This window comes from Taurulus bubalis (genome assembly GCF_910589615.1).
Source record: "Taurulus bubalis genome assembly, chromosome: 21".
Lineage (NCBI taxonomy): Eukaryota > Metazoa > Chordata > Actinopteri > Perciformes > Cottidae > Taurulus > Taurulus bubalis.
Genome location: NC_136609.1, coordinates 2,301,983 through 2,374,071, shown reverse-complemented (window position 1 = coordinate 2,374,071; position 72,089 = coordinate 2,301,983). Strand labels below are relative to the sequence as shown.

The 72,089-nt window shown below is 42.8% G+C and overlaps 1 protein-coding gene across 1 annotated transcript; it reads right to left on the bottom strand.

Annotated features, from left to right (window-relative positions):
- Positions 1–21,954: 21,954 nt before the first annotated feature.
- On the bottom strand, positions 21,955–56,545 carry LOC306752988 (activin receptor type-2A-like; the record flags this gene model as incomplete). Its single annotated transcript, XM_079236820.1, has 11 exons — positions 21,955–22,149; positions 25,874–26,004; positions 26,086–26,224; positions 27,525–27,639; positions 27,738–27,883; positions 30,036–30,179; positions 30,633–30,776; positions 39,211–39,365; positions 40,945–41,078; positions 41,986–42,193; positions 56,491–56,545. The coding sequence occupies 11 exons, from the start codon at positions 56,543–56,545 to the stop codon at positions 21,955–21,957; spliced, it is 1,566 nt and encodes a 521-aa protein (XP_079092946.1).
- Between the last annotated feature and the right edge of the window lie 15,544 nt (positions 56,546–72,089).

Sequence of the window (72,089 nt, the reverse complement as noted above, 5' to 3'; positions counted from 1 at the left end):
GTAGTAAACATCCCAAAATAAAACAATAACAAATAGATGAGAATATATGTAAGTGCATATATTGTAAATAATGAAAATAAACAATAGAAAACTATAAATGGTCTTCCATTAAAGGTTGGTACACTCCAGGTCTTATGATTTGTACAATATTATGCCTCATAGTTCTTTTGCAGACATATAGGCCTATATTTCAAGGATTTACCATATATGGGAAATGCATTAAAAAAAGCATGACGTTTTCCTAAATGTTGACTTTGTGTCAATAATATTTTGCCATCCATACATTACATCTACAAGTAAGTGAAGGTCGACAGATTACATTGTCTATTCTTCCATTTGTTTCCATTAAAGCAACAGGAAAAAACAATAAGGTTAAAAATAACGGACATCACTTTCTAAACGGATTCTTTTGAAACGATGTGAAAAACGTCCTGCTCAGTAGGTGACGCTAATGCATCTTCTGTTGGATGCCATCCGCCTTAAAACCCCAAATAGAAGAAGAAGAAGAAGAAGAAGAAGAAGAAGCTTCCTGCTCGTCAGTCGAAGCAGCCAATCAGAGCCCAGACCTCATGGCCGTAACGCAACAGACAGGATGCAATCTGCCTTTAAAAACCACTGAAGAAGAAGTTGCCTAGTGTCCTATAGACAGAACACACTGCACATGTATGCAGTGAACTGGTCTATTAATAACACACCAGCTGAACCAGAGGATCACTGGTTCCTTCAGTCCTGCAAAGGAGACACTGTCTTCATTCAAAAGCATGCAACAATATGATGTAAATATATGTTTTGTTTGTTTTTTGCTCCCTATGAGCTGGTTGTCCTGCAGGTGGGCTGGCAGGGTCGTCAGGAGAGTGGGGACACCTGTGCTCGTTAGGGGCGATGAGCTAAAAGGCCCTCTGGTTGAGTGCTCTCCACCACGAGGCACCAGTGGGCTGGTGGTGGTGGCAGCAGCTTATAGTACCATATTACCCCACTAGAGAGCTCATAATACCATATTACCCCACTAGAGAGCTCATAATACCATATTACCCCACTAGAGAGCTCATAGTACCATATTACCCCACTAGAGAGCTCATAATACCATATTACCCCACTAGAGAGCTCATAGTACCATATTACCCCACTAGAGAGCTCATAGTACCATATTACCCCACTAGAGAGCTCATAATACCATATTACCCCACTAGAGAGCTCATAATACCATATTACCCCACTAGAGAGCTCATAGTACCATATTACCCCACTAGAGAGCTCATAATACCATATTACCCCACTAGAGAGCTCATAGTACCATATTACCCCACTAGAGAGCTCATAGTACCATATTACCCCACTAGAGAGCTCATAGTACCATATTACCCCACTAGAGAGCTCATAGTACCATATTACCCCACTAGAGAGCTTATAGTACCATATTACCCCACTAGAGAGCTCATAATACCATATTACCCCACTAGAGAGCTCATAATACCATATTACCCCACTAGAGAGCTCATAGTACCATATTACCCCACTAGAGAGCTCATAATACCATATTACCCCACTAGAGAGCTCATAGTACCATATTACCCCACTAGAGAGCTCATAGTACCATATTACCCCACTAGAGAGCTCATAGTACCATATTACCCCACTAAAGAGCTTATAGTACCTCTTTCCATGACCCCCACTACCCTTCTTGTTCCTTCTCCAATTCGTCCCCTTCCTTCCTCCCTCCCTTCCTCCCTCCCTTCCTTCCTCCCTCAACTCTTTTGTTCCGTGTCCCAACAAACCATTTGAAGGTCACATCTATCAGCTGGTCTTTGTTAGTGAAATGATATTCATGTCGTTAAGAAAATGATTGCTGCAGAACTTTGCATGATCTGCACCTCACAGACACCAGCCTGAAGAGAGGAGTTCACCATCATTGCACTTGTTATGCTCTCCTTGTTTCACTTGATGTGGTTGGCCTTGTATTTTCCAGATGTATTGCTGATTTATTGTATTTTCCAGATTTATTGCTGTATTCAAAATGTTCGTGTCAGAGTCTGTTTGAGGAACTGAGTTGTTTTGTTTGTGTGTTCACTCAGTTGTAATTTGTATTTCCATAAATAATGTTGACTATGGTTATGGGATGTTTTGGTATGTTGGAGGGAGATTTATGAGTTTCTGATTAAAAAGACGTCCGTACGGGAGAAGGAGAGATGAACCGGTGAGAAGAAGGAGCATTGTCTCACGGTCGGGTGTTTGAATGGCCAACCATCAACAACACCAAAACCACTGAAGTGTTTCATGGTTTCTGTGGTTTGAATGATTTCATCTGTCTGATGATGGTTTATGAATGCATTGAAATCTCCTCTGATTGTTACTGGAGAGTCAGACAGATGGAGAGAGGTAGAAAGAGTGTGGAAAAAGGACGAGTCATCATTGTTTGGTCCGTGGATGATGCAATAGTGATTGGGCTGTTGTGTGTTGTGATATTTATGATGATTCATCCTGTTGGTATGAATACATGAGATATCTTTGTGCATTAAATGGCTCATTCAAACTCCATGCCAAGAGCCTCCTCTTTGCATGGAGTTTGAATGATCCTTCTCTATAGCGCCCCCTCCCTCTGGAAGTCTCTCCCAAACTCCTCCGAGACTGACTTTACATATTCAAATCACAAATCACAAGCCACCTCTTCAGAACTGCTTTGGTGTGTCCTCTGTGTTTATTGTATGGCTCTTTTATGATGATTTAAACGTTTGCAAAGTGTCTTTGAGTATTATGAAAAGCGATCACAACCCTAACACATTATTTAATATGATCAGAACCCTAACACAGGAATTAACATGATCAGAACCCTAAAACATGAATTAATAAGTTCAATTATCAGGTGAAGTGGTTTAATAACCAGATAAAGTGATTTAATAACAATATATACACAATACTCTTTGTAGATGCAAGAATATAATATCTTGGCTCTTTTGATTGACATCACTTGACGCCAGAATAAACTGAATTTAAAGCTGCGGGACAATTCGGTTAAATACATTTTTCTAAAATTAAGTACTTTATTCTTACATTTCACAGTCACATGTTTCAAAAGCTTTCTGTTTTAAATCCAGCCTTTATTTTTACTTAAAATAAGAGAAGATAAGGTGTTTATTATTAGAGGATGAATCATTTATAATTAATCCAGTTCAATTGGAAATCTGTAATAATAAACATTTTTTAGATGTTATTCAGTTGAACTTTAATTAATTTGACAGTCAGTTGTTGACTACATACAGACGTTAATACAACTGTTGGCTACTTCAATACATATGGCACAAAATCATATCTCACAAATGTGACATTATTGTGATGTCCCGGACCTTTGCATGAGGAAGTTCTCTCTAACTGAACCTCGCTGAATTGTAGGTGAATACCTGGGCTACATGAACCTAAGACCCTCCTTTTCCTCCTTAGGATCTCTAGTTCCACCAAAAAGAGATTGACAGCACTGTCAGCCAAACGCTCGCTACGATTGGCTGATTAAAAAAGGACCCACGTGTCATAAGTGCTGTATTCTTAAATGTGTAGCACTGGACTCTGAAAGCAGAGTTAGTATTGACCCGGTCTGATCGGGGACATTAACAGGTGCATCTCTTTATTGTTTGGGTTCCTTTCCTTTAGTCTCCTTCTCTGTGCTCTCACTCTTGCTCTCAGCCAACCAGCATCTTCCAGCAGCACAAGGCTGTCTGGTGGGAAGGAGGAAGACACTGAGAGGAGCAGGGGGACATTTCAATAATAATTATTGATGTATAAAACTCATGTTGAACTCTTGTTCGGGGTCAGAACTCCGAACCGTCTGTGGTGACGAGCTCTGTGCATTCAATTGAACTATTCCAAGTTTCTGCTCAATAAATGCGTAAAGACATTTAAGTGTTTCACATCATTTGTTTTCTCTAAAGGAGATTGAAAAGGTTAATTTCCATTAAACTCTCCACTTCCTAGATCTCTCCCTTCGTTACGTGTCCCAACAAACCACCTCACGGTCACATGACTATCAGCTGGTCTTCGTTAGTGAAATTAAAGTCATTAGGAAAATGATCTCTGCCGAACTTTAGATGAGCTGCAGCTCAACAGCCAGCTCCGGACAGAGAGGACGAGAGGATGGACCAACTTGTGCTGAGCGTCCTCGTTGTGTCAGGCAAGACTTTAATATCTTCATATTCTTTACCATCAACATTATAATAATGTTTAATCATTTATTCCTGTGACATTCCTCTTACTTTCCCTTCTTTCTTCATCTTCTTTACTTTAATGTAAAAGGATCATTTGCATTAATGAGTTACGTATGTTTGTCTACGGCTTAAAATAAATCCAACAATTCATGTCATTGTTTCATAATATAATACATTCCCTTGTATAATATTAGAGATGTATTAGGGGGGTCGGTATCGTCAATAGTAATATTTGTTTATTTTATTTCATTTGTTTATCTTATTTTGTATTTGTGTATGGTTACATGTATGTGTACCTATATATGTGTTCATATGCACACTATATACATGTTTTGTCCTGGTCTTCACCGTCACTTAAACCCTTTTGGAAACCACCCTATATTTAGGCCCTTTTCTCTAAATGTCATACCCAAACTAAAAAGGCTGCATCTCTGCAACCACTAGGGTTATTTGAATAATGTTGGTGTTATAATAAAAGGTACACATGTGAGATTGTGTTCAGATGTGTAAATATCAGTCTATATGTTACTGGTTAAGAGTATATTTTAAGCCGTAGACAAACATACGTAACTCATTAATGCAAAAAGAGAATGGGCTTAACATATTTTAGTAAGACTTCCTCATTGAACAGTCACAAGGCTGGTTTTGCACCAGTCCAGATCAGAACAAAATGAAATAGACTTAGTATATCTATCTATGTTTGTAAGTATGTTTGTGATCTGCTGCTACCTTATGAACCATCCCGGCCCCTCAGGTCGTCTGGGACGGGTCTACTTTCTGTTCCAAGAGTCAGAACTAAACATGGAGAAGCAGCGTTCAGCTTTTCTGCTCCACACATCTGGAACAAGGTCCTGAAAGCTGCAGGTCTGCTGAGACCCTCAGCTCCTTTAAGTCCACATTGAAGACTTTTCTGTTTGCTGCTGCCTTTAACTGAACCAGATTCAATTACTGCATCTCACTACTGCATTTTATTTCTTAAACTGCACTGCAACTTTTATTCAACTTTTATTTTTTATTTTGCTTTTTCAACTTTTATTTTTTATTTTGCTTTTTGACTGTTTCAATGTTTTGTTAACTGTTTTTAAATCTGCATTATGTTTTGATGCTTTTAAAAGTTTCATGTGAAGCACTTTGAATCGCCTTGTTGTTGAAATGTGCTCTACAAATAAACTTGCCTTGCCTTGCCTAAATGAAGATGACACACAGCAAAAATGAAAAGGTTTCAGGTCCGCCTATACAAAATCACTTTCAGGATGATTTCTTCTTTGAAATGATGCAGCTGTAAGGTCCAACTCTAACCCAAATCATAGCTCAATATGTGAACATTCTCTAACCCAAATCATAGCTCAATATGTGAACATTCTCTCTGCAAAGGTTGACTTTGATAAAGTGAAGCAGAACAAAGTTAGAGAGGGTTTAGAACATTTGCGCACCTCTGTGACATTTGATTTTTTTCATGTACCAAACCATATATTTCACTTGTATATTACTTATGGTGTTCAATACATCCAAATACAGCAGATTGGGGCTTTTTTTCTTTGAACAAGCTATGATTTACAGTTTTATATAATAATCGCTCAGTCTTCCCCCCTAGTGGACTGCCTATTGATTCTTTGTAATCAATAAAGATTTGATGAAAATCAACATGCTGTTTGTCATCCAGGGCTGTGTGCCGTCTCATCAGCTGATGGACGTCACTACCATGTTGTTTATGAGCTGAAGAACATGACTGAAGCACAGCGTCACTGCAGAGAGAAATACACCGACCTGGTGACCATACGAGACCCGGAGGACGTGGAGACCCTGAAGAGAACGGTGGATTCAAGCAAAATGGCCGCCTCCAGCTTTGTGAGTTTTATTACGTCAGTGACTGGTGGTCTAAAAGTTTTACACCCACACAGTGGTGGAAAGTATGCAAATGAACTGGACATAAGTGTGTAATTGTACTTTACTGGAGTATTTTAGTTCAATGCTTTTTTATGTTACATGTCAGAGGGACATTTATTTGACTGAGTTACTTTACAGGTTAAGATTTTACATTCAAAACATGATTTAATGCAGCATACTGCTGATCTGTACTGGATATTTAAAGCATTAATATCTCATCAAACAAACATTGTCCATGTAAGTATATAGTGGAGTCTTGTTACCTTTGTTAGCACTTTTAGCGCTGTTAGCATCGTTAGCTTCTAGCAACGTTAGTTACTATCATTGTTTGCACTGTTAGCATCGTTAGCTGCAAGCATCGCTAGCTTTTAGCATTGTTAGCTGCTAGCATAGTTATTTGTTAGCATCGTTATCTGTTAGCACTGTTATCTGTTAGCATTGTTATCTGTTAGCATCATTAGCAGGAGTGATGACAGAAATAAAACCTTTTCAATGTTCATATTAGTACCTGAATATTGTTTAAAGACAGACTTGAAATAATAAATCAGACTGATCGTCAGAATCAAGACAGTAAATGAGAAGTAAATATATGAAAGTCTATTTCTTTATATCACAATGAAATATTGCTTTTAGCAAGCCTGGATAGGACTGTACGTGGACAGCTGGAGGTGGTCTCTGTCAAACACAAGCTTCTACAAACCCGGAGAGACGGAGTTCAGACGATGGAAGTCTGGACAACCAGACAACATCAACGGACAACAACACTGTACATGTATATATGCAGATGGGACATGGGGCGACGCCACTTGTGGGTGGACCAGGGTTTCAATCTGCTTCGATGTCAGAGGTGAGAATATTGAAGTTACTATGACAAACTTTTATGTTGTGTTGGTTCTGGCGCCCCCTATGGACTAAAGAGGTAGTGTTGGTTCTGGCGCCCCCTGTGGACTAAAGAGGTAGTGTTGGTTCTGGCGCCCCCTGTGGACTAAAGAGGTAGTGTTGGTTCTCTTGCCCCCTGTGGACTAAAGAGGTAGTGTTGGTTCTGGTGCCCTCTGTGGACTAAAGAGGTAGTGTTGGTTTTAGCGCCCCCTGTGGACTAAAGAGGTAGTGTTGGTTCTGGTGCCCCCTGTAGACTAAAGAGGTAGTGTTGGTTCTCTTGCCCCCTGTGGACTAAAGAGGTAGTGTTGGTTCTGGTGCCCCCTGTAGACTAAAGAGTTAGTGTTGGTTCTGGTGCCCCCTGTGGACTAAAGAGGTAGTGTTGGTTCTGGTGCCCCCTGTAGACTAAAGAGGTAGTGTTGGTTCTGGTGCCCCCTGTGGACTAAAGAGGTAGTGTTGGTTCTGGTGCCCCCTGTGGACTAAAGAGGTAGTGTTGGTTCTGGTGCCCCCTGTGGACTAAAGAGGTAGTGTTGGTTCTGGTGCCCCCTGTGGACTAAAGAGGTAGTGTTGGTTTTAGCGCCCCCTGTGGACTAAATAGGTAGTGTTGGTTCTGGCGCCCCCTGTGGACTAAAGTGGTCAAGTTGAATAACATCCAAATAATATTTATTATTACAGATTTCCAATTGAACTGGATTAATTATAAATAATTCATCCTCTAATAATAAACACACTATGTTCTCTTATTTTAAATAAAGGCTGGATTTAAAACGGAAAGCTTTTGAAACATGTGACTGTGAAATGTGAAAATAAAGTACTTGTAAATGTATGTACTTCTAAATGTATTTAACCGAATTGTCCCGCAGCTTTAAATTCAGTTTATTCTGGCGTCAAGCGATGTCAATCAAATTAGCCAAGATATTATATTCTTGCATCTAAAAAAAGAAATGTGTGTGCATGGACTATATATTGTTATTAAACCACTTTATCTGGTTATTAAACCACTTTATCTGGTTATTAAACCACTTTACCTGGTCTATAGATGACCAGGACTACACTGAGGTCTATAGAGGACCAGGACTACACTGAGGTCTATAGAGGACCAGGACTACACTGAGGTCTATAGAGGACCAGGACTAGACTGAGGTCTATAGAGGACCAGGACTACACTGAGGTCTATAGAGGACCTGGACTAGACTGAGTTCTATAGAGACCAGGACTACACTGAGGTCTATAGAGGACCAGGACTAGACCGAGGTCTATAGAGGACCAGGACTAGACTGAGGTCTATAGAGGACCAGGACTACACTGAGGTCTATAGAGGACCAGGACTAGACTGAGGTCTATAGAGCACCAGGACTACACTGAGGTCTATAGAGGACCTGGACTAGACTGAGTTCTATAGAGGACCAGGACTAGACTGAGGTCTATAGAGGACCAGGACTACACTGAGGTCTATAGAGGGCCAGGACTAGATTGAGGTCTATAGAGGACCTGGACTACACTGAGGTCTATAGAGGACCAGGACTACACTGAGGTCTATAGAGGACCTGGACTACACTGAGGTCTATAGAGGACCTGGACTACACTGAGGTCTATAGAGGACCAGGACTACACTGAGGTCTATAGAGGACCAGGACTAGACTGAGGTCTATAGAGGACCTGGACTACACTGAGGTCTATAGAGGACCAGGACTAGACTGAGGTCTATAGAGGACCTGGACTACACTGAGGTCTATAGAGGACCAGGACTAGACTGAGGTCTATAGAGGACCATGACTAGACTGAGGTCTATAGAGTACCAGGACTACACTGAGGTCTATAGAGGACCTGGACTAGACTGAGGTCTATAGAGGACCAGGACTAGACTGAGGTCTATAGAGTACCAGGACTACACAAGGTCTATAGAGGACCAGGACTAGACTGAGGTCTATAGAGGACCAGGACTACACTGAGGTCTATAGAGGACCAGGACTAGACTGAGACTGGTTCAGGACCAGTTAAAGTTCCTCAGGGTTACTTGAACTAGTCTTCAGCTACATAAATGTAATTTAAAGCAGATTAATGCTCATTCAGCCGGTTTGTATCATGTCTGTTGGAGGTAAAATATCTCTGATGCCTTTATGGATGTGGGACTCAATGGATGCTGCATGTTCATATTCACACAGCTGCATGTTGATCCACCTTCATGCTGAGACTCATTCAGAACAATGAACTGGTCTGCATCATGTAGTCTGTTATGGTTCCTCCACTCAGCCCTTCACTCTGCTCTACTTTCAGGTCCACAGAGATTTGTCTACATTGACACCCAGATGAACTGGACTGATGCCCAGCGCTACTGCAGAGAACACCACACAGACCTGGCCATGGTGAGGAACCTGGAGGAGAACCAGATGGTGCAGAATCTGATACCCCAAATAAGTTCAGTCTGGATCGGCCTCTCCAGATGGAAGTGGTCTGATGGAAGTGACTCCTCATTTATGAACTGGAAACCTCTGGAGCCTCGTGGTGCCGCTGAGGATTGTGTGTCAGCAGATTTTAGTGCCGATGGACAATGGGAGACCCAGAAGTGTAACATCACGTCAGCGTTCATCTGCTACAGTGGTAAGCTATCGTTCACTCAGGCTTTAAATGAGGACTTAAGAGTAGATCAAAACAAAATCTATAAATATAAAGTTATGGATATAAAACACATTGAATATGCAGATCAGGGGCGGGCCGTCAGTCACTGGTCTGTTTTTGTAATTTATTTTTCCGTGCGTGTATTTATGTATACGATATCAGACAGCAGGCCTAGGTACAAAATGCACGGCCCGACACTGATGCAGATCAACTGCGCAACCTACCCCAAAACACCAAAAGTAGATAGAAATGATAGAAAATGACCATACTTGTCACTTTTATCATTCAAAGGATGATGATTATAATCAGCCAGACATGTTGTGACTGATGAAGGTTGTTTGTGTTTTAGACGATGTTCCTGTTGTTCCTGTTGTTCCTGTTGCAATGCGAGTGATGAAGGTGAGGCTGACGAAAAGCAGCTCCTCTCTGGACCTGAATGACCCTGTGGTGATGGAGGGCCTCTTGAAGCAGGTACGTCTTCCTCTCATGAACAACAGAACCAGCAGGTGATACATGTGAGCTAGTGGACAATCAGAACAATGTAAAGGTGCTGTGTGTCTTCGTCATTACAGAAGCTGGACTTGTGTCCAGACAACACAACACAACAAAGCTACTCTAGTGGAAACCAGAGCTTTTCTTCAGCAGCTTCCACATGAGGACAGTGTGAGACAGGATGCAGGATGTAGAGGAACAACAGCTTTAGTGAAGACTTCTTCTCTCAATGTTTTTGTCTCTCAGCTCAAACTGAAGCTGAAGGACCAGGGGCTGAAGGACGACGTCAAGCTGAGCTGGAAGAAGCAGGCGGATGGAAAAGTCTTCCGCAAGGAATAGAAGAAGACCGGGAAGAAGGGAAGAGATGAGCTGTAATGTTTTTTCAATTCACTCTGGTCAGAGGCTTCCTTTCTCCTCCTCTTCCTCTCAATCAATGGTAGAAAGTACCAGAGTACCAAAGTACAGACCCTTTGCTGTGAAGTACCCTGTTTCCATGTCATAGTCCTTTAGACTTTTACTCTACATTCATCTGTCAGCTGTAGTTTCTACACTCTTAGAAATAAGGGTTCTGTAATATGTAAGTGTAAATCATAGGGTGGGACCTATGAATATCATGAAGTGATGCTCCTGCTGGGGACAGGATGCATGTGCTCGTCTCTATCAGGTTGTGTTCACTAACTAGAGTCCATAAGATCTGTACACGTTAGCTTCACCAGCTGACATCCCTCCATACCAATGCATAGAGGAGTGTAGAGCCCATAGGGCTTTGTCTGTGGTTACGTCCTCAACGAGGGAGCAGAACCAACAACATCAGTGTTGATACGGAACTGCTGCTCTGCTCTTCATAGAAAAGCAAAAACTTGGATCCTAGTGAATAAGGAACTAAAGCGGATGCTCGCATATCTGTCTTTTTATCTTCTATTCTGGTGTTGTTTCTTCTTATAAAGGGTCATAAACGCTCAGGTTTAGGGCTACAGCGTCTCTTAGAGACAGCATCCACCTTGAGAAGAGAACCTCTTTCTGAAAGGTTACTCTCATGTAATCTCTGCTTGGCCAGTGTGACGTGTAGAACCTGTGATACGATGTAGAACCTGCAGAACCTGTGATACGATGTAGAACCTGCAGAACCTGTGATACGATGTAGAACCTGTAGAACCTGTGATACGATGTAGAACCTGTAGAACCTGTGATACGATGTAGAACCTGTGATACGATGTAGAACCTGTAGAACCTGTGATACGATGTAGAACCTGTGATACGATGTAGAACCTGTAGAACCTGTGATACGATGTAGAACCTGCAGAACCTGTGATACGATGTAGAACCTGTAGAACCTGTGATACGATGTAGAACCTGTAGAACCTGTGATACGATGTAGAACCTGCAGAACCTGTGATACGATGTAGAACCTGTGATACGATGCAGAACCTGTAGAACCTGTGATATGATGTAGAACCTGTAGAACCTGTGATACGATGTAGAACCTGTAGAACCTGTGATATGATGTAGAACCTGTAGAACCTGTGATACGATGTAGAACCTGTGATACGATGTAGAACCTGTAGAACCTGTGATACGATGTAGAACCTGCAGAACCTGTGATACGATGTAGAACCTGTGATATGATGTAGAACCTGTAGAACCTGTGATACGATGTAGAACCTGTGATATGATGTAGAACCTGTAGAACCTGTGATACGATGTAGAACCTGTAGAACCTGTTAATACGATGTAGAACCTGTGATACGATGTAGAACCTGTAGAACCTGTGATACGATGTAGAACCTGTAGAACCTGTGATACGATGTAGAACCTGTGATACGATGTAGAACCTGTGATATGATGTAGAACCTGTAGAACCTGTGATACGATGTAGAACCTGTGATACGATGTAGAACCTGTAGAACTTCTGATACGATGTAGAACCTGTAGAACTTCTGATACGATGTAGAACCTGTGATACGATGTAGAACCAGGCCCGGCGCCAGGCACTGATTTGCGGGGGGGCCTTACGTTGCTTTGGGCGGGGGGCACTTTTTTTTTTACAGCCCATGGTAGCATAGTTGTTCAACTTTTCACCTATAATCGAACTCCGGCACAAAAAGGTGACAGACGGTATTATTTAGAATCTCACAAGCTAATAAAGAGGCAAGCTGAGCAGGTAGCCTACCCAATAGAATTAGACATGAACCGTAGACATATGGCAATCAATCAACACAGCAATCAAGCAACACATAAGTCCCACAATATATTGTAGTGAAAGATCAGTAGATAGCAGATTCAGCCACAAAAAGACATTAAAAAAAAGGCCTAAAAAGGTCTAAAATGATTAGGCTCACACATCCAGCAACAACATTAACAACAACAATAACGATGACAACACACTCAACAACAACACACTGTCCGGTGTTTGTCCGAAACAGAGCGGAGCGCAGCAACGACGAAAAGGGCCTACCAACAGCTAGCCTACAACAGAAATTAAGAAGACATTGCTTTGCATTACATGTTTGTTTTTCCAAGAAAGAACAAACACATAGGCCTACAACCAATCATTTAGCCTCGACCATAGGGCCAGCAGGCTGGATGAAACCAGATAACTCCCCATTAGACGACAGAACCCGTTATTGCCCTCCTCAAACATCCAGACAGGCTTTTACAGGCAGCTAGTACACTGTTTCCTCCCCAAAATGACTTTCTGCCTCTCCTTTTCCCACTGTCCTTCTTTGTGTTTGTGTGGACAGAAAAGTAGCCTTTAGTGAGGAGTTAGGTGGGCCAGCAAGTGGCAGAACTCTCAGAAACTATACTATTTCTATTACTTACAACCACAACATATTATTTCCAAAGAAAACACCACTCAAAAGGCAGTGAAAAGCCAGTCAAACTCTCTGTCCTGCTCTCTTCCACCCCTCCCCCACAGACAAGCTCGCCGCCGTTTACCGTAAAGTACCGCATGGCATTGGAAAGCTACGCTTCTTAGCGTTCAGAATCCGTTGGAATTACGTCGATGGCGTAAATATTCGAGGAGTTACGGTAATCTTAGTTTTGCATCCTGTTTGCATATTACCTCCTGTGACAGCTCCTGTCGCCGGCGACAGAGAGTTGCGCTCTTTTTTTTACGTGTGATAAGTGACTGACAGGCTTGTCCGTCCAGGGCGGGCCCGGCCGAGTCCGAGGGCGGGCCCGGCCCCCCAAGGCCCGCCCATAGCGCCGGATCTGCTTCACACGCTCTACACATACATACTCTTGGTCACGTGACGTCGCTCTGACGTCCTCATTGTCGTATTTATTTAAAAAAACATTTTTTACAACTACCTTACAGAAAAAGATTACTTTGAGACCAGATTTAGAGTCCACGCGAGTCCACTAGTGCATCTACATTTTTGTCTGACACGGTGGCCTAGTGGAGACATAGTGGTAATGCACTGTGGGAGGCCCGGGTTCGTAACCGGGCCTGTACAAACTTGCGGCATAAGCACGGACAGTACCCATCGGTACTGGACGTCAGGCCAATAACGAGGAGGTCAGGTACTACCGCGCAGGCAACCCTGCGGCGAGTACCATGACCCTTGTGAGGCTAGTAAGCGGCCCAGTGAGGTAAACCCCGGAGGCAGGACAGCTGTGTCTGTGCCACTGCGTCATTCATTTTCTTTCTTTCTTTCTTTTTTTTTCCTTTCCTTCTTTCCTTCTTCTCCCCCAACTGTATTTTTTATATTTATTTATTAATCTTTTTTTAATGTATGAAAAGATAAGGCAATCTAACAATAAACTAAACTCTTTAAACTAAAATTGTCACCTCAGGGTTCAGGGTATGCCGTGAATTAATTAATTCATCACTGCATACGTTTATATTTATTATACTTCTGTGTAGAACCTCTAGAACTTCTGATACGAGGTAGAACCTGTGATGCGATGTAGAACCTGTAGAACCTGTGATGCGATGTAGAACCTGTAGAACCTGTGATGCGATGTAGAACCTGAAGAACCTGTGATACGATGTCCTCTCTTTCGTCCGCTCTGTCATGATGTCTGGTGTCCATGTGAGACCATGAGGCAGCTGTAAGGCCGCTGGACGACATGAGGAACCAGAGAACCTTGTTGGGGTGTTCGTGAGCTCCGGTTCTTTATGAACCTCATGAGGAACCCATGAGTTCTACATAGAACCCTTGGTTCCTTGTGGATCTTGGTTGCACCCTTAGAAGGTGAAGATGTTCTTCATAGAACCTCCAGAGAAGACTTTGGGTGAAAGCGTTCCACCATGTGAGGATTCTCTGTGGAACCTTTGGGTGGAACCTTCTCATGTGGTTCTGGGTAAAACTCTTGATGCTTTGTTCTAGGTAGAACCCTCTGAAAGGGAACCTTTAGTATAAGAGTGTAGTTACTTTGCACATTAAGATGTTAAATATAAAATGTGATGAGTTATTAAATATGATGCATTGTTTTGTTAAATCTCAACCTGCTGCAGCGCTATCATGCTACTGACATGTTAATAACATGTTAATGAGTAATACAGATCCAATAACACGCTGTTTATTATATTATAGTCTCTAAAAGAGTTTATTCTGCATAAATAGGGCTTTCACTTTTAATCATAAAGAACATTCTTCTGTAGTTTGTACATCATAATTCTGAATGTCGGTGTTTTATTGGTGTGTTTTCACTGTGATGCTTCTTTTGCTTCAATAAAACCTTTGAATGAACTTTATGTGTCACAGTTCTTCATGTACTACATATAAATAAATATAAAGTGATGGGACAACTTTAGATACACAAATATATCAAAATGATTATGTAGATTTCCATATTTTCTATTTTCACTCCTGTGTCTTTGAATTTGCCTCCGACCAATCAGCATGCAGTCCTGAGGAAGAGTTCCTGTCCGTGTTCACAGAAAGAGATTCAACAGCAACGTTCAAATAAAGTGAGCGAACAGAAGAACTAACTTGTGTTTTATTCATCATATTTGTAGAACGTTGATATTTGTAGACGCTTCAGAGGAAAGGTCGTCTCATTTCTCTTAAAGCGTGTTTCCTTGTTTCCTCATTTCCTCTCCTCACATGGTGTCCTTCTGTCTCTCCTTGCATCCCTGGTGTGAGGGAGTAGGACGCAAGTGAAGGAAACCGGGGACCAATTAGGAGACTTGGGATGCAGCCTTAGAATGCAGTCGAATGGTCATAAAGTACCTCCTAACGCCTAACCTTGACCACTTCTCCTTGACCTCTGTGGAAAACGTCACAGGGTCAAGGAGAGAAGTGAAGGAGACTTCATGAGGAGTTAGGAAAAGAAATGAAATGACTCTGAAGTCTCCAAGTGTCCTCCATGATAAGAGAATTTAATTGTCTAAAAGCAAAGGAGCTTTTTTTTACATGTAAAAGTGGTTGTTGCGCAACTACGCTTTGTTTGTTCCCCTGTTCCTTTTGCACAAGTGTAGTTGTTTTTTTAATAAAATGTTTGTGCTCAATAATTTGAATATAATGAATACACTCTGATCAATAAAGATCTGAATGCTTTTACTGCTCCCAGCACTTGACAGCATGAAGCTGGTGCTTTGCAGCTGGGCTGGTTTGTCCCACTAGGGGGCGAACATGAGCCGCATGAGGACACACACACTGTTTAAATGGCAAATTCAAAACTTTATTTAGACCCTTTGAATCAGAAATCTTATCAAAGAAGCCAAACACCAGCTTAAAATAATTCAGATTGTCAAGTTCTGTGTTAATATAAAAACAGATTGCAATTTCATCATATGCGTGTAAAAGAAGCTGTTGGTTTGGATTTATAAAAGTCAAAATAGATTAATTAGCAATAAAACAAATGAGCTCAAGTGAACCACATGTGGGGAGTGGAAGCGTCTCTGTGGTTGTTGGTGCAGTACTGATTTTGGCCAACAGGTAATAATCTGACTCTAGTTTTGTGTGCAAAAGGAAAATGTGTTTTTACTTGTACATGTTTTCTTCAGTCTTAAATGCATCTCAAAAGGATTGTAAATATGACTACATTATTCTTTGTGTGTCAGTTAGCAAATGAAGAAGAGAAAGCGGACACAGGAGGACCTGCAAGGTGGGACTAGTGGGGATAAGATGGTGCTGCAGGTTTATTGTCTTTGTTGTGTTTCATCACTGCATGAGCAGTGACTGACTGTACCGGTGAATGAATACATGCACAAGTTGACGTCTTAGATGGAATGCACTTCAACCATCGCCCCACTCCTAACACCAAGCATCCTTTGTACACATTTTAACTTTTTTATTATTATAACATTGTTTATACATTACATTTGCTTGGTGACATAAATAATTTATTTATCTTATTACTTCACTAAAGACGCGTTCCTTCTGGTAGATTAGTATTTTCTTGCTTGAGGACACCAGCTGGGAGACGAAGAAATCTCACCTTAACTGGTATTCTTTCATCACATTTTTAATATTTCCGGGCACTTGAGTCTAAATTAGCTTAATATATCCTGTGAAATATAGACAAGTTAAATTAACTTTTTATATATTATAATTAATTGTGGTATTGTAGATATTATTTTTTGTGCATTAAAGTACTGTACTGCAACACTAAACGGGTATTTAATTATTAAAGGTGTTCAGCAGGTTAGCTGAACATGCAAATAAATCTTATATCAGAAGTTTTAAATAAATATGTTGACCAAAGGGCTTCTAACTTGTACCTGCAGCTGTCGGCTAAACAAGGAGGATGAACGATGTGACTCAGTGAAGAAAAGGAAAACATCAGCATTCACAATCTAAAAACATTTATTTACATCACGTGGATCACTTCAGCTGATAAAAACCGTGGCCGAGTCACAGCGCTGATCTGGGATCTGTTTCGTCTCCTCTGTGGTAAACACTTGCAGGGTTTCTGAAGGGTTCTTTCTGCTATAATACTTTCCTCTGATCCTCCCTTATCCCCTTCACCGGGAGGTCAAAGGTCAGGGTGAGAACCCGCTCAAGAACTACCGCCTACACATTTTCCAGTTTGAAATTCCAGACAAAACTTTCTTGTTCCATTTTCACGTCTTTTAGTCAGCAAAATAAAACAGTCACATGTATCAGGATTATAGAAAACAAAAATGAACATTTTCATTTTAGAGACGTTTTTTTGGACAACTAAAATGATCAGATTCATCGGTTACTTCCAGCCTTGAAAAGCAGAAACCCTGTGAGCATCATCACCACGACAGGCTGCGATGGCAGATCCTGGATCAGCGCTGCAACTCGAGAGCCTTGAGAAATGTGGGGATCAAAAGCGCTCGTAGTGTTTTAGGGTGGTTGTTTGTTTTTTGTAGAAATGTCAGGCCTGGCAACCCAGACGAATCCTGCTGCCGAGACCGTCTCGAAGGGCGAGGTCATCGGAGTTCAATGTTTCCTCTAAAATTCTGACCGACAGCCGGAAAAGGAGCCGCTCCAGATGCTGGAATGAGACACCTGTAGCGGGCGGTTGCTGTGTAAGAGCTTTGGGGATTCTTCAAATTGCAGAGGACCCGAGTGGGTACCCTGAGGAACGCCATGGGTTAAACGTTGGTTCTATTTGTTGGCCGAGGAACACGTAAGTGCTTTCTTGGATGCCTTACAAAGGGTTCGTACTCCAATGAGCCTCTAGCTTTCAGCTAACACGAAGCTCAACTTAAAGTCACTGAAGGACAACGTTTTTCGAAACACAAGAAAAGTAGAAATGAATGTAGAGGAAACACTGAAGTTCAACACGCACTTATAAAGATTCAGCTCAGAGTATATAGTTGATACAGGTATTTATGTTCTCATGTCTGTACAGATCCTAGACTGCTTAAAATAGTGGGGGCAACAAGACACAAATGTTCCACTGGTAGTTAATATGCACAGCAATGTGAGGTGCTGGGCGACAGGAAGTCCAGATAGGAACCAGTAGCGCCCGCATGCTGAGGAAACCCGTCCATACACCTTTTAGATGACCCCGAGTCAGAATACATGAGCGAAGGTAGTCAAGACCTGAGGGGGAGCGGAGAAGTGTTTGAAGTTATCTTGGATAAACTGATATGCTTCTTAAAGAGCGAGTGGCGAGTGGCGAGATTTGAGGCCAAAGGAGGCCAGAAGAAGACTGTACTTGTTTTGTTTTGGTAGCCTTGACGGTTCCTTTCCTTGCTGGTTCACGGTACAACCAGGAGGTGTATGAATGGGTCTCAGAGTGCGTCGGCGTTACCAGTTTCTACCGCGACGGGGCACAATCACACGAAACCAGCCGAACCCGAAGCCCTCTGGAGGTACACGGGGCTCAATCCACCAAACACACACGATACTGGAATCCAGGAGTCTGAAGAACATTCATTCTCGGTCGTTTGTCCGTAGACTGAATAGAAAGAAGCACGTTACAGTTTATATCTTTTCTTTTTGAATCAATGAAAGTATTTCCTGAATAACAACTGAACCCCCCCCTCCCCCAACAACAACCGTAAATCGTGCCAACTCTTACAACTTTATTCAGAGTTGCACCTGAGTTATGATAACCCAAAACCTCAGGCCTGTAAATTAAAAAATAAATACAACACATCAATATGCAAGGTAACGGATAAAAAAAAGAAAAAAAAGAAATTAAAATGCTACAAGTTATTTGTGAGTCTGTATTGAAAGTCACTCCTGCAGCTGGACCTACAGAAGTGTAGGGTAATTTGCGGCACTGGTTGCATATAACTTGCTAGAACTTAGAAAAGCATAGTACTGAATCCCTGAATGGTATTTGTTGGTTTGGGTCGGTTTCTCAAGCGCCGTTTAAACTCCAGCTGTTCGACGCGTCTACCTTCAGGACTGGGACTCGACCTTCAGGACTGGGACTCGACCTTCAGAACTGGGACTCGACCGCCAACCGGAAGCTGGCTTGCTGTGGCTGATGAGTTTGGCTGGTAACCAACCGACACTTGGAGGCGGGTTTTAGAATCCACTTAAATACTGGTAAGTTTTATACTTTTGGGTAAAAAAAGAGTAATACTTGTGTTTTTCCTTTCGGTTCGTGCCAGTCAGCGTCTGTCTCGTACAGTTATAGGAAAAGCTTCACGCAAAAATGGTAAAAATGATGAGTCGTCTCAAATTTATGGGGAGAAACGAGAGTCTACCCCCGGAAATAATCCCCCAAACTGGAACCTTTTGACGGACTTTGAGTCCCTTCTCTACTTTCGCCACACGTTCCACCCCAAAGAGATCCCGATGAGTGAGGTAGTGCTTATTGACGGGTTTGCAGAACAGACGGTGCAGCTTCAGCTTCTGAGGACCGCACACAATGGCTGTTATTGAAGAGCGGCGGCAAAGGGAAGCGATATTGATGTGAATATTGTTCTTGTGCTACAGTGAGTAAATAAGAAGATGGCTTTAACTTCCTTCAGGTTTGCTGTGTTGTTGCAATAGTCTTATCGTGGACTGAGATAATGTCTCAAACCTGACCGTCACTTCCTCCTCGGGAACTTTAGCGGTTTCTGTGGGTCGTTTTGAGCTCTTGTAGTTTGGTGGAAAACTGCCTTTTTTTTGTTTAGTTAAGTAGTAAAGTGTTCCAGAAAAATGGGAATAAATACAGTGAATACCAGAATATTTAGGGAACATTGATGAACATTGATTTACTTTACGGCGCTGACTTAAAAAGCAACGTTTGGAGGATTATAAATGGTTTGGCAGAAAGAAGCTTCTTCATTTTTAATGATTCCGCCGATTTTGATTTTCAAACGCTAGATTTTAAACTGCGTCTTGTGAAACCGTCCCAAAAGCTTGAGGAGAGACTGCAGGTCTGCCGGCACCAGTGTTCTATGTCCCTCAGAAGAAATAAAGACTCCAAAAAAAAAAAAGTCACCGCTTTCACAACAGCGACAGATACATCCGTTTTGCCTGACATCTACAAGAGGAACTCATACGGAAACGTAGAAATGGCACCGGGATGGAGGAGAGCGTCCTCGCCTCAGCTCGTCTCGCCGCCGTTAGCCGTGCCGTCGTCAAAAAACTGCATCTTGGTGACAGTTTATCGGTGGTGAAAACGTATAATCACCTGTGTAGCGTTGACGAGGTTAGACCGGTACGATGCACCTGTCTGAGATTAGTGTAGAGAGTAAATTTGATCCGTTTCTGATAACGACAGCACGGCTAAATGTTACATGTCGAGATGAGTCGAGAGAAAGAGAGAGAGAAGAGCGTAAGTATCAGCACAGAGAGGAGGTACTCCAGTCCAGAGGAGGATGAGGAGGAAGAGGATGCGAGTAAGTGGTGAGTAGCAAAGTTTCCTGAGGTGTATCAAAAGAGAGCAGAAACTCTTGATAGTAATACAAAAGAAGAAGAAAAAAAGGAGATGTGTGTGTGTGTGTGCAATCAAATCAAAAGCAAGCTGGCTCAGCTAAATACAGGTATGAATCCAGATGGGCGCTGGGTACCAATGACGTCGCTCCGAAACACAACATGTGTGTATTTCTTCCTCCACAGGTGGAGTCAGACCACCGAGAGCGTGGCGGTCGTGAAGCGCGTGATGCTAAATATCAAAAAGGCATCAGTAGTTGGTACCCAGCGCTCATCCAGAGAGATATAAATACATATACTGTATATCCAGATCTCACGGCCCAAATTAGGCTCGTCAGCGATAGATATTATTACTCCGTTGAGTTGACACGGCAAACCCCCCCCCAAAAAAATCACTTTAAACGACAGCTTCATCGTGGGGGTGTTCTTTTTTTCTTTCTTTAAATCATCAGAAGAAAAATGTCAAAGAGAAAAGAAATAAACAAAAAGAGGAGAAAGTTCATATTCAGTCACAAATCAAAACTTGAGATTGAGATCGGGGGAGCATAAAAGGTGTGTGTACAGAGGCTCTGCTGACTACATTACCCATGAGTCACGGCTGACGGAGGGTAGTTTTGGGTGTGGTGAAGAGCCGAGGTGGTGGAAGGTGAGCTATGACTGACCGGGGAGAGGGACTAATTTAAACTGTGTCCATCTGAACTGAGGTATACCTGGTTGAAGGAGGTTTATGGTTTTTTTCATCGTCGTAATGCTTGAAAATGGACCCCCCCTATCCCTCCCCCCTTTAAAATAAGCTTGATTACCAAGTTGTCTGGGTCCATAATACACTATGTACAGCAGCATTACACTAAAAACATTCAGAAGCCGTTGCTTATTGGCAGAACGATAGTCGTTTCTTCAGAAAAAACGCACACGAGAAAACAGCAAATTTATCGAGAGCCGGGGGCTCGTCTTTTTTTTTTTTTCTTTCTCTTTTCTTTTTTGTTGTTGTTGTTTGTTTTACACTAAAATGCACCGAGAGTTCTGTGAAATTCCTCCGCCAGATCGTCTCTCTCTGTAGAAAACCAAGCAGAACAGGTCACCCTCCTATATGTGTGTGTGTGTGTGTATAAAACAATACTTGATAAAAGTGTCCGTCGAGTGTCAGCGACGTCACTCGGTGAGGTCGCTGACACTCGACGGACACTTTTATCAAGTATTGTTTTATACTAAAATGCACCGAGAGTTCTGTGAAGTTCTTCTCTCTCTGTAGAAAACCGAGCACAACAGGTCGACCTCCTAGGTGTGTGTGTATGTGTGTGTGTATGTGTGTATAAAACAATACATGGTAAAAGTGTCCGTCGAGTGTCAGCGCCGTCACTCGGTGACGTCGGCGTTTTTCCTCCCGAATCGTTAAAAGTTTTCGACCGTCGAAGTGTTAAAATCCTCCGGCACGCAAAATGGATGCCGGTCGATGCGGTGAGGTGGGCGCCGGCGGTTTTCCTGAACGCGAGTAGCGGCCCGCACTTAGAGGAACCCCCCAAAAAAAGAAAGAAAAAAGAAGGGGGTAAAAACGGAAAAATGGAAAGAAAAAAACCACTACGCCAACCAACCAGGGTCGGCCACTCGATTCGGTGTTTCCGCTGGCGGGTCGGGGTCGATCACAAGCTGGACTCCTTGGGCTGGAGGTCCACGTTGGTCACCATGGTGACGACGGTGACGATCTCCTCGAGGCCGACGGCGGGCGCTTGGCGCTGCATTTGGCCGACGCGCTCCTCCACGCAGCCGGCGGACAGGCGCGCCTCCGCCTCGTGGTCCCAGCAGTCCTCGATGGTCTCGCAAAGCATGGCCAGACCCTGAGAGGGAGATATAAATCTTAAAATTCATATCACAGTATTTTGTAAGATTCTGGCGGTTTCACTGTATTTTTTTCCGACTAAACACATTCATTGACGTCGAAAAGGAGCAGCTGTTTGTACGTTGGTACATAGAGGGTGTTAGGAAGCTAAACATGGAGGGACTTAGGACCCAGGGGAATGTAGGTGAAACAAAAAAGGAAGACAGGAAGAGTCTGTCTCTTCCTGCGACGGAGTTTCCTCTTGGTGTGATAGTGGTCGAGCTCTACCCAGCATGCAGTTCGGCGGTGTCATTTTATAAATGTTACAAATTGCTTATGTGTCACAAACTGTTGTGTCGTGATGTTTTACCTGATAGAGTGTTAGTTGTGGGTTATTAATTGTTGTTATAAAGGTATAACCATGACTAAAGTTATAACCATGACTAAAGTTATAACATGACTAAAGTTATAACCATGACTAAAGCTACAACCATGACTAAAGTTATAACATGACTAAGTTACAACCATGACTAAAGTTACAATATGACTAAAGTTATAACATGACTAAAGTTACAACATGACTAAAGTTACAAACATTACTAAAGTAATAACCATGACTAAAGTTATAACATGACTAAAGTTATAACCATGACTAAAGTTATAACATGACTAAAGTTATAACCATGACTAAAGTTATAACCATGACTAAAGTTATAACATGACTAAAGATAGAACATGACTAAAGTTAGAACCATGACTAAAGTTAGAACCATGACTAAAGTTAAAACCATGACTAAAATTATAACATGACTAAAGTTACAACATGACTAAAGTTATAACATGACTAAAATTATAACATGACTAAAGTTAGAACCATGACTAAAGTTATAACCATGACTAAAGTTAAAACCATGACTAAAATTATAACATGACTAAAGTTACAACATGACTAAAGTAATAACATGACTAAAGTTATAACCATGACTAAAGTTATAACCATGACTAAAGTTATAACCATGACTAAAGTTATAACATGACTAAAGTTATAACATGACTAAAGATAGAACATGACTAAAGTTATAACCATGACTAAAGTTAGAACCATGACTAAAGTTATAACATGACTAAAGTTATAACCATGACTAAAGTTATAACATGACTAAAGTTATAACCATGACTAAAGTTATAACCATGACTAAAGTTATAACCATGACTAAAGATAGAACATGACTAAAGTTAGAACCATGACTAAAGTTAGAACCATGACTAAAGTTAAAACCATGACTAAAGTTAAAACCATGACTAAAATTATAACATGACTAAAGTTACAACATGACTAAAGTTATAACATGACTAAAATTATAACATGACTAAAGTTAGAACCATGACTAAAGTTAGAACCATGACTAAAGTTAAAACCATGACTAAAATTATAACATGACTAAAGTTACAACATGACTAAAGTAATAACATGACTAAAGTTATAACCATGACTAAAGTTATAACATGACTAAAGTTACAACCATGACTAAAGTTATAACATGACTAAAGTTATAACATGACTAAAGATAGAACATGACTAAAGTTATAACCATGACTAAAGTTATAACATGACTAAAGTTATAACATGACTAAAGTTATAACATGACTAAAGTTAGAACCATGACTAAAGTTAGAACCATGACTAAAGTTAAAACCATGACTAAAATTATAACATGACTAAAGTTAGAACCATGACTAAAGTTAAAACCATGACTAAAATTATAACATGACTAAAGTTATAACATGACTAAAGTTACAACCATGACTAAAGTTATAACATGACTAAAGTTATAACCATGACTAAAGTTTTAACATGACTAAAGTTATAACATGACTAAAATTATAACATGACTAAGTTACAACCATGACTAAAGTTACAACATGACTAAAGTTAGAACAATGACTAAAGTTATAACATGACTAAAGATAGAACATGACTAAAGTTACAACCATGACTAAAGTTAGAACCATGACTAAAGTTAAAACCATGACTAAAATTATAACATGACTAAAATTATAACATGACTAAAGTTATAACATGACTAAAGTTACAACCATGACTAAAGTTATAACATGACTAAAGTTATATCATGACTAAAGTTATAACCATGACTAAAGTTATAACATGACTAAAGTTATAACCATGACTAAAGTTATAACATGACTAAAGTTATAACCATGACTAAAGTTACAACCATGACTAAAGTTAAAACCATGACTAAAGTTATAACATGACTAAAGTTACAACCATGACTAAAGTTATAACATGACTAAAGTTACAACATGACTAAAGTTACAAACATTACTAAAGTAATAACCATGACTAAAGTTATAACATGACTAAAGTTATAACCATGACTAAAGTTATAACATGACTAAAGATAGAACATGACTAAAGTTAGAACCATGACTAAAGTTATAACCATGACTAAAGTTATAACATGACTAAAGTTATAAACATGACTAAAGTTATAACCATGACTAAAGTTATAACATGACTAAAGTTATAACATGACTAAAGTTATAACATGACTAAAGTTATAACCATGACTAAAGTTATAACATGACTAAAGTTACAACCATGACTAAAGTTATAACATGACTAAAGCTACAAACATGACTAAAGTTATAACCATGACTAAAGTTATAACATGACTAAAGTTACAACCATGACTAAAATTATAACATGACTAAAGTTACAACCATGACTAAAGTTATAACATGACTAAAATTATAACATGACTAAAGTTATAACCATGACTAAAGTTATAACATGACTAAAGTTACAACCATGACTAAAGTTATAACATGACTAAAGTTACAACCATGACTAAAGTTATAACATGACTAAAGTTATAACATGACTAAAATTATAACATGACTAAAGTTATAACCATGACTAAAGTTATAACATGACTAAAGTTACAACCATGACTAAAGTTATAACATGACTAAAATTATAACATGACTAAAGTTATAACCATGACTAAAGTTATAACATGACTAAAGTTACAACCATGACTGAAGTTATAACATGACTAAAGTAATAACATGACTAAAGTTACAACATGACTAAAATTATAACATGACTAAAGTTATAACATGACTAAAGTTATAACATGACTAAAGTTATAACTATGACTAAAGTTATAACATGACTAAAGTTACAACCATGACTAAAGTTATAACATGACTAAAGTTATAACATGACTAAAGTTATAACATGACTAAAATTATAACATGACTAAAGTTATAACATGACTAAAGTTATAACATGACTAAAGTTATAACATGACTAAAGTTATAACATGACTAAAGTTACAACCATGACTAAAGTTACAACCATGACTAAAGTTACAACCATGACTAAAGTTATAACATGACTAAAGTTATAACATGACTAAAGTTATAACATGACTAAAGTTACAACCATGACTAAAGTTACAACCATGACTAAAGTTACAAACATGACTAAAGTTATAACCATGACTAAAGTTATAACATGACTAAAGTTACAACCATGACTAAAGTTATAACATGACACGTAAATAGCTCCGACCGCTGCGCCCTCAGCGGTGAAAAAGAAATGTTGCTGCCTGCCTGTGTGGTTGAACCGGTATACCACACAGCCCTGATAAATACATATAATAAGACGTCCCCGGTGTCATTGTTTAGGATATTCAGACAACAAAGGGTCTCACCGCGTGTTTCTGCCAGCAGTCTCTCAGAATGGGCCTCAGCTTCTTATGAACGACGACGTCCTGCATGTCATCCAGAGACGGATGCAGACCCACCTCCTCCTCGAACGGGAGCATGTACTCGTCCACGGGGCCTGTGAACGACACACAGAGTTAAACACAGCACGCACACGTCGGGGAAACAAACCGCACTGCGGCGTGGCGCCGGCCCTCACCGTCGGCGGCGGTGCATCGTGCCGCGAGCTCCCAGAGGAGGAGGCCGAAGGCGTACATGTCGATGCGCAGGAAAGAGTCGCGCTGGAAGTTGATGGCGCCCTCCAGGACTTCGGGAGCCATGTAGCGCCGTGTTCCCACCTGAGGGGGTCAAAAGGGAAACGGGGCAAGAGGTCAGAGGTCGGCGGCGGGACAGAAACACGAACGGAAAATCAGGGCGTTAGTCGTGAGGAAGTTATGACGCAGCTCACAGATGTGCTGAGACGGCGAAAAGTGATGCTCGCCATCGAACTGTGTGTCATAGTGGAAGCCGTAAACTGGTCCCTATGACCAGGGTTCATTCACATTATGACCAATGCTTTCCATGACTTTAAACCAAATTTCCATGATCAAACATTATTATGATTATTTGAAGGGTGCGTTAAGTGCCACTTGGGCTTCAAACTGAACCGTGTATCGAGTTGGCCGAGATATTGTAAAATCACAAAGCCTGCAGCGTTTATATAAAACAAGCAATCAATAAGTGAAGAATGGGAAGGGGGATATATATATATATTTATTTATTTTCACTGTCGGTGGAGATTGGTCCTTAGTGAATTCAGTCCAGTAAAGAGATTTCCCATAATCCTCTGCTCTAAAGCTATTCAGGGTGCTTCAAGCACCCACAGGGTTCACACACATTCTGACCAATGGATTTCCATGACTTTTCCATGACTTTAAACCAAATTTCCATGAGCAAACATCATCGTCATCGAACTGTGTGTCATACTGGGAGCCGTAAACTGGTCCCTGTATGACCAGGGTTCATTCACATTATGACCAATGCATTTCCATGACAAACATTTAGTGAAATCTGGGTGTAAACAGTAAAAAGTGAGTAAATGTAGTATTTAAACTAACAATGAGAATACAAAGCATACAGTAAACCTTAAATGACACAAATGAATGAGACAATAGTTTGATTAAAAGAATAAACATTTATATAGATGCCTGTATGTATGCCTGCTTATATTTTGAGTCTTTCTTTTAAAAGCAAATTCATTATTTTAAATGAACGTCATGAATCCACGAATATAACACATTTCCATGACTTTTACAAAACCTTTTTTTTTTCAAGGGCTTTTCTAGGCCTGGAAATAACCATTTAAAAATTCCATGACTTTTCCAGGTTTTCCATGTCTGTAAGAACCCTGCATGACACACAGTTAACCATATAAATGTGTCACCAGCTCCAGATGTTAAAATAACACTTTATGATTGTTTATGTCCCCGTATCCAGATGTACGGCCCACGCTGCCACCTATAGGCGCCGTGAGGTATTTCATAATATAACACTGTCATTCGTTTGTGGCTTTGCCAGCTTCCAACTTAAAAAGGCGGGAAAACCTGGTGAAGACGTGGACCAGTTGTCCACATTTAAACCTCCACCTGGAAGCCGTACCTGTCCGTGTGTGTCTCCTGCCGATTTCCCCGCCTCAAACACCAGGGCCAGGCCGAAGTCTGCTATGCAGGCGGTCAGGTTACTCTTCAACAGCACATTCTTACTCTTAATGTCCCTGAGAGACAACGAGGAAAACACACTCAGTGAGTGGAGAACAGGATGTGATGCAGACGTTTGGATAAAAGCCATTGTGGATGTTAAAGTGAGTGGAACCTGTGGGCGATGGAGGGCTTGTGTCCGTCCTTGTGTCCCGGGATGTCTTCGTGGAGGTAGGCCAGGCCGCGGGCCGCCGTCTGAGTGATGTGGCAGAGCTCGGTCCACGACACCACGTTGGCCTTCAGGTAGTCCGTCATCGAGCCCTGGAGACGCACGGGAAGAGAGAGGAGCCATGTCGTGTGTTTATTCAATGTATTTAAGTATTTGTTGCTGATTTCTGGACTTTAATAATTCAACGGAGGGTGATGAATGAAATTCACGACCTCCCGAGTGTCCTCTTAAAACCACAGTGACGTCCTTTGGTCTCCTGTCAGCGAGCCAACGTAAAGCTCATTTATTGTTCTCGGGGAATAACGGCGCTCTGATAAGTGCTCGTGTTTCTACGTTCTTTCATGTCTACATATCAAGGGATGAAGGACGCAGGCTCTTCATCAGCAAACACACAGTTATTGTACTATTCTACATGCGGAGACAACAACAAACAACAAACAAGCAAAATAATAACTTCAAAGTGGAGTATTTTTAGATACTGGTCACATTTGAATACATTTATAATAAATATTGACACATAATTGGGGATTTGGCTCCAAGACAAGGCGTTCCTTATCCTTTCCACATCTTTGTTCTTACATAATGTGTGTCAATATGATACAAGGTCACTTCCGGCAAGGCCAAAGACAGATGTAGTGGCAGGAGTGGCCACCAGGGGGCAGGCAGCTCCAACAGACAGTCAATCACTCTAATCTGTATTCTGTTTCTGGACCACTGCTTTGTGTGTTCACACCTGGGTTTATTCAGTATCTGTAAGTCCTGTCACCTTGTTAAAAAGAAAGACAACATCCCTCGCAGCTATGATTAAGTATGCATTGTCCAAGATGTGAAAAGGCTTTTAATTACGGGGAGTTTCGGAAGGGGCCTGCATCCTTTCAAGCAAGCCGGTGCACGCTTACAGATCCTGCAAACCTCAACACACGAAACTGCCTCGACGCAGCAAACATCAAGGCATAAATCAGCTGTCAAGGAGACTGAACTCTGCAATCACGACTCCAGCTGTGTTGCACAAGCGAAGGTTCAGCCAGAGCTGGCGTGGCCAACATTCTGACACCCGCTCTCAAAAAACTGGCAGGAAGGACAAGTTTTTTTTTGTAGTTTGGAGTTAAAGTTATGTATCTTCTGACAATAATTACAGTGCATGCTTGGCGAGGCACGAAGCCTAAAACTGCTTTAAAACTCTTTTATTCAATGTCGTTTCTACTCTGAGAGCTTCAGAGTCAGAGGAGCGCTTGCAGAGCGGCTGCAGGGTTAAGTGGCTCACCGAGAGGTGCATTGTGGGTTAAAGCCCCGCCTCCGCACCCACAACCTTTAATTTTTCAACCTTAATTCACACAGGGACGGTCTCTATACATTCCTGGCCGGGACGACTCAAGCGAGCGAGCGTCGGTAACGACCCTCAGAACACAGAAGCACTTAAAGCTGCGAGCGCCCCGGGGCCAACAAAGCTAAAATCCACAAAACACAGCTTATAAAAAGGGAAAAAGAGCAGCGTGAAGTATATTGTAATTATGGATTAGCGATACAAAGCAGGCCTCATGCATGTTTCCCCATTTTTTTCCCAGTGTTTACAACTTTATTAGCGGCCGATGGAACACAAACAGCTGGGTTGTCCAGTAACTGGAGCTCACCGGCCATCGGGCGTCTCCTGTGGCGCGTTTGCGTTGTTTCTTACGACGTTAACATGTCTGGATTTCACAAACAACCTCCTGTTCGGTTGTGGAAACCAGAGTCCTGATTTGGACTCGTTCATTTCAGTCTTAGTTTCAGATTGAATTATTTTGGATGCGAGGATGCGGCGCTAACGCCGTTGTCGCAACAATACTTTCCCAGAGTTAAAGCTAGCTTAGCTTAGCTCGTCATGTTTAAACCAAGTTTAGAAGTCGCTTTGAAACCAGATTTTGTACTTTTCCATCGGTGGAAAAGCTCTTGTGACCTTTTTAGGTGAAATGGAAAGCAGATTTTGTAAATGTATGTAAAGTGGGCAGTTAAAGTCGTCAAAATAATGGAGTGACGTTAGAAAAAGAGGTTTGCTTTGCTATTAAACTGCATAACAACATTTTATGTACTGCCTGTGCTTGTTAAAATTCTTCGCTCAGCTCCGACCTGCACGGCTCCTTATAACACAAAGACATGAGTCAGGAGCATGAAAGCTAGTAACATGAAACCTAGTAGCATGAAAGCTAGTAGCATGAAAGCTGGTAGCATGAAAGATGGTAGCATGAAAGCTAGCGGCCGGCGTACCTTTTCGTGGTAGGCGGTGATGAGCCACAGCTCCAGGTCCAGGTTGTTGTTCCTCTTCTCCGCGCCGATGAAGTGGAGGATGTTTTCGTGCTTCATGCCGCTCACGCAGAAGATCTCGTACTCGTTCTGCCACGACAGCTTGTCCTGGACGAGACGGAGAGACGGAGAGACGGAGCACACGTTATTCCTGTCGTCGAGACGCCCGATCAAAAGGCTGCTTTTTCAACCTGCACCCTAGTTTCCTCCATGTTTTAGGTGTCTGAAGGTAAAGGATGTAATGTAACGACTCTGCAGTAGTCAGATATATGTATTATATATTTATTAGCTTCAGCTCCAATCCACAGTGAGAACAAAACTCCACTGCAAATGTCTGAAAACATCATGAAAAGAACCCTGTATAAAAACAATATGTGTCTCGTTATGAAACCTCCTCCAGGTTGTTCAAGTCGTGACACTGATCATCTTTAACATCACAGTAAGCCAAGACTTTAAAAAAAGGTCCATTAATCTTGAACAAAAGAATCAAACACATCTGAACTGATATATTAGAACTGGAGATATAATAACACATCTTTTGTGTGTCTCACAGATTCTCACCTGAATGGGGAAGATCTTCACGGCCACAAAGTCGTTCAGCAGCTGAGCTTTCCACACGCAGCCGAAGCGACCGCGGGCCTTCATCTCTATCAGCTGCAGGGGCTTGTGCCCCAGGATGGGGGACGGGGGGGAGGGGCCGGGGTCCTGGGGGGAGAGAGAGGAGGAGAGAGAGGGAAAGGGAGAGAGAGAGAGAGCAGAGAGACAGAAAGGGAGAGATAGTGAGAGAGAAAGGGCAGAGAGGGAGAGAGAGAGGGAGGGCGAGAGAGCGAGGGAGAGAGACAGAGAGAGGGGAGAGAGACAGAGGGAGGGAGAGAGACAGAAAGAGAGAAAGAGGGCAGAGAAAATAAAGGAAAAGAAAAGACAGGACAGTTATTCTTCATTCTTTTCTCTATTAAAATCACATCGTCTCCCTTTGATGTGACGATGCTCTCAGAGAACTTGATTCTTTACGTTGAGGATCCTCGTTGCTTTTGCTATATTTATATTACGCCTGTTTGCTTTATTTGATCGTTAAAGCACTTTACAGACTCTGCATGTTTGCGTTCAGCGTTATTATCGCTGTGAAAGTCGTCTGGCAGCGAGGACACGGCATATTAAATAGGGGGGGGTTTGGATTCATTCATTTTAAATTAAATTAAACCCCCGGAGGCTGCGTTCGCTTGAGTTTACAGAAGCGGGATTGTAACGGGGGAAAAGGTGCCAGTTTGAATCAAATGAAAAAGCCTGGACTACCACTGAGCAACGCACACAAAGCTCAGCCTCCAACATGAGAGCACCACGCCGGCTGATTAAAGAACAATGCCGTTCGGGTCAAACCGTGTGTTCACGCTAATCCCGAATAAACAAAAGTGAACGCGGAGGAAGCCAAGTGTTCCAAGTCTAAAGTAGGTTAAACACAGCTGGTGATCGGGATTAAGCCGATCACTTTCACATGTGACTTCACGGGGAAGGACAGAGGGCGAACGAGGATATATAGAGAGAGAGGGGGTGAAAAGAAGCATGCGGCGAGGGAGTCACATTTCCAAAAGGATAAAAGGTAGAGAGGAGAAAGACGAGCACATGACTGATGGCCTTTGATGAAACCAGATACGCTTCTGTAAAAATCTCAACTATGCCTCCGTATTGCTGTTGTCGGGGAGAGAGCGAGGGGGAGAAAAGGGGAAAGCGTTCCCTGCAACGCGCCGATGTTCATGTTTTTACTTGAACTGAAGGCTTACGAGCTGCTCGATAAGCTGGAGCAAGTTTCAAGACCCGAGGCCCACAGGATCCATTCCAGCCGCGTGATAACATATCAAAAGCGCTCGGCAGTCCCATAAAACCCTTTTTTTTTGGGGTGAAAAGGTTCGCCGGCGATACGAGAGACCAGATTAAATACACATAATGCGTCCTCTTTGGCTGCGAGGGATGTATAAAAATATAAAAAAGGTACATTACTGCCAGCGTTTTGGCACTCACCCTTTCTTAAAGACACACACACGTCTTTTTAAGCGCCTGTCCTGACAGGATTATTGTGGCAACAGAAGCAAACCGTACACCACCGAGTCGCATTTATGGGTTTAGATTTTTATCCACCTGAAAATGTTGCTTTGCTCCTGAACTTTGTAGCTTCAAGTTCACACTAAACGACTGCTGAGGTACTTAAATACGTGCATGGGAATATACGATACATGGGAATATAACACTACATCAACCCACCAATAGCCAACAAAAAGGCTCTAGTATGGTGAGCTGCTGTGATGATGCAATAACCTAAATAATCATGCATTCTTTGAGAAGTAAGTTGCAGAATATCCGTTTGTGAACTTGTGAACATCTAACTTATGGTGTTGTTTGCTCCGGGGAAGAGAGGACGGCTCCCCCGGGATGCTGCAGTTTCACGCAGTCTAATCTGTTATTGAGTGCAGGTTGTACACGTGGCAGCAGCTGCAGGTTTCATTTCAAATCATCTTCAAGACACATCGTACGAGCCAAAATACTCAATCTGTACATTCACAGAAATGTCAATACATCGGTGCTTTATTCTTTCTCCCCTGAAATCAGGTTTTAACGTCACCATCCACAGGGCAAACCACTACACGTCGATTGGGGAATGATCAGAAGAGTATAGATGTATATATGTATATACAGTATTAGAGTTTGGCTATATGGTAGCATGGCACCATGTGACGAACAGGTTCATCTTCATTTAAAGTTATTGGTTAAATAAAATACAAATAAGTCCAGTAACAGTAAAACCATCTTCCTGCCACCTGATTGTGTTTCATCTCGTCTACCCGACACATTTAAGAGTCCTAATATATGACGTTATGAAATCTGGGGACATTTTCGGCTTTTATCCAACACTTTCCTCCCCAATCAGCTCTACAAGCCCAATGTGATTACCAACAAATACAAACAATGAGAGATATGAATAGATTATTTAGAACCCAAGAGCGATTAAATATGACAGGAAATTGCAGGGCGGGAATGTGGCTCCTTGTGCCATTAAGCCATCCAGCGTCACCGAGCCGTTAGTACAGTTATTGATCGTTGGGTCTGCAGTGATCGGTACTCTGATCATGATTTTGTGGAGGAGATTCTGATGTTATCAAACGCACGGCTCAGTGTTTTGTAGCGATTTAATACATTTTTCTGCATCTCCAAACAATTTCCTGTACGTTCCTGTGCTTGGTAATTAAAGCATTTCCAATTCTGATCATGATTAGCTGTTTTTTTAAATGTAATTCTGGGATGAGTCTGCAGAAACGCAACAAATTAAAGCACATCCATTGTACTTTATCATGATTATGACAGATGCAGGTTGGTAGGAAGCTGCAGATTTAGTTATGGTCATAAGAAAAAAGTTTCTCTATTTGACGTCCTTGGTGATGAAAGTCTCGTTGAGGTTAAGATGTCGTGTCTTCCCCTGTTCTGCGATCGTGATGCGCATGAGGAACAAATTTATCTCGGAAGGCCTCTGGCGTGCTCGACACGGACAAAGAGCTCAATGCAAGTCCTGATGACGTCTGAGGACAGGAGAGCGAGGAGAAGTCCTGCACAGACACAACGCCGACTGATGGATCTGATGGATTCAATGGATCTGATGGATCTGATGGCGAAGCACTGATCCTCAATGCCAGCACTGCTTGAGATGACGATGAAAAAAAGAAACTAAAACTTATCGCGGGACTCTTTTCTTTCTCTACGTCTGCATTGTTTCTGGAAACTCTTGGTCGGTCTTCCGGGCTCCGGCCTGACGAGGCGGCCCGGTCGGGTCCGGCCCCCCTGGGGAGTCACCGGATCCCTTGTCCGATCGCGGGGCCCCGTGGCCTCCAGCGGGGCCGCATTACACTCCGTCAGCAGACCGCAGGAAGCAGGAAAACAGAATCTGCTGCTTCACGCCGTTCTTCCCAACCCTCAACCGTCTCCCGTGACCTAATCGGATTTCACCATCGTCCCTTGCATCAGAACCCTTCAGGTCCGTTTTGGTCTGGTTTGGCTCGTCCCGGGTTCAGGGGCAGATGGGTATTCACAGATGAAATACAATCAAAATGCTAAGTTTGATTTTTAGAGATGGAAGTTCAACGGGCAGCTATTCTGAAGGTCGTACCTCGTTGACGAGACGGCCGTGAAACTTGAGGTCACGTCAAACACAAACCGCTGGCGACCCGACCTTCAAGAGAGTGAACCCGGACGGCTGCACTGACAATAAGGAGTCAAAACGTTGTTATTCAGAGCGCTGCCTCCTCTTTTGGAAATGAGGATTCTCTGCGATGTCTGCAGCCATCCTTCTCCTCCAGTTTGATCAAATTTCTGCCAAAGCACATTTGCAAAAGGCTTATGCTCCTCTTGTACTTAAGTCATTTACACTCTCCGACTTGCAATATGTTCCAGGTAAGAGGCAATTCTCCTACTTATGCAAAATGTGTCTGCCCTCCTCCGAGATGGGGAAGCATGCCGGCTGCTCCGTCTATGGGAGCCATAGGTCCAGCAGATACCGCTCAGGAAACTGGGTCACATCAGGCACAGTGCGTTACATAAACATCACAGGTGGACATTCATACCCAAAAAGAAAAGGGGGGGGCTGCATTCGGAGCCACGTTGGCCACTTTCCACCATGCACAATACGTTTTCAGCAGGGAACACAAAAGACATCCATCCATGCAATAAACCCAGGCAGAAAAAACAACAACGACGACAGGCAGAAATGTGCTGCGGACCGAGGAAACAAGACGCTGTCGAAAAAAAAGCAAAGAGAAGAAGAACAAAATGGTGGTCTGGGATCGAGGTGGAGAATTCATACCAAGCTCTGAACCCAAAGAAAGAAGAAAGGGAGAGGGGGGGAGAACTAAAATGGTTTTTAACTTCATTTGAACTGCTCTTACCTCCACCATAATGTGAAAGGCGTGCTGGTTGAAAAAGAACATAAGAAGCAAACAGAGACATTATTTTCTGTCAGTTAGTGGATTAAAATAGAGGCAGATAGAACAACCTTTTGTTCTCCATCGCACTCCGGACCAGGGCAATAAGCAGGTATATTTATGTATATTTTAGCAATTTAAGCGAGCAACTTAAAATGGATTGCGCAACGTGTGAAAGGACCACAAGAAGTTCTCCTGGATCTCAGGGAAACAAAACTAAAAGAAATGCATGAATGTACCCACAAAAAGAATCGTGGAAGAGACAGAAATGTTGGGTTAACAAGTGAATGAAAAGATGAACACAGAGCTCGGCTTGTACAATAGGATGTCCTTCTCAACGAGAACAGCTTGCCTTTCTTCAAACATAACTTTAAGAAATATGTTCGCATGGAATAGAGGCTGGAAGAACACATTTTAAAAGAATATTTTTCCGTTTAAAACAGGAACTATGCGATGTGGTATTGGCACATTTTGGTCAACACCAAAAACGTATTTAAAGTTCAATACACAGCCACATGAAAGACCAATTCATGTTAAATAAAAGCTCATTTAAGTCTCTCGTTTAGAGGATTTCAAGCATAACTCAACCCTAAAAACAAAGTAGGTCTTTCTTCCTTTCTTCCAAGGATGTTTGGAGTCCTCTTGGCTACCAGGAGTCCTTTGGAAAGCTGCACCCAGACAAACAAGACGCAAGTAGCTCCATAATAAAGCAATTGATGAGATTTTGGTCAGAATCGATCTGGCGAGATGGATAGAGATAAGAAAATCGGGTCCAGGTGGAAAAAAAAACGAGGCCAGACTTACGTTTAAGTGCTCCAGGCCTCTCCCAGTGAAAGCTGTGGGTCTGTGTACTCAGACAGAATCAATTCCAGTTTGCCTCCACTTCGCACTGTGGTGTGAATAATGGAGGCTTGGTGGCAGATACGCAGCTCGCGATGGACCGCGATCACAGTGACATAATGACGGGAGGCAATTAAGTTGGGTTTCAGCCCGGATTAAAATCATTTGAAGGGTCGTAGAGTCGGTAAAATGTCGATCAAGCGTGCACTTTGGGAGCCCGCCCCCTTCCTTGTGGACTCCGCCCTCCGGCCCGCCCCGACGAGGAGCCGGCGTCACACAGCAGGAGCCTTCGGTCCTCGAGGAGGAAGCCATTAAAGATCATTAAGTGGGAACAATTACTTTTGCATGTTTCATTACCTTGCAAAGAAAATAATGGCAGGAGCTTGATGACCTTTTTTTCGTCTATGAACGCCTCCGAATATGTGCAGAAAATCGTGGATGATTTGAATTTCATGAAGATAAATATAGATTTTTCTCCTACGGTCATTAACATGAACATCAATTGGAGGTTGAAGCTTTTACTGAAGCAAACCAGCATTATGCATACGTGACATCTCTGTGCTCTGATCCGACTGCAGCTGCTTGTTCGTGACATAATCACACTCCTACTCCTTTTAATTAGAGATTTAGATTAAAAGAGCGCAGTGTGAAGCACAGCTCTGCCAGGTTTTTAAGAGAAGCAGCACACGGATGTTGGGAAACGACCAACACCTGCGACGAGCGACCGTAAACCGCTTCCCGCTCACGCAGGGCGCTAAAAAAGCTAACTGGCAACCAGTGCGGGCAATTTGTAAGTGTCACATTAAAAATACATGAATGCGTATGGAGCACAGGAACGAGCATGATGAAGCAGAAACGAGGGAATCTAGAAAACGGCTTCTGCTTTTCAAGTTTCAACCAGTCGCTGAAAGCCGAGACGGAACGGAACGAGGATTTTGCCACGCTTTAAATGTAGACATTTTATGAAAATTGGACGCAATGAGTTGCAAAAAGCTGTCCTGCCTTCGGACAACTCTTGCATGGAGAGTGACTGGAAAGTTGGTCATTTAGTTTGCTTGCCAAGAGTTCTACGAGGAGATCGATACCACTCTCATGTCAGCGCGTTAACAACCAGATCACTTTTGACTTCATGCCACGAGTCGCTTTTAACACGAGACATTCTTCAAACGTCAGATATGTTAGAGTCCAGAAAATGTCTCTCGCTCTCTATAAATAAATAAATAAATACATTTAAATAAATAAATATACCAATATAAATAAATATACATGTATATAAATATATAAATAAATACAGATACATAAATAAATTATATATATATATATATATATACGAATTTATATAAATAAATATAATATATATACATAAATAAATATAAATAAACATAATACATATATGAATATATAAATAAATATGTGTATATAAATAAATATACATATATACCTACATATTAATATACATATATAAACAAATATAATACATATATCCGAATATATACATATACATATATATATATATATATATATATATATATATATATATATATATATAAATATACATATATAATATAATAAAAATAGATAGAAGATAGAAATAAATGCCCTCCCACTGCATCCATCTCTCTCCTCTCCGTGTCTTTCTCCATCTTCCAAACTGAAAACTCGACTCAATCCGTTACAAAACAAGCTGATGATGCCGGAGCAACTGAACGTGCATCAGATAGTGATTGCAAATACGTCTGCGTTTGTTTTATCCTCCTTCGAGCAGCAGGCGGGTGGAGTTGACTGCATCTCCTCCTTCCAGAAACAGCATAGGAGCTGACTTTTAAACACGCTCTTGTACGAGTGACCTCCTTTCCTCCGCCTGTCCTTGTACACCTACTCGTTCATGCATTAAATACTTCTGCACACGCACACGCGATCATACGCATCCGGCACGGCTTCATTTGTTCCATCGCGGCTATTTGATTTAATTTTCTCCCTCTTGTGATTTTATGAATATTTTAGCTGCATCATCATTAGTTATCTGATCCGCTCTTCTTTGGTCCCGTTCTGTTCAATGTTGTTTATTTATTTATTCATCTGCTTCCAGGTAGGATGATTCATAAGCCTCTTAGCGGTGTTGTTTTTCCAATGCACATTAGCATCTGATTCCATTGTGTCGCTGTCTTTTTATCTCTTCCCTGCTCTGCTTTAGCACTGTGCAAATACAATAACTAAGTTAAAAAAATAGCATGTCTCTCCTCTGCACTAACCACCCACCCAACACCAGCACATCCTCCAAGGCAGCGCTGCGAGCGTCTCTGTGTTTAGTTGTGTTTGCCTATATAAAGCCTCATCAATAATGCAGAGGCCCCTGACTCCTCTTCCATACGGTGGAAGCTCTGCATGGGTTTTCTTTTCCCCCCTGCTGCTGCTGAGCAGCACAGAATGTAGCGCCGCCGCCGTCGGGTTAAAACCGCCTTCAAAATCATAAAAAAAAAGAAAGAAAAGAGGAATGAATCAGGAATTCAGAGCCTTATTCTCAGTCCTACAAGAACGGAGATATTTAAAAGGTTTGCAGGAGGTGATGAAACTGGCCGACATGAAAATGATCAGACGTGTAGATATGAGAGTTTTTTTTAGGGAAAAGGCCTGATGGCAAGTTTGGCTGAACAAGGAAAAGAAAAGAGAGCGAGTGATAAAAGGTGAATGACGAAACGTTCAGAAGTCCATTTTGTCCGATTGTCCGTTTCCATCTTATGTGTTTAAAAGCCCGACACAATGAGAACCGTCCCAACGACGGACGGCTGCATTGAGAGTCTGAGACTCGAGAAAAAAGAAACGGACAGAACCAGAACTCATAACTCTGGAAGAAGAAACTGAAAAGGCAATAATAGTTAAAAACAGAGGTGTTTTTACTGCATCACACAACACAAGCGGCTTCTTTTTACACGAGCAAGTAATGAGCATTAAATCAACTCAATCAACCAGAGCAGAATGAGACCACTTCTGCATTTCATTTATTATTTTAGACCTGCATTATGTGCCGGAGAAACGGTGAACTTTCTTGGTTATTCCTGTTTTAGTTAAAATACGTAAATCTGGGTGTTTTTACATTTCCTCTTTGTTTGCAATGAACAGAGACGAGACGCGATGGCCGCCGCGGCTGAACCGACAGAAAGAGAAACTCCGACTGCGTCAGCAGCGACTTTGAAGTAAGTGGACCGCGGTTGCTGCTGCGCCGTTTGATTGACAGGTGACCTCTGGAAACGGTGACGAGCGTCGCGGACGTGGAGACGAAAGAAAGTTTTAAGAATCTGTGTTTTTACGTCTGGCTTTTGGTTTTCTCTGAGACTTACATGTGTGGGGACGAGGGCCGCCGGGTAGGCCAGCTTGTGATGTCTCCACATCCAGAAGGAGAAGAGGACGACGGCGGCCAGGCCGATGATGGGGACCAGGGAGTACAGCAGGGTGCTGAAGAGCTGGGGCTTCTGGGAAAATGGGTTGGAGGTGGCTGTGGGGAGAAGATAGTGGAAAGAAGAAGAAGAAGAAACATTTTAAAGATAGGACTCATAACCGCACAACAAAAATGAAGCAATGTAAAAAATGATGGACGGAGAAGTCAAAGGTGAAAACAGGAATAAAGAGAAAGAAAACCGCGCGCCTGATTGGCCTGACATTGTGCTACATCATCTCTAAGTGCAGCACCAACTCTGCTTACAGCTTACTGCCACTGTGCTTAGGGATCATATCAATGCACGCACACACACACACACACACACACACACAGACACACACACATGCACGCACAGGATTAGCAAATCTATCTCGTGACATAACGTAATCCGCCTGCCAAAAATAACAGAGGCCTGAACTGCGTCCGACCCCTGCGGGAGGCGCTGGGTGACGCCTGCTGGCTCAGCCCGTCCTCCCATCACAAGGTGTGACAGTCTGATTCGGCAGTGCTGTCAGAGCGCCGACGCTCGGACGCCAACCTCGGGGTGGGAGGAGGGTTGGGGGGGGGGGGGGCTGCACCAGCTGCATCATGGGACGCTCGGGGCGCTTGTCAAAAGAGTTCGTCTCCGCAGGGTGTCTGCAGGCTTTCAGAGAGTCAAATTTAAAGAAATACGAAAAGACAGACCGGCCTGTTGGACAATTTAGCCGGAAAAGTGACGAGCGCCGCCACACAGAAGTGTTACGTGGCATCGTTCTGCATTTGAATGAGTCTCACTATCTTCTCTTCTGCGGATCGGCTTTGTTCCTCCTCTCAAATCTCACATGAAAACACTCGTTATCAAAAAGGACTCCTTTGCTAATCGTCTCTGCTTCAGTCTCATCGGTGTTATCTGTCTCTCAGCATCGTCTCATCTGTTGGAGTCACTGATGGATCATTTGGATTGACGGAAGGTTCAATGCAAAAGTAAACTGCATGCAAACACATAAACGTATTAATATCACAATGTCTTGACGATGAGACTGCAACGTTTTTACTGGATCGGTTTATCGTGGGCTTTATTGATAAGATGCATCAATGAGGTCATGTTCTACCTCACATGACACTTTGTGGAGAGACTATGTCTCCAAAGTCAAAGCTTGGACGTTGTGTAAATGTTCTGAGTGTTTTTGCTCCTAACGGCGCCACCTTAAATACACAGATACAGGGTTCATACACATTCTGACTAATGGATTTCCATGACTTTAAACCAAATTTCCATGAGCAAACATTTAGTGAATTCTGGGTGTAAACAGTAAAAAGTGAGTAAATGTAGTATTTAAACTAACAATGAGAACACAAAGCATACAGTAAACCTTAAATGACACAAATGAATGAGACAATAGTTTGATTAAAAGAATAAACATCTATAAAGATCTGCTTATAGTGTGAGTCTTTCTTTTAAAAGCATATTCATTATTTCAAACTCAGCGTAAATGAACGTCATGAACACATGAATATAACACATTTACATGACTTTTACTAAACCTTTTGGGGATTTTATTTTTTTCAAGGACTTTTCCAGGCCTGGAAATAACCATTTAAAAACTCCATGACAGTAAGAGCCCTGCAGACAGCGTGCGTGTGCGTCTGTACGTACTGTAGGCGGTTGAATGGTGCGGGTCGCTCTGCGGCGTCGCTTCAGGCGCGTACAGGAACTTCTCGTTGCACATGTTGCCTTCGCAGCAGCAGAAGAAGACGTCGGGGCTCTCCTTCCTCTCCACGCACTCGTTACTGCGGAGGACACGGAGGTGGGAATTAAAAAAAAAACAACAAGGATCTCACCGATCTCTCCTCTCTGCTCACCGCAGAGGACGTGGAAGCAATTTATTTTTATTTAAGTGCGAGTGCACTCTCGCGCACAGGGGGGGGGGAAACCATCATCTGCATGTGCACGCACACACACGCGCACACACACACACACACACACACACACACACACACACACACACACACACTTCTCGATGCACTCACTGCAGAAGGACATGGTGCACAAACACACTTGGAACATACGCGCACACACTCTCACTCTCACACACTTCCTCTGCAGCCCCTCTCTGCTGCGGAAGACATGAAAGAAAAACATTTATAAAATATGACTCCTACACACGCCAACACACACACACACACACACACACGTACACTAACAATCGCACACACTCTCTTTCACACTCACACAGTCATCAGATAAAAGCCAAAGGAAGTGGCAGCCGCCCTCGACTTGCTCTGGACTCTCCGGGGAGGCGAGGCGGCGCCGTCTGAGCAGAGGTACCCAAACCGAGCGGGCTGCAGAATCTACAGCAGCGTTATCGCTCGGGAATCAAAGGGAAACAAGCAGAACCGGCTCGAACCAGCAGCCAGTGCCAAGCTCGTGTTCCAGCCGGGAGGAAACTAGAATAATACCACCTATTAATATCTGTTTACTGCTGGAGATGAACACAGCAATTTCAATTTCCTCTGCCTGGTAATTAAAAATGCAGCCTTGTGCCAGTCATTGGGACGGGGAGGAATAAAACCGCTGCTTTAAATGTCTTCACAGAACAGGTCTATTTGTTTGTGCTTGAAGGTTGGACACATAGATACACACAGGAGGAATAAAGGATGTTTTAGTACAATTAGTGGTGTTTTTTTTCTGCCGTACCTGTCATAGCAGTTGACGTCGTCCAGCCAGCAGCCCTGCCGGACGACCTCCACGCTCCCGGAGACGTTCTTCCACGTGGCGAAGCAGTGCCGCCGCTTCTCTTTATCGCCGTAGCAGGGCTCGATGCCGCTGCGGTTGGTGCGCTCCTTCTCCCAGCTGGAGTTGTAGTAGGCGCACTCTTGCGTCTCCGAGCGTCCCAGGATGGCACCTGCAGAGGACGGAGAGGAAGAATTATGGTTTTTAAAAAGACGGTTGTTGAAAATACACAATAGTTCTATCAGACATGTCGGCCTTAAAGCAGCTTTGGAAGTGGAGGATTTACGAGCCACTGTGGCTGAAGATGAAAAACACATAAAATAAGATAATTTAGTTGTGTATCAATAACTGGTGGAATGACATTTTACAGCCTCGAAGAATGTGAAGTCATCAACCATTTAGTTTCAATAGAATTCACTTCTGTGGGACTTTTTTAGTGCTTCAGAGTCAATAGATGGGCAATAAAAAGTGCCCAGGTATAACAGAGAAAACAAGGTTATGAAGAAACCAAAATCCACACAACTGTCGTGAGCCGATTGACTTCCCCGCCAAAATAAAAGGAGACTCTGATTTCCCGCGGATGAACGCAGGCGGCAGGTTTTGGCAAACCGATATCCAGGAGAAAACGCTGCATGACAGCTTGTCAGTTTAGCGTAGCCGCCGCCGCCGCTCATCAGCTGTCAGAGAGCGAGTCCGGTTCAGACTGCTGACGAGCCCGAAGACAGTCGGCCTCCGCCCGGCGCTTCAGACACAGGAAACCAAAACGGATTCCTACGTCTCGTTTTGTTTGCGCTCCCAAAGGGGCAATAAGCCGCTTTTTACTGCTCGGAGACATCAATGTTAACTCTCAGTCATCCGGATGCAATGAGCATCCCTCAATGCCAGAGAGCTCTGCTCCTGACCGAAGGAAACTGTTATTATTACGCTGCTTATCAAGGTGATGTTTCATTCTACTGAAAAATCACACACAAAAGACAACTTACGTATGAAAAATAGACCTTTAAACTCAGCAAACAGCTCTAAATCGTGCAACATGTCCGTTTTATGTAACTGGTACATGATAATCTGTTTCATGGTGCGTCTATTTGAACTTTTTTATGTGCGATTACTGAACTTTTCTTCATTATGAATGCATTTATACCAGGTATTCATGATATATTCTCATTTATTTGCACTGTTGACCTCGCCAGCTTTGATTTATTGTTGCTTTTAACGTGTTATTTAACGGAGAACGATGCTTCAGTTTATGTGATCGTTATCCAATTCTCCTCCACTGACCGTGTTTAGCTGAGCTTCCATAATGGAGGTTTAGGAAGATGATGCGCCCTTCATTAAAATGGCTGCTTAAGTAAAGCCAGCTAATGCAGGTCTCTTTCCATCGGCATTAGCAGCTGCAGACGGAGGCGAGCGGCTACCTCACTGGCAGGCGAGGTCACTCTGCCTCTTAGCAGCACTTTCTCTCATCAAATCCATTTCCCATGCAACAGGTGCAACTGCAAACTGTAGAAAATAGTCTGATGAATGAGCGGAGCCCGAGCAAAGAATTCGGTGTGTTGAAAACGCCAGAGAAGACGAGTCTGCCTGAACATGCAATTAAGCATTAATAACTCCACGGGGAAGATGACATCATTCGATGCGAACAAATCACTAAACGTGACGGCACGAAATGAACGAGAGCAAACGTTGTATGTTTCAAGGAAAAGGCGAACGACTGCCAAGATGCCCTTGAGCAAGACATCTGCAGCAGGGATTACGTGGCAATGAGAGCTGCTGAAAAAGGCCGGGCCTCCTGTATGAAAGTGACAAAAGAAACGCCCTCAAATACTGTATTGAACTCGAATGCTTGGTGAGCCTTTAGATATCCCAGCATGCCTTCAGGGTGTTAAAGCATCAAACTATATAGCTTGATGCTTTCCTTAGAATAAGCTAATCTGATGCGGCTACACCACATTCGCGGTGTAAGTGGGCTTTGTGCGGCCGGCGCCTGCTTTCTATTCCTTCTCCTCTTCTTCCTGGATGGGAGTGAACGCTCCCCTCCACGGGCACCCGTGGGAGCTGGGAGCGATAATTACGGCGAGGTATGCAGAGGTAAAGCGGAAGGTTAGCTCATTAGCCACTTCTGGTGTAACGGCATTAGCCATGCTAGCGCTGATCCCCATGGACGTTACGTGGAGCTTCTTGGCTCGCGCGTTTCCATTTTACTGGGGAGTGATTTACAACGACCGCAGCAGGAAGGATTAGCCCGACTTCCTGTGTGAACTTCATCACCAGCGTCACAATAAGGAGTGAGCAGGTGGAACAAAGACAGGAAACCATTATGTCTCTTAAACCTAAAGAAACCTACGGACTTGTTATTTTCTAGGTATTAATCTGCAGTTTTTGTCATTGTTTTTGCTATAATATGTTAGAATACAGTGACAAACCCCCAGTATAAAGGTTTAAAACCCAAAGATATGTATATACACAACTAAACAAAAGCATCTGAGCTTGGATTGATCCTCCTGCCCTGAGAAGAAAGTTTGCTCTTTATGATATCGTCTCATATATTCACAGCTCCATTGATAACGACTCAATTCAGGTATTACACTGTGTGAGAAAGAGCTGTGAGCCGTGTGAACTGCAAATACAGAGCTGCGCTGTAAATACAGCCGCTAAGAGCCGAAATCAATCACCGCACTGAAATGAGGTGACAGTACGGGACGGCTGCCTATAGCGCCGTGTGCCAAAGGTGGGCGAGAGCTGCCCGGCAGTATGGCGGATATGAAGGGTATAAAGCAGAGAAATCAATCTTCTGACTAAGTCGCAGCTCAGAGGTTCACTAAAGCGGATAATGTCAGTGAGTGCAGAGCCTACACGAGCGATTGTGCAAGGACATACAATAGGGCTTCCACCCACCAACACACATCCAGGCAATAAAGAGAAGCTCTTTGTCTCAGGAAGATATTTCACGTATAGAAATGTCAAACGCAAGGTCGTCTTCTTGCGTAGGAAAATGTCAGCGTCAAAATAAAGAAGGAGAGGACACAAGAAAAGAAGCTAAAAGCTATTTCGTCTCCACCTTCATGTCGAGGTAATTGATAATAATGGCGGAGAATGGAAGGTCAGCGCGAAGAAAAGCATCTATTTACACGTCGCATGTGAAGAACGCCGATAATGAAGCCGTTGACTTATCGCCTCATTCAGAAAAGGAAAAGTCGGGTCCTTCCTTTGCTTCATCAAGAAAATTATTTGCACGCAGCTACAAGTGCAATCAGTCAAATCACTGCAGCGCCTCAAAGAATGCACGCTCCCCTGCCACGCGGCTTCCTTTCTTCTGGTGTAAAGAAGCGACCACATGGTGTTTTCTCTGAGAGACATTCATCACGGTTAACCGCGGCCTACTTTAGCTGTGGACGTTTCTGCAGAGCGTCTAAACACCCGACCCACTTCTCAATCCACTGGGGCTTTTTTTTTTTTTTCGCCCTCGCCCCTCATTAGCCGCCTGAAAATCCACTCTGACATTTTACATTTTTTACATTCTGCCCATTTAGCGGATGCTCTCTTCCACGGTGATTACGCTACCGTCAAACTCACGAGACATTCCTGCAGCCGCAGAACAATCTGATGAGGCAATTAGACCCGCTTTCTTTTAAAGAACAATTAGACGGCAAACAGGGGGACGTGGTTCAGAGAGAGAAAAAGATTGCGACTGGAGATTACTGATTATCTGCTGCCGGCTCTGAAAATGACATCTTTTGTGCGGCGGCCAAGAGGTCATGTCAGGTGAAGGCGATTCTGAGAACCTGGACGCGAGAGACGCTTCCCTCTTTGACAGCGAGGCGCTCCGATGGACCCGAAGGCTCAGAGAGCCAGAGTTCAGCTGAAGCTTCAAAAAAGGAAATCGATTCAAGGTCCAGATGTTTGTTTGATATGAGCAATGCCGGGAAAATGGTCTTATTGTTGAGAAAGAAGCTCCACAGGTTGCTGTTATTGGAAGTTAGTAGAATGTTCTCACTTAAATGTCATTAAAACGACTCCAAATACTGTTTTGGGTTATAAGTTTATGTATTTTAAGCCTCACTAATTGCTTATTTTCCACCAGATTGGGTTGACATTTGTGCTGAACATCCAAGAAGCTCTGAAGAAAGTGTACAGCATGTAATCAAATAACATCTTTACAATGTAGATGCTGTGTCGTATTAATATAGTTATATTACATCTAGAAGTTATTGGTCCTGCATTAATAAAAATGTAATGCTAAAAAGAAAAGAAAAACACAGTATATTTTCCCCAAGGATGATTCTATTTTTTATATTATTTTCCTTGAACTTTTTTTTTAAGTATTCATATTTATTGCAGATATATCATAAAAGTTATATTATTCTTTAGGATGTTGCAAGGTCCCCTAAATTGGAATGAAGTTAATAATTCAAATGATATAAATATTACTCGATACTAATCTTTCCCAAAACAATACTTTCCTTTGAAGAACACACTCTTATTAAATTCACTTTTTTTTAAAATACTTTTGTTTGTTTTTTTGGTGTCAAATGAAACTTGAGTATTATAACACGAGTATTGACAGTAACACAAGAGGCAGCGCACCGACGAGGAGAAGAAACACGACACTGGACGTCTGGTGAAAGTAATAAATTCATGAGTTTGAACTCGGGTCTCATTTTATAAAACTATGACCCGACAGCCATCCAGCCTCCACACGTTTGAACCATTTACGCCCAATCAATGGCTGTTTAAGCAATTTCTCCTGCTTACGAGACAGGAAGTAGCTTCTCAAACACAAGACTTCCAGAGACAAAAAAATCCCATCGCAGAGGTGCATGCTGGGTGGGAAATGACCACCAAACCACCTGCCAAACGTTGGGAGAAATGTCAACTTAAGTCCCTTTGGCAGGTGGCCAACCGACGCCCGGGGGTTTTGTTCTCTCCTCCAAAACCAAAGCCGGCTGCTGAAACAGATAAAAGTGTCTGATTAATTTAGGAATCCTCGAGCTGTTTTGAAACCACGCTTCAGCCTCGCCGCTTTACATAAACGTAAACTTGGCTTATCTCCACATCCAGTTCACGCCTCAATGATTCCTTCAACCTATACCGTGTTTACTTCCTTTATCTTCCTGCAAGTCAAGACTCCAGCTGATCCCTTGGCTGGAAACCACAGCAGTAGGTGTTCTGCTCCAAAGATTCATTAATAAAGAGCGATGGCACAGGTGAGTTTATTACCGCTCCATAATTGCATCACAGTGTGACATTTCAGACTCAAGAACTGTCCATCAGGCATGTTTTCTTTTGCCAGACGACTAATATCTAATTTCCTCTGTGTGACTGGTCACCGGGGCGCTCGGCCTCATAATGAAAAGGCGTTTTGGCGGGCCGGGCCTGCACTCGGCACCGCATGCAGCGAAGTAGGTAAACAACTCATTCATCAGGGCTTTTCTTTGTGTGTGTGTGTGTGTGTGTGTGTGTGTGGGGGGATTGTTCGCTATGATGGAATTTGTTCTCAGGATCAACTCGTCATCTGCGCCCAGGAGGAGTTGAACTAGATGTAAAGTGATGTATGGTTGTTCGTGGGCGTTAGCTTGTGTGGAAATACGCGTGGGGTTTTTTCAAAAGAAAGGAGAAGTTCGGCCGAGGTCAGGGGTCAACGGTGACGTCTGCAGAGCCGGCCTCTCGGCTTTCCAGCAATACGTGTTGTTCCTCCCGGTGCAAGCCGACACTCCTCCCCCACACGACTGACTCAGGACGACTAAAAGCAGCCGCAGCGTGTGTGAATAACCGCATACTTTCTAAAGGAATCTTCTAATCATAGCGCCGTTAACACCTTAGCACCAACGCTATAAAAGTAGTGATAATGTAATGTTCTGCACCAACAGTCGAGTTTAGACGGTGTGTGTGTGTGTGTGTATGAGACATTCAACATGGCTTTGGGGTGACGTTTTGTAAGCTGTCAGGCCCGGATCTGTCCACAGCACTGATCAAATCAAGCGCTCCTCCTTTAAAAAGGTGGCTTTTAATACACATACATGCACTGGCGTGGTTTTAAGTGATGCTACATGAGCCTGTCTGTAGTTTCCCTGCAGGACGGGCCAACAGATAACAGTGTTGGAGGACCGGCGCGATCAGAACTAGCATCCTGACGGCACGTCAACAACCGCGGGTTAGAAAAGCATCCCATAACTTGCCTTTGGGGCGGCTCCTGGCTGTTTGTACACCATTTACAGCTGCTCCCCCATCACAGGGACCACTGGGAACGGGGTTACCACCATCTTTGAGTACGTTATATAAGAAGTTAGACCTGCTGCTTAATCAGGGTTTCTGCTTCACCGCCCTGAAGTATCTGATGGTAATGATTATAAAATGATTACAGGAGATGTGGGGGAAATAACACGAGTACAGACGTGTTTTCTTTCTTTGGATGAAATGCTGTGTTTAAGAGGTAAATGTGTCAAAGCGGTGTCGTTGCATTATGTCCCTACTTTCTCCAGCAGGAGTGTTGATCACGTTGTGAATGAACAGAGGGGTAACGGCGTACAGACGCTCACAGCCAGACACCTTCTTTTTTTTATTACAGGAGACGGTAATTTCACAGAGTGGCCAGAGCTGCATTAACGCTCAATCAGATGGTGTCGTGACATGGCAGAGCCGGGCGGGTTGGCTCGGGTGAGCCGGTCACAAAGACTGCAGTCTTTCCATGGCCGGGAGGAGGGACATGGCGAGGAGGGAGGGAGGCAGGGGGGCATTAAAAACCACAGCACTCAGCAACTGAATCCAATCCCTTTAATCCCCGCTGGTATGCCCGAGCGACAAACGCCCATTGGTCTCCGCCTCAATTAGCATCGAAGGGGCCGGTTGCCGGACAGGTCAGGAGAGCGCCGAGCGGCTCGCCGTGAACCCGGTCGGTCGCCCACTGCATTCCTCACATTCTCTACAGGACGGAGCAATTTAAAACCCCTCGTTATCTCTCGCCGGACACCGTAGAAGGATCTGCAAAATCCCCCCGACCCCCTCAAAGCCCATCTGTGCTTGATTTGTTTGGGTTTATTTGAAGGGTGCGTTAAGTGCCACTTGGGCTTCAAACTGAACCGTGTATCGAGTTGGCCGAGATATTGTAAAATCACAAAGCCTGCAGCGTTTATATAAAACAAGCAATCAATAAGTGAAGAATGGGAAGGGGGATATATATATATATATATATATATATATATTTATTCTCACTGTCGGTGGAGATTGGTCCTTAGTGAATTCAGTCCAGTAAAGAGATTTCCCATAATCCTCTGCTCTAAAGCTATTCAGGGTGCTTCAAGCACCCACAGGGTTCACACACATTCTGACCAATGGATTTCCATGACTTTTCCATGACTTTAAACCAAATTTCCATGAGCAAACATCATCGTCATCGAACTGTTTGTCATACTGGGAGCCGTAAACTGGTCCCTGTATGACCAGGGTTCATTCACATTATGACCAATGCATTTCCATGACAAACATTTAGTGAAATCTGGGTGTAAACAATAAAAAGTGAGTAAATGTAGTATTTAAACTAACAATGAGAACACAAAGCATACAGTAAACCTTAATGACACAAATGAATGAGACAATAGTTTGATTAAAAGAATAAACATTTATATAGATGCCTGTATGTATGCCTGCTTATATTTTGAGTCTTTCTTTTAAAAGCATATTCATTATTTCAAACTCAGCGTAAATGAACGACATGAACACATGAATATAACACATTTACATGACTTTTACAACACTTTTAGGATTCTTATTTTTTTTCCCAGGCCTGGAAATAACCATTTTAAAATTCCATGACCTTGACCCATCACAAGGCAACACAGACTCACAATAAAACCTTTAAAAAAACATTTAGACACGTCGTCCGCCGTTCAATTACGTTCCCTGTTTGCGCTCGCCGGCTCCACGTTTGTACAAGACGAACCAATAAACGGCGGGACTCAATAAATGCCCCTCTTTCATCGGACGACCCTGACTCCGGCCTCATCTTTATATTTAGTGTAAACTAATGACACACACTGGTCACGCGGCGCCTCACAGCCAAAATATAACACCAACACTCGTGTATTTTTAATTGTAGATTATATTACAGGTGCAGAGAATACCCGCAATATATCTGCAGGGTTCATGGTCGTGTTTATCAAAACCATCGGTGGCTCTAATGAGCTTTCAAACCGCTCTTTACCGTCAGTACTTCTCAACCAACCAAGAGTTCCAGACTGAACAAATCTCCTCTTTACCTCACGGGCAATTCGGAGAAAGGCTGCGAGTGAGTTCCCAGCGTCAAAAGACTTATTCAAGGCCAAAAAAAAGCAATGCTACGAGCTCGTTCCAATTACTGGAAACGGTTTATTTGTGTCGATGACAGGACGATAAATGTCGCACCAAAGACGCGTTGATGTTTTTTGCAGTTCATTTGGCTGCTCCATGCATCCTAAACGACATCAGATAGTGACACAAAGTGGCGGCAACAATACCGGCCGGATAACAAACCCACAATATCGGGAGCGAGCAGGGCTCCCCCTCGCCCGCGACACCATTACCCTTTAGTGGTTTTGGTGATAAGAGGTTAGCGCGACCTTCATGACAGTGAGGAATCTTGGCAAGAGACGGACGAAGAGGAGGAGGAGGAGGAGGAAGGGGGGAGCGTAAAGCAGGCGAAGACCCTTGAGAGAGCCTGAAACAAGAGCACGATGAATGTACAGCTCGCAGTTTTTAATCAAGGATCAAAGCAGGGCCTCTCCGTCTAGACTGAAACTCTCCAAGCACATAAAGGCAACATCTGCAGGACGCATTAATTACAGGACCGTTCTGGACCGTTCTCCGGGGTACCGACACATCGAGTGGTCTAGACGAAGATGAAATAGTCCCGCACATATTAATGGTTTTATCCAAAAAGCTATTAGAGTCCATCTATAACTCGAGGCTCCGATAGCTTAAGTTAATGACCGAATATCTCAAAGAATAAAGGCGACACACTAAAAAGGTGACGTTGGGTTTTTCTTCCCCGTCGTTTGTTTTAATTTGACTCGGTGATGGTTACAGGGGCCATTCATCGACTTCACATTATTGAGGTGCGCTCGGGCCGCATTTGCATTTGGGGCTTTTAGCTTGATGCTCTTATTCGCCGAGACTTTCAATGAGCCGAGCGGGAACGCTCTGAACCGAGCGCCTGCAGCGGATGTCGAACATGTGACCTTCAGGTGGCCGGGTGGACCCGCTGACCCGCACGATGAATCTGGAGCTTGAAGAAATAATATATATATTCATTCACGCCCACTGGATCCACAACAAACAAGACTACGACTCCAACTCCAACGGGTTATGATCTGGAAGTAATGGAGTCTGCTTATCATGTGATTAATTACTATGGCTACAGAACAGTCAGGAGCCTCCACTTCCTGAGAGCTGATCAAACATGCGTGTTATTTTAGTCACTGCCGTTATAAAAAGATCCAGAGCCAAATAACACCTTTCATTTGCGCCGACCTGCTCGGGAGTATCCTACACTCATTTCTTTAGATGATTTCCTCTCTACTTCCTCTCTGTGGTGCTCCTGTCCTGCGTGGCGTCACTCAGAACCACGACACTCAAAGCAGGTCGAGACAAATCGCTGCAGCAGAACCAAATCCCCTTCGATAGCGATTACGGCGTCTCAATGAGTCTTAATTGTAGTGAAAGTTTAGATAGTCATCTGTGTGTTTTAGGAGGCCTGAGGCCTTTGAAACCTGTTCATGCATCATTGTAAAGGTTTAAAGGTCACCTGCCAGGCCTTTCACACACACTAAACACGATCAATCAAGTGACTGGAAGGGGATTTATTTCCAATGTAGCTCAGAGACCAAAGAAAAGGCGGCAACGCGTAAACAAACAGAGAAATAGGGATCGTGAGTGAACTTTCCAAAAGGTCGCCTGCGCGCCCGTTTCATTTACTTTCATTAACGGCGGTCCCGTGCAACGTAATGGGGATTAAGTTGACTGCAGCTGATGAAAATGTACAAGTTCACCACAACCTCCGTTTGCAGAGAAAGCTTTGGCTCACAGCTGGGATCGATGGCGAACTCCAAAGTCCTTCTTTTAGAGATTATTATTGACTTCCACCGTATAAAAAGAGCAACTGCCATATAAATAAACACGTATCGATAAAGTTCATCTTCCACTGCATGAATGCAACAACAAAAAACATGGTGCTTGTAGCGTGCACTGAGCACAAAACACCTGGCCAGTCTAAATTTAGGAGGGTCATAACTCCCCCTGCTCAGATCTGGTCACCGTTTTATTTTACCTCTCTGAACATGAACTAGTGCCGCCCTTTGTTTTTATGATGTTAAAGCACAGGATGATGCACGGCCCTGGAAGCACGCAGCCGGACTAGTTGGGCCCCGATGGGGAAACAAGGCTACATCTGGCCTTAACAAATACACCTGTGCTTTTGGAGCCTAATGCATAATGCAAGAGAACATATTAGAAATAGATAGGGGGGGGAAAATGGGACAGGAAACACCCAAAACACTGCAGCAGAAGGGCGCTTTAGTCACAGGCCGAGTGGTTTTCAACGTACCGACCAACTTCATACCGTGTGTGCATTAAATAACTGTTTTTATTTCATTTAGGCCACATTTACGACTGGTTTTACGCTTATATTTACATGTTGTAGAGAAAAACAGCAGCCTTGAGGGCGCCACAAACAAATAAAAGCTCTTTTCAGTATCTTAAGCTTCACAACGAGGTTCTCCACTCTCTGATTTAACTATTGGAAGAGTAAATAATCAGCTCAGCCAAGAGTAAACATTAGTGTTTAGTCAACTATCAGGACAGTTTGTCTCCATTCAAGTTTTTAAACTTAAAGCAGGGTGGTGTTTCAAGGTTTTTTACATTTACACACACAAAGACACCTTCTATGTGTTTGAATGAAGAACCATGTTGCATTTGAAGTGCACTCAAACAGTTAATTGACCAATTTAAACAAAACATATGAATCAATTCTTCCAAAGTCGAGCACAGATATCATGTGTGTGGAAACAATAAAGCAATCTCGTGAAACCAATCCGATAATGAGTCGCATGCGGGAGTAAAAAGGTCTCGTAATCTCTTTCGATCCTCGACAGAAAGGTCAGAGGTCACCGGTAAAACACAGAGCCAAGAGACAGCCGGCGTCTTGCTCAAAGGCACTGCAGCAGCTGGCAGGGAAGTCAACCAATTCGCCCAGTTAATGCAAGATGTCTCCAGTTCAGTGGGACAGAGTTCAGAACGAGATGAAACTAAATCATCAGATCTGTTGTGCTGCTGAGGATTTATAAAAAAACAAAAACAGAGCAGCTTCATCCTCTCCATATTGATGTAACCGTATACTGGTGAGCAGGAGGATCAATGTCTGTGTGAAACTGCTGCAGTGGGCAGAAAAAGAGGCCGAATGTGAAGACAAAGCACGAGACTCGACCGATCCATCCATCAGTCTCGGTGGCGGACGCTCGCAGAAACGTAAACAGCACTTTCCCCCCAAATTACCATGAACACGGCGTGCACTTTTACACCGGGGCGCGACCTCCAGAGAGCGTGCCGACTGCTGGAGTGGCATGTCGGAGGAAGAGGAGGAACGGGCCACGGTCTTGTTGCTTCAACTTAAACCCATTTATACTCGTTAACTTATTAGGAGAAAATGAGGCGGTCACAGGGTCAAACGGTCACGGCTCTTATCAACCACAGCAAATAAACACAAGATAATGGCCGCTCGTAGTGGGCGTAATTGACCGTGGCATTGATATGATTGAATGTTATTATTTGATGCATGTGTGTGACACCAAATGAGAAGAAAAAACACAGAGACCACGGCCCTCATTTCAAGCACATGACACGGGTTCAACATCCGTTCCATGGAAGCAAAAACTAGTTTTTAAACGTACATTTACTCTCCCGTCACGTCAACACTTTGTCCGGCGACCTTGACCCGGCGTGTGTTACAGTGGCGTTTACACATGCCAGCGCGGATCAAAACACCGGGCAGCTGCTGGATGCAACCTTAAACCAGGTCAAACTTCACATCTACGCCGGCTCTTTGTGCACGCAGACACGCTCCGGTCCAAGAATAATAACGTTTTACAAAAGCAAGGCGTGTCTGGTTTCAAAACTCAACTTTGAACATTCATAAATATCCAGAAACCGTGTAAGAGGGAATCCTATGAACTGCATTTAGCGTTTATACAATCAATTTATCGGTGACATGTGTGTGAAAGCTGGTTAATAATTAGCAAAAATACAGAATAATTTCATATTTATGGTCGTAAGTCGCATTTAAATACAACCCCAATAACAAAACATCTATTTCCCCAATGTTTGTAGGGTGATGATGTCATAAAATATGGCGGTGGATATTCAACACTTCATTTGATAACTTAAATAGAAGTTTGAAATGTAAAGAAATTACATTGGGGACAGCCTTAGCTGCAAGAAACGATCAGTGATTAATCTGCCAATTACCTGATTGTCTGGTCTGTAAAATAACAATAAAACTGCACGTTGTGTCCAAACAACAGTGCAAAATGCAAAAGTATTTCATTTCCTATGCTATAAAACGAACTAAGACGAGAAACCTGAAGAGGCTGAAACCAGCAAACTATTTGGCATTTTTGGCTTCAAACGACATCATTTCTGTTTCATATCATTGGAAACAGAGCACCCACTTATTGCTCTCAACGAGCCACTTCATCTCATCACTTCCTGTCTGAAGAAATGTCCACGACCAACACTAGAATTGAACTTGAACAGCAAAAAAAAAAAGGTCCTCTGCATTCGTCGGCCTTTGAATAAAAAATTCTCTGCGTTCTCTAGAATATTCTGGCATGTCGCAATAGGCCTCATCAAACAAACCCCCTCTGGGCTCAGCGCCCCGCCATTATCCGAGGGTTCTTGGCGTCGTCTTGAACCGTGCCGACTCAACTTGGATTTCATAGAAGATTACTATTCCACCTCAAGTAGGAACCATTCATTTACCCACTTCAGACGGTAATGAGCGAGTGGAATAATCATCTGCTGCGCTGTGCAAGAAAAGGCATCACCTGGCTTACACTCCAACCAATCCCAACCATTACCGTAATTCAGCCGCCTTTTCACTTCCACTCAAACACACCCAGGGACTCGCCGTAAAAAGGACAATTCCACCGCGGCTGGAGATTTTATTTGACTTTTTCTTAAGTGTTAAGTGGAACTGCTTTCATATGAACGCTGAATGTTTTAGAAGCAATTTACTTCAAAGCAATACAGAAAACACATTTAGTTAAGTTGCACAAATGCAAATAAGAGGCAGTAAGGCTGTAAATTCTGAGAGACAAAAACCTGCCTCCAGGTCTGATTTAATTCAATGTGTACAATGTGTGTTTTTTTAGGTTCTGCCTCCTGTCAATCATCAAGTATTGCAGTTATAGAAATAAACAGTCGTTAAACGCGTAGGTTTAACATTCGTCACCTTCCAGTCCTGTGATGAATAAACATCGCAGCAAATTCAGGTATTCCGACACTTCTCAGTTTCCCACTTGCATTTAGACTCTGCTGACCCAGAAGAGGAGCCTGCCTGGTCCACCATGCTGGTGTTATGTGAGGAGAGGCCTCTCATTGGGGGACACCGGTCCAGGGACATCAAACGCTTCATCGCTTGAACACAACAAGAGTTATTTCTGTTTAGATGGCATTTTTAAGACGATATCTAGCTTTAAACGGCTCCTGGCGTGAAGGAGGCCGTCCACGTCACACAAGAACACGCCTATGCGTGAAGAGAAGCAGTCCTGGGTCGTCCCTTTTCAGCTTATTATCACCTGACTGACCCCGCTGACATTCATTATGCATCCACCCCCTGGGAAACGAGGACACATGGAGAATGTTCTCCCGCATGACGCCTGGAAATTACTCTGCTGCGAAGAGGTTTGACAATTTCAAATGTAATAATAAACATCAAAATACCTGACTGTGCTGTAAAACATAAAAAGGTTATGCCTGATCTACCTGTCGAGCTAGTTCTCCATAACCTTTAGGGCTGTATTAGGTATGACAGGGGAGATAAAAGCTTTAAAGAGCCTTTTGAAGGCAGATTTTCTATTAATATTTAGCTCCATACCAGCCCAATCTGACGTCAGAATTGACTTTTCTGCAAGTTTGTAGGCAACAGCAAGGATACAAACTCATAATGGAAATAAGCTTGTACTGGTACGTCCCACAAGGCGCCCCTCAAGGACCCCTTGTGGTCCCCATGCCCCATCTTGGACTCCAACATGCACAGTGCATCTTTAAAAACGTGGAGGATGCAAAGGAAGAGTGGTGTTTCCCCTCCTTTTTTTGTGTTGCATTGCCCTGCATGCTCCTCAGATAACAATAAGCATCACACAGATGATAATAAACTATGCACACACACACACACACACACACACACACACACACACACACACACACACACACACACACACACACCTGAAGAGCAGGAGATGAGGAAAACGGCGAAGGCCAGTTTGGTGGCGTCTCCCATTTTCCATCCGAATCTGATCCTCTGACTAGAAAGAGAATACCAAAAAACAAAAAGCCAAAAAATAATCTCACATTCAAGAGTCAAATGAAATGTCTTGCTGTCTCTGCAAAAAAGACATCTTTAAAAACGTCAACATGGAAAAAGCCAAAATATCCCAGGTGAATGAAGCGAGCCTTTCTAGTCGTCCCCCCAAAAAAACAACAGAAGGGAGGAAGAGGAGGGGGTGAAGAGGGAGGGAGGGATGGTTGGAGGTATTTCCAGGTTTAGAGAGGCAATGGAGGGCGACTTGTTGGCGTTCACGCCGGGGCTGTCATGAACATGTCCGCGGCGGTGTTACGAACGGACCAGCGGGGCGGAGAGCCGAGCCACAGCCGGGCAGGGCGCACATCCATCGGACTGGAAATCAAGCGCACTCCGCTCTCAAACTTCTCTCCCCGACGGAGCTCCGGTTTTTTAAAAACGTTGCATTTATATATATTTTAAAAAAAAAGATCCCACCGCGGGGAAGAAAAACAACGTTCAAAGCGGGGTATTGTTTTTGTTTTTTTAATATCCGTGTGGAAGCTCGACAGTCCTCTCGCTCTCCCGTCCGCTCCAACGGGGAAACAGCCGATTACGAAGCTCCAAAGTGGGCCAAACAACCTTCTCCCCCGTGGAAATGACCCGAGTGGACGAGTGGAACCGGTGTCATAAGTGAGCAATAACCCGGGAAGATGCCGTTAATCCGTGCAGCGAATGCGGCGACCGAGTTTAGGACGAGCTGCTTTTCCCCCCCGAAGTCCGTCTCCTCCTCGCCTCCTCTGGTCGGGACGAATTTCAAGATGGCGTCACTGCTCCCCTACGTCGAGGACCCCCAACGGTTAGGCGAAGCTTCCGGTGATGCCTTTCAAAATAAGATGTCAAATGGAGCGTGCGTTTACTGATTTTAAATTGTTTACGTTTTATAAATAAGAACAACAATACCTTTGTTTTGCCATATTACATTTTGACTCTATTTGAGACTTGTTATCAAGGCTTACTACAGTTCATATATATTTGTTGTTGTTTGCTGCGTTAGTTCATTTAATTTAATATTATTCTATTCTATTTTTTATATATATTCTGCATTTTTCTTATTTGTCTATTCTATTTTTTTAATGTATATATTCTGCATTTGTATATATATATATATATATATATATATATATATATATATATATATATATATATGTATAGCTGTATGTATATATGTATCTATAAATGAATTAATATAAAAAAGTCCCCTTGTCTGATTAATAAAGTATCTATCTATCTATCTATCTATCTATCTATCTATCTATATATATATACATATATATATATATATATATATATATGTATATATATATACATATATATATATATGTATATATATATGTATATACATATATATATACATATATATATATATATATACATACATATATATATATATATATATGTTTATATATATATAGAATGTCACAGACAATAATAATAATAATAATAATAATAATAATAATAATACTTAATAATGGTAAGGTGCTCCTCCGTTATTTTACTGTACAGTATAGTTATATTGTTGTTTATAATGGGTGCTTTGCAGCAAATTATGGGGTCTCCCTGACATAACACTAACAAGTGCTAGGAATTTTATTTTTACATGGAATTATGGGCTTTTCATTTATTAGGCTATGCTTTACCACCCAAAAACATCTAGTTTTTGTTGAGCATACTCAATGTTGCCAATTTTAGTTGACCATTATTTTGAAGCCACAATCATTCACTTCCGGCGTCATTTCATACAACTTGAGGAAACAGCTTTACGAGCTGTGGATTGTTTTTATTCGGGAGGGCTGCTCGTTTTGTGCTCTGGCGTGTGCTGTTGCAAGGAAAGAGGGGCGGTCGATCCTTCAGCAATAACACAAAACAATGTTAACCATGTAGGCTACTGTTATCACAAATATTTGCAAATACAATGCTATTGCAGGCTACAATTGGTGTGTATGTGTACATATATCATGTATTATTAGTAGTATGTATTATTATTAAACATGTATGTATTTTTCTATCCAAAATATAGAGCAAACATAAAGAAAAACTATGTAGGAGACCATAATCAGCACCCACAGACACTAACAGTGATGTTTCATGAGTTTTTTTAGACCATACAATATATGTTCTATCAATAATCAATTGCATGTTCATAATATGTTCCTGCCGCTCTAAGTAGGTCAACACATTGCACCTCCGTATAGCCTGGTGCTGCAGTATGTGCTACTACACGGACACATATCAGGTTTCAACATGGGTTGGGTGCTCAGTAATAAATGCTGAGAATGCCATGAAGTACAGATATAGGCTTGGCCCACTCCCAAATCTGCAAGACACTAATCTCTCTAATAGCCTGGAGCAGATCTCCAACCATAAGCGCTGCTAAACGATTAGGAGGTCAAAGGTCTCGGGGGATTTCTCTGCCAAGCTGGAAGCTGAGTCACCTGTCCTATATCGGTGCGTTGGCTTTCGTCTTCGGCAAAACACACGGGCCTGGACGTGGCTTAATGGTTGGAGCTCGATGGCACTAACACGTAATTCAACTTTCATCACAAATGAACTCACTCTCTTTCTTTCTCTGGAAAAGTGCATGTACTGCTTGTCTTTGTCCCGGAAACAAGGGAGAAGTTTGTCATTACTCACTGAAAAATATTACAACATGCATCCAAAAAGCACCTGATACTACATCAAGACAAAGTATGTGATTTGATTATGCTTCATTGTTGGATTTCTGTGTCCTGCGTCACAAATTATTAACTCCCCCGACCTCAGGAGTTCAGGGTGAACCCTGCGTGAACCTTCGCATGTTCGCCACACAGGATTTGTACCACGACATGAGCACGATATCGGTAATCGATACGGAAGATAATACTGGAGCGTCTGTGTCGGAAGCCGAGCGCCGAGAGAAGATTTATTACTCCTGAAGGAGGAAACTATCAATAAACACTATGAATCAGGATCACAGATATCAAAGATATTATAATACAACATATCATCAGATATTTTTGCTATTTCTGAGGTTTATGGTGGACTTTTCTGGTTTCAATCACTTTATGGTCATTTTAACTGCAATAAAAATACATTTTAAAATACTTGTTTATTCTGTCTGTATATATAATAGTGCTATTGTGGATTATTTCTACTGTTTATTTATTACTTATTTCGTATTTTAACACTATGTCTGCTGTAATCCTGCAATTTCCCCACTGCAGGACTAATAAAAGATGATCTTATCTTATCTTTAATAATACTACAATCCAACATGAAGATCATTTTCTTTTCAGTTTGATTCATTTTATAGAGCTGCAAAACATACTGAATTATTCTTTATTATCCAACATGGTCCCAAGATGTACAAAACAACAAAGTATTCCTCTTCACGTAGCTCATCACGTGACCCATCAAATATTTCCACCAAACTTAAAGGAAGTCGGCTGCCCCGTCTTCTGCCCGTTAATCTGCCTCTGGACTCTGGTGTGCAGCATGAATGCTCCGTGTCAGCACGTAAGGATGACACTGTTGTAATCATCCAACCTAAATTAAACATGAGCTTAATTCCAGGACCATCTTATAGCTCGGCACGCTGTCAGCTAAGCACACACGCTTCTCCCTTCCTCTGGCTGAGCCTCCATGACGGGTTTGCACGCCGTCATTCAGCTGCTAGTCTCTTCCTGAGTTTGCTCAAGGTCACTGAAGCCGCACCAGCTGCAGAGACGCAGGTGAATTACAGAGGGAGAGTTTCCCTACTGTATGTTTGAGGTCTCATTCAACCGCGCTTTGGATGAATGGTCGTGGGAAGCCTTCAGCCTGAATTCAAGAAAACATAAGTATCATACTGTATTTTGTGAATGTCAGTGTGTGGAAACATATATACGTGTTCATGCGTAGCTCATGTACATGTATATATAAGATAAGATAAGATAATCCTTTGTTAGGCCCAGTGGGGAAGTTGCAGGATTACAGCAGCAAGAGATCGTAGTAAAATAAGAAACAAGTAATAATAAAACAGTAAAAATAATCCATAATAGCACTATTATATGTACAGACAGAATAAACAAGTATTTTAAAAAAAGTATTTATACTGCACCAGTTAAAGTGGTTAAAGTGACCAAAAAACTACATATAAAACATGAAACGTGACCAAATATGTTGCAATAAAAGGCAATGTTTTTTATTTTAATTCAATTATACATACAAGTAAGCGATACAATGTATAAAAATGCAGTATATAATGGAAAAAATAGAATAGACAAATAAGAAAAATGCAGAATATATATCTCAAAAATAGAATATTAAATTGAATTCACTAACAAAGCAAAACAAAAAAATGGCTACATGAAAACACTGATAATCTGAACTTCACCTTGATAAGAAGCTTCATATGGAGTCAAAATTGCTGCCAAATGCTGTTTATGGTCTTCCATATAGTTTTTTTTTTGCAATAAAACTGTCCAGTGTGTGTCAAAGGGAAAGGATACCGCCTCAATACCTTTATTACATAGTAGGTTTTAATACATTGTGGTCTGTGGAGCCCCATAATGAGGATGTAAAGTCAGTGTGGACACACAAGGGTAAAAGTAACAATGAAGAGAGAAGATGTCGTATTATCTGCAGAGAATCCTGTTTACATTCCTCCTGATTCCTCAGAAGATGCTCTACACAGGAATGAACTGCTGTTGTTGTTTTGTCATGTTTTTTCTCCTGCTGCATAACAGGACTGGGCTACAACTGCATGTTGTTGTGCAACGCTGTGATGAAGAATGACAACATGAAGCTTGAACCTATATGCACTGCAACTGTCCCATGCATGTGCAGTCTATGTGCGGGGAGAGAGAGAACACATAAAACACAAAATGATTCATACTAGTAACGATTGCAACAGCATTGCTCCTCTCAGATGAACCAAAGTCTGCGTGATCTGACATTCACACCCTCTCCACGCCGTGATTGGCCAGCTGTGCCGATGTGAGAAAGGAGCCGGGGTTTGAAGTTCTCTCTCTTTCTCGCTTCTTTTTTTTCCTTCTCATTCTTGGCAGAACTATTCCTGTCACTTTCAGTGTGAACGCGCTACGAAGGCCTCTCAGAAGAGACGGCCGGCTTTGACTCAGTCCAGGTATATCAACCGCTTCGTTTCTATCGTTTCTCCACACGCATTCCTTAACAAAGCTCGCTGTGTAAAAAGGTAAACAGACATCGGTGAGCATTGAGCCACGACAAAGAGATGACTTGCATCATGTGGAGAACAAAAATGGGGTTGTGTGGCGCGTCCGTCTGTCTTCCTTTGAGTGGGAAAGACCTACAGTTCACCCTGGAGATTTACCGTCCAGCTAATCCCATTACTCAACTATCAGATGCCAAATCCCCTCTAATGGCATTACACGTGCCAGAATTACGTATGATGATGCTTGCTAATGAGAGCTCAGCAGATATACCTTACTGGAACCAGTGGCCCCTGCGTTTCAGAGTAGCCCCGTGGCTCTGCGGCTTAATGGACTCAGTATTGAGTGTCGGGGGAAGTCAAATTTATCGACAAAGTGCTTTTAACAAAAAGCAGGTTGCTTGCAAAGTGCATTGCAGAGCAACAAAGGATGTAAATACATCTAAAGCTGCGACGTCTAAACGTTTAGAGTCAAGGGTAGAGACGGCGAGTGCTGGTAACGCGTGGGCGTGCGACAGAGAGAGCAGCCGGGACAACGCCAAGGACGAGTGGACACTTTGAGACGCCAGCATGAATGATGGATGGATGGATGGGAGGATGGAAGGAAGGATGAGAGGATGGAGGTTCCCATACAAACTGAAATCAGGCTGCCGCAGCATTCAGAAAGGTCATCTTCAAAAGGTGACAAGTCCACGGAAAGATAACAAGTTTTTAGAGATATATACACGTTAGTTAATGTTGGAGGTAAAAACATGTTTTATTTGTCTGACCTTTAGTGGCTTATATTCTTTCCTGGATGTAGACATGTACTCCATGGACAGGACTGGAGTCCTCCCATTCAGTACCAAGACCACGAAGGTCCAACAGTGATTTTGGGTGATGAGGTGGTTCTGTGCTGCCTTCCCAAAGAGGTGGAATCCTTTCTTTATGGACCTGGCTTCGTTCACACGTTGAAACAGGAAAAGGTCTTTTGATGGAAGCACACAGTTTTTGTCCATCCTCTTCCCTGATGACAACCTGAAATATGGCACTGAACTTCCCTTCATGGATATATTCCCCCAGTTTTCGTGCGGACGCTAAATGCACTCATCTTCCGAAATTAACGAGCTGTTTTGCAAGCACAGATATACTGCAGAGAAAATATGCGGCCGAGCGCGAGAGCAGAAATAGAATCAAAGTCACTTGAAAGAGGCAGAACATTTCCTACAGTGTGCATTCAACCAGGCAGCGGTCCAATATTGAACCAGCAGCCTCCTTCTGGGCCAAATCAGCTCGAATCCTTTCTGAGATTCCTCAGCATCAATTTAAAACTCAGCAAGAGAGCAATTCTCCATCGCTGCGTGAGCGTCACATTGGAGGGCCCTTTGTCCAATTTAAAACTTGGGATTAGAAACAATAGCATCAGCAGGTAGTGCAGCGGGCCGGCGTCGGCTCTGTCTACATATCGGGTCTCCAGCTCAAATCAAAGCCGCTCCTTTTGCTCTTAAAGTGCCCAGGAAAGTGATTTATACGCCTGCTTTGGGCTTGTCGCGATGCCACTCAGAGCAATTTATCTTGTCTTGGCTCTGGCTCTCTGTAGCCGGAGCCAGCCAACCTCCCCCTCCCTCCGTTCCTGTTGTTTCAGCATGAATGATCTTTTCCATTGACAGCTTTGTTCATCCCTGCAGGCAGATCTGCACCTGTAACCAAAGCCCGGTGGATACCGGCCTAATTACCGCTCTCATCTGGCACCCAGCTGCCTTCCTTGTCCTTGCACGAACCTGTGCAGCAAACCACAGAAGAGGGAGGCGTTAGCGAGTTAAGAATGAGCCTTCAAGCACCCGCATGGCTGCTAAACCACGTACCTCCAAAGCAGCACATGTAACGCTGAGAGGGAGGTGTTTTTGAGGATTCAAGGTCAGGAGGCGTCATGGAATCAGAGAAAAAACACACTAAATCTACAGTTACATCGTCAGTCGTTGCTGACAGTTCACGCTTATGTCACAGAGGCAGGTATCACTGTCCTCGTAATCCCCCCGCATGCCTGCTGAGGTCCGCAACAGCTACTGTTTTTACACCCAGACGCGCTGGAGCTGTCAGCGGCCGAGCCTCGAAAACATCAGGGGGTGGGATGAAAGGTCGGCGGGTTCAAAGCAGTGGAAAGAGGTGGCACTGGTTGAATACCAGTATGAGCAGAGATGGGCAGTACTTCTATTACTTGTATTTGAAATACGTATTTAAATTATTTTTGAGTATTTTGTCATTTATATTTGATAGGGCCGATAAAAAATTGAACGTAATTTGTAAGGAAATACTTTAGAGTGGAGTAATTCTGTATTTAAAATACTCAAAATACTTTCTGCACGAGTTCAGTCTTCAAATCTTCAAGTTAATCAGATTGTCTGTCAAGGTAAATATTTTATCTGAGTGTGACAGATGTCAACTAGCTTGATGTATAATGTATGTCTGGCTACATAGCCTATTGTAGCTAGCTAGATAGTCAAGCTAGCGATCTAACATGCTAATGACGCTATGAGGCATGTGTGTGCGGGGGTTGCTGGAATACAAGTAAACAATATTTCCTCCACTGCAGGGAGAACTTTGTATCATGGAGAACGGGTTGAACCACAGCAGGATGACGCACACTGCAGAGACGCACATTGTGTCGTATAAACTCCACGAAGGACACACTTGTTGTGCGGCATCAAACGCGCTTCATTCTTCCTGCTCAGAGCTCAATGTACAAAGGCACTCAATAATAAATGGGGCTTGATTTTATGACATGCTAATTCAACTCACTATATAAGATTCATATATTAATTCAATTGTTCTAAATGTAAATAAGGTAATTTTGTGGATGTTTTTAAATGTACACATATACACTCAATGTATAAAGGCCCCGGCACCGCAGCATTTATATGTAAATCTTGACCTTTGCCAGGCTGTAAGAAGAATGCTATACATCTCCTTTCTCTTTCCTGCGGTCCCACTATCAGCGGGTTTGCTGTCAGATATGCAGATTTTCCTCCCGGATTATGTTTCTGTGAAGTTATTTCAAGTCGCCGAGCAGCAGGTGGCTCGCTTCTGAGCTCTGATCAGGCGTTCAGAAGAGGGAGTCTGATGTATTAAGGATGAGTTTAGGATCAGTAGCGGCAGAACGCTGTTGAGCTGAACTACCTCTCCTGAAATGTGGCTTCTTCTCCTCTTTTATTTTCCTCTCTGGAGGGTGTGACGCGGCGCTGACAGCTCTAAATTTAATACGCGGCGGCCCAGAAATACGCATCGGCATGACCAGGCTAGTTTGAAAATAACACGGCGTTGGAGCTGAGGCGGCTCATGCTCCGAGCATGACGTGACTCTTATGCAATCGCACAATGAGACCGGGGTATTTGGGGAGTGAAACTCAACACCCCCCCCAAACCCTTATGGACGAGCCGCTGCCAACTTTTAGGGTGGCAACTGGCCGCCGTCCATCTCCAAAACGAGACCGGTTGCTTTTGGGAGTGAAATCCAGGATTGATTGAAGTGGAACTTAATGGAATCCACTTCTACTTCTACTTCATGAATTAGAAGAGAAAAAAGTCTTCCAGACGCCGAATTTATAAGTGTACCACTTCATTAAAACTACTTCAGATTTCATAAGCACATTGCTTAACTTTTTTTTTTAATCATAATCACAACCGAGAGGCAGCAGCACAATTAAAAGAGTGATTTTAATGATTTAGCTGTAAAAGTAAAGGTTATTCTTTCTTCCAGTGGTTACAAAGGCCCTCAAGTTAGCTGATTCATTTGTATTTGACTGAATCACATTAAAGTGAGCTGTGTTTGACTGAAATCCCATGATTATAGTTTATAATAAGGTGTATATTGTATATAGAAGGTCACTCTAAACTGAATGTGTCTTATAGTCACAGCGGCAGAGCGTCTTTCTATCTCAAGTAGGAAGTATTTCCTTTTGCAAGGACGTAGAAGTGAGACAAATCACAGAGAGCTTCTACAGCACAGTGTCCTAATGTGTGTGTGTGTGTGTGTGTGTGTGTGTGTGTGTGTGTGTGTGTGTGTGTGTGTGTGTGTGTGTGTGTGTGTGTGTGTGTTGCAGGGAGTTGGCCCTCAGTCTGTACTTCACATCCACTTGTCAGGAGAAGCGCATGTACCCGACCAAAAGTGGATGAATTGCTGCTTCCTGTTTGTCTCCAATCAGACCGTGCGAAGGTCTAGTCAAAGTGTCGTCGCCGGCTTAATCCCTGCTGTGTGTGTGTGTGTGTGTGTGTGTGTGTGTGTGTGTGTGTGTGTGTGTGTGTGGTTCACAGATAATAGGTCTGGCCTTTCTGAACAGTGTGACAGCCCTCAACAGCTGTATGAGGCTCTGCCAAGGATCTCACTCTTTCCTGGCAGTGATGAAATGTAAACTTTGTCTTTTTTTTTTGCTCACTTTCTCTCTCTCTCTCTCTCTCTCTCTCTCTCTCTCTCTCTCTCTCTCTCTCTCTGTTGTCTGCCTCACTCTTTCTCTTCCTCATTCTTTCTCTCCCTCGTTAGAACATTGCTGTTATCGCGCAGCAGATGGCTGCGCTCTGCCACCCCCACTCCCACAATGCACTGGGACTCAATGTGGGAGTTGAACACAGGCGATAACGTGGCCTCTGTATCCACATACACATAACCTGCACTACTATATATACAGCACATTTACATACCGCTGCTCAGTGCGCTGGATCGTAAGAAAAACATCGACTCCGCACTGTTTTGTTTTTGAGTCCAAAGTTCAATTTATGTTTCACAACACTCACAAATAGATGTTTGCATGCTCAGAATATTAGTAACAAGCTTTGTTGTGGATACACACATAAATGACATGATATTAAATCTAAACCCTGTAAATCTTCTCCACAGTCTTCATCATCCTGTGCTCTTATTACTGCTTTATGCATTCCTGAGGTTTTCGAGGCAATATGTGATTTATGAAAGACACATTGTTGCCTCGGAGCGGTCCATTAAATATGATTTGGGGCACAGCTGCATCATGTGTCCATTGCCCCGCTCCTTTTAGACATTGCTGCATACACCTGTGTATCCTCTGCTTGAGCTGCATTAACACCCAGCTTCCTCCTTAGAGTTCACCCGGTCCAGCTCAGAATCAGAATCAGAGCCATGTATGTTTTCACATGCAAGGAATTTGTCCTGGCGGGAGGTGCATGGCATCTAACATTGAACAATAAACAGAGTGCAATAAATGGGTGCACGGAATGTAAGTGTTATGTGAAAGTGACAAGTGTATTTAAATGTCCAGCTTCATGTGTACTTGTGTGTGAACATCCAGCGTGCCGCTCGTGGTCGGGGTCGGCCGAACAGCTGTGCCGAGGCGCTCGTTAACGACCTGCAGGCTGGGCCAGGTGTGAGTTCCTGCCTCCAGGTTAACGCGTCCACCTGCTTCCACCTGCTTTTTACATTACATTACCTGCTTCCACTGCTTCCTCGCTCGCCCTTTCCCTTGAGGAGAGCCGGCTCGTCGCTCAATCACGACGCCGGAGGTTTCGACTCTCGGGGACAGAAAATGCAAGCAAAAGAAATTCCGAACATTCTCTTGATTGAGCTTCTAAAGTACAAGAGCATTTCTTTGTCATTATCAACTTTTGTCCTTTGACTGCAGGACATTGTTGACTTGAAAGGGCTGCGTGTGCTTTGTGAGTCTGCAGCTTCGTGAAGGATTTTCTTGTGCTTCACCTTGTTTTGGAACCAAACTCCTCGCTTGGCATTTTCCTGTCTGAGGGCAGGAGGTGAAGGGAGGGATGGAGGGAGGGAGGGAGGGTTCTCGGTCCAGAGACGGTGACATCAGCAGTGCCTTTGGCGCCACTTATCTCCCCAGGATCTCCCAGCTGCCCTGGCATTTCCTGAACCGGGCCACACACTATCAAGCTGAAAACATTCAACCTTTTAAGGAGATTTTTTGTGTTCAGCTTGTTCTTTTTTTCCAGGAACAAGAAAAATAAACAGATACGATACTGAGTCACGCACGCCAACATCACGCCCTAGAAAGTTCCTGTTTTCAGCTGAGGACCTTAAGGTGTGCTTGTTTTGGACACCAACAGATCTGGTTTTCAGAGAGTTATTCATCAAACATTTCCACTGGCTGCATGTTGCTCTGGCTGAGTGGAAGCTTATCTCACCTGTCAGCTTGAATCAAAAACACCTCCATGTGTGTTGCTTGTTGTGACCACCGTGCATCTGTATCCTCTGTTTAGCAGGTTTGACGAGATTCAATGAACCCGTACTTTGCTTAAATCCTGAGAGTATAACGATATATTTTAAAATGCTCCACCAGATATGTCAAGCAAAGGAGGACTAGATCATTAAGATATGATATATTAGCTGGCAAACTTGTATCTGTTCCTCTTCAATAGCGTTTGTGTCTTTTTGTGATCTACTAAAATGCTAAGTTAAGATCTAATGGTACCTTTCGCCTCAAACTACTGATGGAAATGATCCCCGTTGTTCAAAGAGACGTTCCCATCTCCAAGACGTTTCGCAGCAGTGGAGCGTCACACTGCATTTCCTTCTCGGAGAAGACAGATGAGCGTTCTTCCCACGACCGGAACAGGTGATTAATCATAAGAAAAAACATAAACACAGGTATTTTACAGCGTCTGAACAGACTTCCGACGCTGTCGTTGGAAATGCATTTCAATTAAAACAGCAAGCGCGTCTTGAATGATGAGATCAGACGACGTGAAATTCATATTTTTGGTGAGATCAGTCCTCCAACTTTAGACTCTTCTGAGGACGTGTTGTGGTTCTTCCTCTGGTTCTCCAACAGGAACCTCCAGGGGGAACCGGCCCTGTTTGGATGTTAGCTTCAGTGTTTCAGAGATCCACGTTCCCTCAGAATCGAGCGAGGCGGACCCGGCAGGGAGGGATGGATGTGTGAGACAATTTGTCTCTATAGAAGTTTTGTTTGCGAGGAGAATTTAATAGTGACACATAAACTCATGTTTGTCTCTCGTTCACTCTTGTTTACTTCCCTCGGCTTGTTTACCGTCACACACGCTGACACTTTAAATGCTTATTTTGAATCGACCAAATTATGATTAATGAAGCGCCTGAGCCTTCGGCGCTTTAATACGGTTTAAGAAACGTTTTTTTTTTTTGGAAAATAGGCTCACAGAAATAATGACACTTAAACTCTCCGCCTCACATCCCGGTTTATCTCTTCATTAGTGTCACTCGCGCGAGAACAAAAAGCAAAAAGCAAACATTGAACGCTTTAAACACACACAGACACACACACATACACACACACACAAACACACACACATAAAGTAATGAACTTTATCAAGCCAGCTATGCACAGTAAGACAATTCCAACCTCACACGGCGCTGCCAGCACAGCTTGCCATTAGCTCAGGGTTGTCCGACTCCAGACGATGTTTCCAATCTCTCGCACCATCTGCTCCTCGCCTCGGCGCTATCAAACGGAGGAAGAGTGCAGCTTCCTCTTCCTCCTCCTCGATACGAGGCTGGCCATCTTGTGTGGAGGTGTGAGCGCTCTGGGACACGATACCCCCGCGGAAATATCAGCGATAGTGGTGCGTTTGAATGTGTGCTATTGTTCCCCGAAGAGTTGTCATCCTCTGAGATGCCTTTTCTGATTCTTTGATTTTTGCAAATTGTTAAGTAGTAGCAGTAATGTCACCGGTACACAACCCTCTAAGAGCAGATATAATCAATACAACACTAAAGTCAGGACACCACCATTAACATAATAGATATTCGCAGGTAATAGCACAATAACGTCAATAACGTTTGCCATTAATTTCCTGGAAACGATGACTTTGATGGATTTTATTCCTCTGGCAGGAATGTTTAGAATAGCTTTCAAACTGTCAATATTCACTTGTCACCTATTGGCAAATGTCGGTTTTAATGTGCTTGCAAAGAATCTGCGTATATATATAGGTTTATGTATTTGCTGTTCAGTTTTCATGGAGGCAGCGGAAGGCCATCCTTTCCTCCTTCGAGGCTGAGGATGGATAAATGAGATGGATGCTTTCTGCAGAATATAAAGCAGAGGACAGGATGCATCACGCCAAGAGACGACAGAAATACTACATGAATCATATGTGGTGATATTACACAATGTACTTTCCTTCTCTTTTCTCCGCGAAGCTCATTTTCACACGGCCTCGCTGACGTAAGACGGCTTTTCATGACGCTTTGTCGATTTCTCCTGCAGAATTATGGGGGGTGATTTTTTTTTTGGGTGAAGTGATGGGATTTTTTGTTCGCGTATTTCTTTAAATTGCAAAGTAAAATAGGAAAAAGTGATAATGGGAAAAATCCCCCTGTCAGTAGCACACTAAATCATTGTGTTCATTCTTCTTCGAGGTGTTGCATTTCTGTCTTCCTGCTTTGACAAATGGAGGCAACAGGAAAAGCCTCAGAAGATGTTTCTGAGGCGCATTTAGCCCAAAACCTCAAGGACAATCTCCTTTGTTGTGCATCAGTGTGTGTTGCTCGAAAACAAGCTCTTGCCCTGAAGTCTAATTTATTTTCTTCGCCTTCCCTAAACTTTTAAATCAGTTAGTGATTTCCTATATCTCCCAGCATGCACTGCAGCGAAGCTTAACGAGACCTCAACCTGTTTAAATGTCGTAATTACCCATCTATCCTGCCATCAGAGGGCTTTCCTGTCCAAATGCCCCCCCGACAACTTCCTCCGCCTCCCGCTCGGGGACAAGCGGTCGCTCCCCGGCCAGCTGGGGGTTGAAATCCCTCCAGCAGGTTTTGGCTCTGCCTGACTCTTGGCCCTCCCAGCCGGTCGGGACCGGCACGGGAAGCCAGGAGGCACGGAAACCAGTCCACCACTCGTTATTGGTTCTTTGTCTTCATCGTGCGCTGCTTCACTTGTTTACAAGTCGTCAATGTAAACTGTTAAAAGTTAGAAAATGTCCAATGTGGAGATGACTTCCCTGTGCTCGGGATGCTCGGCCTCCATTCACCTTTTAAAAACCAATCCCCCCTAGGAGGGGAAGGCTGAGCGATTGTTATATAAAACTTGTAAATCAGCTTGTTTTATGAAAAGAAAAGGCCCCAAACTGCTGTATTTGGATGTATTGAACACCATAAGTAATATACAAGTGAAATATATGGTTTGGTACATGAAAAAATTCAAATGTCACAAATGTGCCCCAATGTAAATTTTGGAGACCTCTCCTGAATGTTCTCTGTTCTAAACCCTCTCTAACTTTGTTCTGCTTCACTTTATCAAAGTCAACCTTTACAGAGAGAATGTTCACATATTGAGCTATGATTTGGGTTAGAGAATGTTCACATATTGATTATAATTTGGGTTAGAGAATGTTCACATATTGATTATGATTTGGGTTAGAGAATGTTCACATATTGATTATGATTTGGGTTAGAGTTGGACCTTACAGCTCCATCATTTCAAAGAAATAATCACTCTGAAAGTCATTTTTTTCAAGGCGGACCTGAAACCTTTTCATTGTTTTCTGTCTGTCATTTTCACTTACTCTTAACCAGTAACATATAGACTGATATTTACACATCTGAACAATGTGTACCTTTTATTATAACACCAACAGTATTCAAATAGCCCTAGTGGTTGCAGAGAAACACCCTTTTTAGTTTGGGAACGTAATTTTCAAGGAAAGGGCCTAAAAATAGGTTAGTTTTCGAAAGGTGTTAATCAACCCAGTCAAGGAGTGAAAGTCTGAAAGAATTTCATCTGCAGGTTTCATCATCAGTTTCCCTAATATGCAGTAAAAACAGAGAGCCTTCATCGATGCATTTCCCTGGTCAGAGTGGTCGTGTTTTAGTTTGAAAAGAGGTTTTATGTGTAAGAATCCGGACCAAAGATGACTCAAGGAGACTGTAACTCAGATCCGAGCTGCAGTCTTTCAGTCTGAGTGCAGGGAGCACATGAGTCTGCAATAAAAGGAAAAGTCAGGCACTTGAAGCCTCAGAAGATCATTTTTCTGGAGACATTTGAGTGAAATGAGATTCTCTCAAACCATATTCGGCTTATGGGAAAACACTGGAAGCTCTTCCCTTCGCATCCCAACTTCCAAACATTTTGAAATCCCATCTCCACTTTCCAAAGCTTTGGTGAAAGTGTTTTATTTATCTTTTTAATTTCACATTTTCCATTTGTGTCTTCTTTGCTCTGCTCTTTGTTTCTGAGGGACACAATATGACATTCACCATCACCGTCAGTGTTTTCAAGATGATTCATAGGAGCGAAGTCCTGACCTTTCACAGAGATTAGGGGATCAATCATTACTTACATGAAAAATCCCCAAATAAAACCGGCCCCATGCAAACAGGGCTTTGTAGGGAACA